Source organism: Heterodontus francisci, chromosome 35 (genome assembly GCF_036365525.1).
Source record: "Heterodontus francisci isolate sHetFra1 chromosome 35, sHetFra1.hap1, whole genome shotgun sequence".
In the NCBI taxonomy this organism is placed as follows: domain Eukaryota; kingdom Metazoa; phylum Chordata; class Chondrichthyes; order Heterodontiformes; family Heterodontidae; genus Heterodontus; species Heterodontus francisci.
The window spans coordinates 3,370,040-3,439,056 of NC_090405.1; positions in this window are offsets into that span (position 1 = coordinate 3,370,040).

Sequence of the window (69,017 nt, forward strand, 5' to 3'; positions counted from 1 at the left end):
TTTCACTGTGTGGGGAAGGGGTTTCAGTGTGTGGGGAAGGGGTTTCACTGTGTGGGGAAGGGGTTTCAGTGTGTGGGGAATGGTTTCAGTGTGTGGGGAATGGTTTTCAGTGAGTGGGGAAGGTGGTTCAGTGTGTGGGGAAGTGGTTTCACTGTGTGGGGAAGGGGTTTCAGTGTGTGGGGACGTTGTTTCAGTGTGTGGGTAAGGGGTTTCAGTGTGTGGGGAAGGGTTTCAGTGTATGGGGAAGGGGTTTCAGTGTCTGGGGAAGGGGTTTCAATGCGTGGGGAATGGTTTCAGTGTGTGAGGAAGGCGTTTCAGTGTGTGGGGAAGGGGTTTCAAAGCGTGGGGAATGGTTTCAGTGTGTGGGGACGGGTTTCAGTGTGTGGGGAAGGGGTTTCACTGTGTGGGGAAAGGGTTTCAGTGTGAGGGGAAGGGGTTTCACTGTGTGGGGAAGGGGTTTTAGTGTGTGGGGAATGTGTTTCAGTGTTTGGGGAAGGTGTTTCAGTGTGTGGGGAATGGTTTCGGTGTGCGGGGAAGGGGTTTCACTGTGTGGGGAAGGGGTTTCAGTGTGTGGGGAATGGTTTCAGTGTGTGGGGAAGGGGCTTCAGTGTGAGGTGAAGGGTTTCAGAGTGTGGGGAAGGGGTTTCAATGTGTGGGGACGGGGTTTCAGTGCGTGCGGAGGGGTTTCAGTGCGTGTGGAATGATTTCAGTGTGTGGGGACGGGTTTCAGTGTGTGGGGAAGGGGTTTCAGTGTGTGGGGAAGGGGTTTCACTGTGTGCGGAAGGGGTTTCAGTGTGTGGGGAATGCTTTCTGTGTGTGGGGAAGGTATTCAGTGTGTGGGGAAGGGGTTTCACCGTGAGGGGAAGGTGTTTCACTGTGTTGTGACGGGGTTTCAATGTGTGGGGAAGGGGTTTCATTGTGTAGGGCAGTGGTTTCAGTGTGTGGGGAATGGTTTCAGTGTATGGGGAAGGGGTTTCACTGTGTGGGGAAGGGGTTTCAGTGTGTGGGGAAAGGATTTCAGTGTGTGGGGAAGTGGTTTCACTGTGTGGGGAAGGGGTTTCAGTGTGTGGGGACGTTGTTTCAGTGTGTGGTTAATTGGTTTCAGTGTGTGGGGAAGGGGTTTCAGTGTGTGGGGAAGTTGCTTCAGTGTGTGGGGAAGGGGTTTCACTGTGTGGGGAAGGGGTTTCAGTGTGTGGGGAAGGTGTTTCAGTGTGTGGGGAAGGGGTTTCACTGTGTGGGGAAGGAGTTACAGTGTGTGGGGAGGGGTTTCAGTGTGTGGGGACGTTGTTTCAATGTGTGGGGAGGGGTTTCACTGTGTTTGGAATGTGTTTCAGTGTGTGGGGAAGGGGTTTCAGTGTGTGGGGAAGGGTTTCAGTGTGTGGGGAAGGGTTTCAGTGTGTGGGGAATGGTTTCACTGTGTGGGGAAGGTGTTTCAGTGTGTGGGGAATGGGATTCAGTGTGTGCGGAAGGGTTTCAGTGTGTGGGCAAGTGTTTCAGTGTGTGGTGAAGGGGTTTCATTGTGTGGGGAAGGGTTTCAGTGTGTGGGGAATGGTTTCAGTGCGTGGGGAATGGTTTCAGCGTGTGGGGATGGTGATTTCAGTGTGTGGGGAAGTAGTTCAGTGTGTGGGAAAGGGTTTCAGTGTGTGGGGAAGGGTTTCAGTGTGTGGGGAAGGGGTTTCAGTGTGTGGGGAAGGGTTTCAGTGTGTGGGGAAGGGGTTTCAGTGTGTGGGGAAGGGTTTCAGTGTGTGGGGAAGGGTTTCACTGTGTGGGGAAGGTGTTTCAGTGTGTGGGGAAGGGGATTCACTGTGTGCAGATGGTTTTCAGTGTGTGCGGAAGGGTTTCAGTGGGTGGGGAAGAGGTTTCAGTGTGTGGGGAAGGGGTTCAGTGTGTGGGGAATGGTTTCAGTGTGTGGGGAATGGTTTCAGCGTTTGGGGAATGGGTTGCAGTGTGAGGGGAAGTGTTTCAGTGTGTGGGGAAGGGTTTCAGTGTGTGGGAAGGGATTTCAGTGTGTGGGGAAGTGTTTCAGTGTGTGGGTATGGGTTTCAGTGTGTCGGGATGGTTTTCCGTGTTTGGGGAAGGAGTTTCAGTGTGTGGGGACGGGGTTTCAGTGTGTGGGGAAGGGGTTTCAGTGTGTAGGGCAGGGGTTTCTGTGAGTGGGGAAGGGTTTCAGTGAGAGGGAAGGGGTTTCAGAGTGTGGGGAAGGGGTTTCACTGTGGTGGGATGGGGTTTCAGTGTGTGGGGAATGTTTTCAGTTTGTGGGGAAGGGGTTTCAGTGTGTGTTGAAGGGGTTTCAGTGTGTGGGGAATGTGGTTCAGTGTGTGGCGAAGGTGTTTCAGTGTGTGGGGAATGGTTTCAGTGTGTGGGGAAAGGGTTTCACTGTGTGGGGAAGGGGTTTCAGTGTGTGGGGAATGGTTTCAGTGTGTGGGGAAGGGGTTTCAGTGTGTGGGGACGGGGTTTCAGTGTAAGGGGAAGGGATTTCAGTGTGTGGGGAATGATTTCAATATGTGGGGACGGGTTTCAGTGTGTGGGAAGGGTTTTAGTGTGTGGTGAAGTGGTTTCACTGTTTGCGGAAGGGGTTTCAGTCTGTGGGGAATGGTTTCTGTGTGTGGGGAAGGTTTTCAGTGTGTGGGGAAGGTGTTTCCCTGTGAGGGGAAGGATTTTCAGTGTGTGGGGAACGGTTTCACTTTGGGGGAATGGTTTCAGTGTGTGGGGAAGGTGTTTCAGTGTGTGGGGAAGGTGTTTCAGTGTGTGGGGAAGGGGTTTCACTGTGTGGGGAAGGAGTTTCAGTGAGTGGGGATGGGGTTTCAGTGTGTGGGGACGTTGTTTCAGTGTGTGGGGAGCGGTTTCACTGTGTGTGGAATGTGTTTCAGTGTGTGGGGAAGGGTTTCAGTGTGTGGGGAAGGGTTTCACTGTGTGGGGAAGGTGTTTCAGTGTGTGGGGAAGGGGATTCAGTGTGTGGGGAAGGGTTTCAGTGTGTGGGCAAGTGTTTCAGTGTGTGGTGAAGGGGTTTCAGTGTGTGGGGAAGGGTTTCACTGTGTGGGGAATGGTTTCAGTGCGTGGGGAATGGTTTCAGCGTGTGGGGAAGGTGATCTCAGTGTGTGGGGAAGTAGTTCAGTGTGTGGGAAAGGGTTTCAGTGTGTGGGGAAGGGTTTCAGTGTGTGGGGAATGGGTTTCAGTGTGTGGGGAAGGGTTTCAGTGTGTGGGGAAAGGGTTTCAGTGTGTGGGGAAGGGGTTTCAGTGTGTGGGGAAGGGTTTCGGTGTGTGGGGAAGGTGTTTCAGTGTGTGGGGAAGGGGATTCACTGTGTGCGGAAGGTTTTCAGTGTGTGGGGAAGGGTTTCAGTGGGTGGGGAAGGGGTTTCAGTGTGTGGGGAAGGGGTTCAGTGTGTGGGGAATGGTTTCAGTGTGTGGGGAATGGTTTCAGCGTGTGGGGAATGGGTTGCAGTGTGAGGGGAAGGGATTTCAGTGTGTGGGGAAGTGTTTCAGTGTGTGGGTATGGGTTTCAGTGTGTCGGGATGGGTTTCCGTGTGTGGGGAAGGAGTTTCAGTGTGTGGGGACGGGGTTTCAGTGTGTGGGGAAGGGGTTTCAGTGTGTAGGGCAGGGGTTTCAGTGGGTGGGGAAGGGTTTCAGTGAGAGGGAAGGGGTTTCAGAGTGTGGGGAAGGGGTTTCACTGTGTGGGGATGGGGTTTCAGTGTGTGGGGAAAGGGTTTCAGTGTGTGGGGACGGGGTTTCAGTGTGTGGGGAAGGGGTTTATCTGTGTGGGGAAGGGGTTTCAGTGTGTGGGGAAGGGGATTCACTGTGTGGGGAAGGGGTTTCAGTGTGTGGGGAATGGTTTCAGTGTGTGGGGAATCGTTTTCAGTGTGTGGGGAAGGTCTTTCAGTGTGTGGGGAAGAGGATTCACTGTGTGGGGAAGGCGTTTCAGTGTGTGGGGAAGGGGTTTCAGTGTGTGCGGACATTGTTTCAGTGTGTGGGGAAGGGGTTTCAGTGTGTGGGGAAGGGGTTTCAATGCGTGGGGAATGGTTTCAGTGTGTGGGGACGGGTTTCAGTGTGTGGGGAAGGGGTTTCTCTGTGTGGGGAAAGGGTTTCAGTGTGAGGGGAAGGGGTTTCAGTGTGTGGGGAAGGTGATTCACTGTGTGGGGAAGGGGTTTCAGTGCGTGGGGAATGGGTTTCAGTGTCTGGGGAATGGTTTCAGTGTGTGGGGAAGGGGATTCTCTGTGTGGGGAAGGGGTTTCAGTGTGTGGGTAAGGGGTTTCAGTGTGTGGGGAAGGGGTTTCAGTGTGTGGGGAATGGTTTCAGTGTGTGGGGAAGGTGTTTCAGTGTGTGGGGAATGGTTTCATTGTGTGTGGAAGGGGTTTCAGTCTGTGGGGAATGGTTTCAGTGTGTGGGGAAGGGGTTTCAGTGTGTGTTGAAGGGGTTTCAGAGTGTGGGGAATGTGGTTCAGTGTGTGGGGAAGGTGTTTCAGTGTGTGGGGAATGGTTTCAGTGTGTGGGGAAAGGGTTTCACGGTGTGGGGAAGGGGTTTCAGTGTGTGGGGAATGGTTTCAGTGTGTGGGGAAGGGGTTTCAGTGTGTGGGGACGGGGTTTCAGTGTGTGGGGAAGGGGTTTCAGTGTGTGGGGAATGGTTTCAGTGTGTGGGGAAGGGGTTTCAGTGTGTGGGGAATGTTTTCAGTGTGTGGGGAAGGGTTTCACTGTGTGTGGAAGGTGTTTCAGTGTGTCGGGAAGGGGATTCAGTGTGTGCGGAAGGGTTTCAGTGTGTGGGGAAGGGTTTCAGTGTCTGGGGAAGGGGTTTCACTGTGTGGGGAAAGGGTTTCAGTGTGTGGGGAAGGGTTTCAGTGTGTGGGGAATGGTTTCAGTGTGTGGGGAAGGGGTTCCAGTGTGTGGGGAATGTTTTCAGTGTGTGGGGAAGGGTTTCACTGTGTGGGAAAGGGGTTTCATTGTGCGTGGAAGGGGTTTCAGTGTGTGGGGAATGGTTTCAGTGTGTGGGGAAGGGGTTTCAGTGTGTGGGGAATGTGATTCAGTGTGTGGGGAAGGGGTTTCAGTGGGTGGGGAATGGTTTCAGTGTGTGGGGAAGGAGTTTCAGTGTGTGGGGAAGGTGTTTCACTGTGTGGGGACAGGGTTTCAGTGTGTGGGAAAGGGTTTCAGTGTGTGGGGAAGGGTTTCAGTGTGTGGGGAAGGGGTTTCAGCTGGTGGGGAAGGGTTTCAGTGTGTGGGTATGCGTTTCAGTGTGTGGGGAATGGTTTCAGTGTGTGGGGATGGAGTTTCAGTGTGTGGGGAAGGTGTTTCACTGTGTGGGGACAGGGTATCAGTGTGGGGTAAGGGGTTTCAGTGTGTGGGGAAGGTGTTTCAGTTTGTGGGGAAAGTGTTTCACTGTGTGGGGAAGGAGTTTCAGTGAGTGGGGAAGGGGTTTCAGTGTGTGGCGACGTTGCTTCAGTGTGTGGGGACGGATTTCACTGTGTGTGGAATGTGTTTCAGTGTGTGGGGAAAGGGTTTCAGTGTGTGGGGAGGGGTTTCAGTGTGTGGGGAATGGTTTCAGTGCGTGGGGAATGGGTTTCAGTGTGTGGGGAATATTTTCAGTGTGTGGGGAAGGGTTTCACTGTGTGGGGAAGGTGTTTCAGTGTGTGGGGAAGGGTATTCAGTGTATGCGGAAGGGTTTCAGTGTGTGGGGAAGGGTTTCAGTGTGTGGGGAAGGGGTTTCAGTGTGTGGGGAAGGGTTTCAGTGTGTGGGGAATGGTTTCAGTGTGTGGGGAATGGTTTCATTGTGTGTGGAAGGGGTTTCAGTGTGAGGGGAAGGGGTTCAGTGTGTGGGGATGGGTTTCAGTGTGTGGGGAAGGGGTTTCAGTGTGTGGGGAAGGGTGTCAGTGTGTGAGGAAGGGGTTTCAGAGTGTGGGGAAGGGGTTTCACTGTGTGAGGATGGGGTTTCAGTGTGTGGGGAAGATGTTTCAGTGTGTGGGGGCGTTGTTTCAGTGTGTGGGGAAGGGGTTTCACTGTGTGGGGAAGGGGTTTCAGTGTGTGGGGAAGGGGTTTCACTGTGTGGGGAAGGGGTTTCAGTGTGTGGGGAAAGGTTTCAGTGTGTGGGGAATGGTTTTCAGTGAGTGGGGAAGGTGGTTCAGTGTGTGGGGAAGTGGTTTCACTGTGTGGGGAAGGGGTTTCAGTGTGTGGGGACGTTGTTTCAGTGTGTGGGTAAGGGGTTTCAGTGTGTGGGGAAGGGTTTCAGTGTATGGGGAAGGGGTTTCAGTGTCTGGGGAAGGGGTTTCAATGCGTGGGGAATGGTTTCAGTGTGTGAGGAAGGCGTTTCAGTGTGTGGGGAAGGGGTTTCAAAGCGTGGGGAATGGTTTCAGTGTGTGGGGACGGGTTTCAGTGTGTGGGGAAGGGGTTTCACTGTGTGGGGAAAGGGTTTCAGTGTGAGGGGAAGGGGTTTCACTGTGTGGGGAAGGGGTTTTAGTGTGTGGGGAATGTGTTTCAGTGTTTGGGGAAGGTGTTTCAGTGTGTGGGGAATGGTTTCGGTGTGCGGGGAAGGGGTTTCACTGTGTGGGGAAGGGGTTTCAGTGTGTGGGGAATGGTTTCAGTGTGTGGGGAAGGGGCTTCAGTGTGAGGTGAAGGGTTTCAGAGTGTGGGGAAGGGGTTTCAATGTGTGGGGACGGGGTTTCAGTGCGTGCGGAGGGGTTTCAGTGCGTGTGGAATGATTTCAGTGTGTGGGGACGGGTTTCAGTGTGTGGGGAAGGGGTTTCAGTGTGTGGGGAAGGGGTTTCACTGTGTGCGGAAGGGGTTTCAGTGTGTGGGGAATGCTTTCTGTGTGTGGGGAAGGTATTCAGTGTGTGGGGAAGGGGTTTCACTGTGAGGGGAAGGTGTTTCACTGTGTTGTGACGGGGTTTCAATGTGTGGGGAAGGGGTTTCATTGTGTAGGGCAGTGGTTTCAGTGTGTGGGGAATGGTTTCAGTGTATGGGGAAGGGGTTTCACTGTGTGGGGAAGGGGTTTCAGTGTGTGGGGAAAGGATTTCAGTGTGTGGGGAAGTGGTTTCACTGTGTGGGGAATGGGTTTCAGTGTGTGGGGACGTTGTTTCAGTGTGTGGTTAATTGGTTTCAGTGTGTGGGGAAGGGGTTTCAGTGTGTGGGGAAGTTGCTTCAGTGTGTGGGGAAGGGGTTTCACTGTGTGGGGAAGGGGTTTCAGTGTGTGGGGAAGGTGTTTCAGTGTGTGGGGAAGGGGTTTCACTGTGTGGGGAAGGAGTTACAGTGTGTGGGGAGGGGTTTCAGTGTGTGGGGACGTTGTTTCAATGTGTGGGGAGGGGTTTCACTGTGTTTGGAATGTGTTTCAGTGTGTGGGGAAGGGGTTTCAGTGTGTGGGGAAGTGTTTCAGTGTGTGGGGAAGGGTTTCAGTGTGTGGGGAATGGTTTCACTGTGTGGGGAAGGTGTTTCAGTGTGTGGGGAATGGGATTCAGTGTGTGCGGAAGGGTTTCAGTGTGTGGGCAAGTGTTTCAGTGTGTGGTGAAGGGGTTTCATTGTGTGGGGAAGGGTTTCAGTGTGTGGGGAATGGTTTCAGTGCGTGGGGAATGGTTTCAGCGTGTGGGGATGGTGATTTCAGTGTGTGGGGAAGTAGTTCAGTGTGTGGGAAAGGGTTTCAGTGTGTGGGGAAGGGTTTCAGTGTGTGGGGAAGGGGTTTCAGTGTGTGGGGAAGGGTTTCAGTGTGTGGGGAAGGGGTTTCAGTGTGTGGGGAAGGGTTTCAGTGTGTGGGGAAGGGTTTCACTGTGTGGGGAAGGTGTTTCAGTGTGTGGGGAAGGGGATTCACTGTGTGCAGATGGTTTTCAGTGTGTGCGGAAGGGTTTCAGTGGGTGGGGAAGAGGTTTCAGTGTGTGGGGAAGGGGTTCAGTGTGTGGGGAATGGTTTCAGTGTGTGGGGAATGGTTTCAGCGTTTGGGGAATGGGTTGCAGTGTGAGGGGAAGTGTTTCAGTGTGTGAGGAAGGGTTTCAGTGTGTGGGAAGGGATTTCAGTGTGTGGGGAAGTGTTTCAGTGTGTGGGTATGGGTTTCAGTGTGTCGGGATGGTTTTCCGTGTTTGGGGAAGGAGTTTCAGTGTGTGGGGACGGGGTTTCAGTGTGTGGGGAAGGGGTTTCAGTGTGTAGGGCAGGGGTTTCTGTGAGTGGGGAAGGGTTTCAGTGAGAGGGAAGGGGTTTCAGAGTGTGGGGAAGGGGTTTCACTGTGGTGGGATGGGGTTTCAGTGTGTGGGGAATGTTTTCAGTTTGTGGGGAAGGGGTTTCAGTGTGTGTTGAAGGTGTTTCAGTGTGTGGGGAATGTGGTTCAGTGTGTGGCGAAGGTGTTTCAGTGTTTGGGGAATGGTTTCAGTGTGTGGGGAAAGGGTTTCACTGTGTGGGGAAGGGGTTTCAGTGTGTGGGGAATGGTTTCAGTGTGTGGGGAAGGGGTTTCAGTGTGTGGGGACGGGGTTTCAGTGTAAGGGGAAGGGATTTCAGTGTGTGGGGAATGATTTCAATATGTGGGGACGGGTTTCAGTGTGTGGGGAAGGGTTTTAGTGTGTGGTGAAGTGGTTTCACTGTTTGCGGAAGGGGTTTCAGTCTGTGGGGAATGGTTTCTGTGTGTGGGGAAGGTTTTCAGTGTGTGGGGAAGGTGTTTCCCTGTGAGGGGAAGGATTTTCAGTGTGTGGGGAACGGTTTCACTTTGGGGGAATGGTTTCAGTGTGTGGGGAAGGTGTTTCAGTGTGTGGGGAAGGTGTTTCAGTGTGTGGGGAAGGGGTTTCACTGTGTGGGGAAGGAGTTTCAGTGAGTGGGGATGGGGTTTCAGTGTGTGGGGACGTTGTTTCAGTGTGTGGGGAGCGGTTTCACTGTGTGTGGAATGTGTTTCAGTGTGTGGGGAAGGGTTTCAGTGTGTGGGGAAGGGTTTCACTGTGTGGGGAAGGTGTTTCAGTGTGTGGGGAAGGGGATTCAGTGTGTGGGGAAGGGTTTCAGTGTGTGGGCAAGTGTTTCAGTGTGTGGTGAAGGGGTTTCAGTGTGTGGGGAAGGGTTTCACTGTGTGGGGAATGGTTTCAGTGCGTGGGGAATGGTTTCAGCGTGTGGGGAAGGTGATCTCAGTGTGTGGGGAAGTAGTTCAGTGTGTGGGAAAGGGTTTCAGTGTGTGGGGAAGGGTTTCAGTGTGTGGGGAATGGGTTTCAGTGTGTGGGGAAGGGTTTCAGTGTGTGGGGAAAGGGTTTCAGTGTGTGGGGAAGGGGTTTCAGTGTGTGGGGAAGGGTTTCGGTGTGTGGGGAAGGTGTTTCAGTGTGTGGGGAAGGGGATTCACTGTGTGCGGAAGGTTTTCAGTGTGTGGGGAAGGGTTTCAGTGGGTGGGGAAGGGGTTTCAGTGTGTGGGGAAGGGGTTCAGTGTGTGGGGAATGGTTTCAGTGTGTGGGGAATGGTTTCAGCGTGTGGGGAATGGGTTGCAGTGTGAGGGGAAGGGATTTCAGTGTGTGGGGAAGTGTTTCAGTGTGTGGGTATGGGTTTCAGTGTGTCGGGATGGGTTTCCGTGTGTGGGGAAGGAGTTTCAGTGTGTGGGGACGGGGTTTCAGTGTGTGGGGAAGGGGTTTCAGTGTGTAGGGCAGGGGTTTCAGTGGGTGGGGAAGGGTTTCAGTGAGAGGGAAGGGGTTTCAGAGTGTGGGGAAGGGGTTTCACTGTGTGGGGATGGGGTTTCAGTGTGTGGGGAAAGGGTTTCAGTGTGTGGGGACGGGGTTTCAGTGTGTGGGGAAGGGGTTTCTCTGTGTGGGGAAGGGGTTTCAGTGTGTGGGGAAGGGGTTTCACTGTGTGGGGAAGGGGTTTCAGTGTGTGGGGAATGGTTTCAGTGTGTGGGGAATCGTTTTCAGTGTGTGGGGAAGGTCTTTCAGTGTGTGGGGAAGAGGATTCACTGTGTGGGGAAGGCGTTTCAGTGTGTGGGGAAGGGGTTTCAGTGTGTGCGGACATTGTTTCAGTGTGTGGGGAAGGGGTTTCAGTGTGTGGGGAAGGGGTTTCAATGCGTGGGGAATGGTTTCAGTGTGTGGGGACGGGTTTCAGTGTGTGGGGAAGGGGTTTCTCTGTGTGGGGAAAGGGTTTCAGTGTGAGGGGAAGGGGTTTCAGTGTGTGGGGAAGGTGATTCACTGTGTGGGGAAGGGGTTTCAGTGCGTGGGGAATGGGTTTCAGTGTCTGGGGAATGGTTTCAGTGTGTGGGGAAGGGGATTCTCTGTGTGGGGAAGGGGTTTCAGTGTGTGGGTAAGGGGTTTCAGTGTGTGGGGAAGGGGTTTCAGTGTGTGGGGAATGGTTTCAGTGTGTGGGGAAGGTGTTTCAGTGTGTGGGGAATGGTTTCATTGTGTGTGGAAGGGGTTTCAGTCTGTGGGGAATGGTTTCAGTGTGTGGGGAAGGGGTTTCAGTGTGTGTTGAAGGGGTTTCAGAGTGTGGGGAATGTGGTTCAGTGTGTGGGGAAGGTGTTTCAGTGTGTGGGGAATGGTTTCAGTGTGTGGGGAAAGGGTTTCACGGTGTGGGGAAGGGGTTTCAGTGTGTGGGGAATGGTTTCAGTGTGTGGGGAAGGGGTTTCAGTGTGTGGGGACGGGGTTTCAGTGTGTGGGGAAGGGGTTTCAGTGTGTGGGGAATGATTTCAATATGTGGGGACGGGTTTCAGTGTGTGGGGAAGGGTTTTAGTGTGTGGGGAAGTGGTTTCACTGTGTGCGGAAGGGGTTTCAGTCTGTGGGGAATGGTTTCTGTGTGTGGGGAAGGTTTTCAGTGTGTGGGGAAGGGGTTTCCCTGTGAGGGGAAGGATTTTCAGTGTGTGGGGAACGGTTTCACTTTGGGGGAATGGTTTCAGTGTATGGGGAAGGGTTCCACTGTGTGCTGAAGGTGTTTCAGTGTGTTGGGAAGGGGATTCAGTGTGTGGGGAAGGGTTTCAGTATGTGGGGAAGGGATTCAGTGTGTGGGGAAGGGGTTTCAGTGTGTGAGGAAGGGTTTCAGTTTGTGGGGAAGTTTTTTCAGAGTGTGGGGAATGGTTTCAGTGTGTGGGTAAGGGGTTTCAGTTTGTGGGGAAGGATTTCAGTGTGTGGGGAAGGTGTTTCAGTGTGTGGGGAAGGGGTTTCAGTGTGTGGGGAATGGTTTCAGTGTGTGGGTATGGGTTTCAGTGTGTGGGGAAGGGTTTCAGTGTGTGGGGAAGGTGTTTCAGTGAGTGGGGAAGGTGTTTCAGTGTGTGGGGAAGGGGTTTCACTGAGTGGGGAAGGAGTTTCAGTGAGTGGGGAAGGGGTTTCAGTGTGTGGGGAAGTGTTTCAGTGTGTGGGGAAGGGTTTCACTGTGTGGGGAAGGGTTTTCAGTGTGTGGGGAATGGTTTCAGTGTGTGGGGAAGGGTTTCAGTGTGTGGGGACGTTGTTTCAGTGTGTGGGGAGCGGTTTCACTGTGTGTGGAATGTGTTTCAGTGTGTGGGGAAGGGGTTTTAGTGTGTGGGGAAGGGTTTCAGTGTGTGGGGAAGGGATTTCAGTGTGTGGGGAAGGATTTCAGTGTGTGGGGAAGGGTTTCACTTTGTGGGGAATGTGTTTCAGTGTGTGGGGAAGGGGATTCAGTGTGTGCGGAAGGGTTTCAGTTTGTGGGCACGGGTTTCAGTGTGTGGTAAAGGGGTTTCAGTGTGTGGGGATGGGTTTCAGTGTGTGGGGAATGGTTTCAGTGCGTGGGGAATGGTTTCAGCGTGTGCGGAAGGTGATTTTACTGTGTGGGGAAGTATTTCAGTGTGTGGGAAAGGGCTTCAGTGTGTGGGGAAGGGTTTCAGTGTGTCGGGAAGGGGTTTCAGTGTGTGGTGAAGGTGTTTCACTAAGTGGGGAAGGGTTTCAGTGTGTGAAGAAGGCGTTTCAGTGTGTGGCGAAGGTGTTTCACTGTGTGGGGATGAGGTTTAAGTGTGTGGGGAAGATGTTTCAGTGTGTCGGGATGGGGTTTCAATGTGTGGGGAAGGGGTTTCAGAGTGTGGGGAAAGGGTTTCAGTGAGTGGGAAGGGGTTTCCCTTTGTGGGGAAGGGGTTTCAGTGTGTGGGGAAGGGTATTCACTGTGTGGGGAAGGGGTTTCAGTGTGTGGGGAAGGGGTTTCAGTGCGTGGGGACGTTGATTCAGTGTGTGGGTAAGGGGTTTCAGTGTGTGGGGAAGGTGTTTCAGTCTGTGGGGAAGGGGTTTCACTGTGTGGCGAAGCGGTTTCAGTGTGTGGCGAAGTGGTTTCAGTTTGCGGGGACGTTGGTTCAGTGTGTGGGGAAGGGGATGCAGGGTGTGGGGAAGGGGTTTCAGTGTGTGGGGAAGGTGTTACAGTGTCTGGGGAAAGGGTTTCACTATGTGGGGAAGGGGATTCAGTGTGTGGGGAAGGTGTTTCAGTGTGTGGGGAAGGTGTTTCAGTGTGTGGGTAAGGGGTTTCCCTGTGTGGGAAATGGGTTTCAGTGTGTGGGGAAGGGGTTTCAGTGTGTGGGGACGTTGTTTCAGTGTGTGGGGAAGGGGTTTCAGTGTGTGGGGAAGGGGTTTCATTGTGTGTGGAAGGGGTTTCAGTGTGTGGGGAGTGGTTTCAGTGTGTGGGGAAGGGGTTTCAGTGTGTGTGGAATGGGTTTCAGTGTGTGGAGAATGGTTTCAGTGTGTGGGGAAGGTGTTTCACTGTGTGGGGAAGGGGTTTCAGTGTGTGGGGAATGGTTTCAGTGTGTGGGGAATGGTTTCAGTGTGTGAGGAAGGGGTTTCAGTGTGTGGTGAAGGGTTTCAGTGAGTGGCAAAGGGGTTTCGGTGTGTGGGGACGGTGTTTCAGTTTGTAGAGAAGGGGTTTCAGTGTGTGGGGACGGCGTTTCAGTGTGTGGAGAAGGGGTTTCAGTGTGTGGGGAATGATTTCAGTGTGTGGGGACGGGTTTCAGTGTGTGGGGAAGGGGTTTCATTGTGTGTGGAAGGGGTTTCAGTGTGTGGGGAATGGTTTCAGTGTGTGGGGAAGGGGCTTCAGTGTGTGTTGAAGGGGTTTCAGTGTGTGGGGAATGTGGTTCAGTGTGTGGGGAAGGTGTTTCAGTGTGTGGGGAAGGTGTTTCAGTTTGTGGGGAAGCTGTTTCACTGTGTGGGGAAGGTGTTTCAGTGTGTGCGGAAGGGGTTTCAGTGTGTGGGGAAGGGTTTCAGTGTGTGGGGAAGGGTTTCACTGTGTGGGGAAGGTGTTTCAGTGTGTGGGGAAGGGGATTCAGTGTGTGGGGAAGGGTTTCAGTGTGTGGGGATGGATTTCAGTGTGTGGGGAATGGGTTTCACTGTGTGGGGACGTTGTTTCAGTGTGTGGGGACGGGGTTTCAGTGTTTGGGGAAGGGGTTTCAGTGTGTGGGGAATGATTTCAATATGGGGGAAGGGTTTCAGTGTGTGGGGATGGGTTTTAGTGTGTGGGGAAGTGGTTTCACTGTGTGCGGAACGGGTTTCAGTCTGTGGGGAATGGTTTCTGTGTGTGGGGAAGGTTTTCAGTGTGTTGGGAAGGGGTTTCCCTGTGAGGGGAAGGATTTTCAGTGTGTGGGGAACGGTTTCACTTTGGGGGAATGGATTCAGTGTGTGGGGAAGGTGTTTCAGTGTGTGGAGAAGGGTTTCAGTGTAGGGGGAAGGGTTCCACTGTGTGGTGAAGGTGTTTCAGTGTGTGGGGAAGGGGATTCAGTGTGTGGGGAAGGGTTTCAGTATGTGGGGAAGGGTTTCAGTGTGTGGGGAAGGGGTTTCTGTGTGTGGGGAAGGGTTTCAGTTTGTGGGGAAGTTGTTTCAGAGTGTGGGGACGGGTTTCAGTGTGTGGGGAAGGGGTTTCAGTTTGTGGGGAAGGGTTTCAGTGTGTGGGGAAGGGCTTCAGTGTGTGGGGAAGGTGTTTCAGTGTTTGGGGAAGGGGTTTCAGTGTGTGGGGAATGGTTTCAGTGTGTGGGTATGGGTTTCAGTGTGTGGGGAAGGGTTTCAGTGTGTGGGGAAGGTGTTTCAGTGTGTGGGGAAGGTGTTTCAGTGTGTGGGGAAGGGGTTTCACTGTGTGGGGAAGGAGTTTCAGTAAGTGGGGATGGGGTTTCAGTGTGTGGGGACGTAGTTTCAGTGTGTGGGTAGCGGTTTCACTGTGTGTGGAATGTGTTTCAGTGTGTGGGGAAGCGGTTTCAGTGCGTGGGGAAGGGTTTCAGTGTGTGGGTATGGGTTTCATTGTTTGGGGAAGGGTTTCAGTGTGTGGGGAAGGTGTTTCAGTGAGTGGGGAAGGGGTTTCACTGAGTGGGGAAGGAGTTTCAGTGATTGGGGATGGGGTTTCAGTGTGTGGGGACGTTGTTTCAGAGTGTGGGGAGCGGTTTCACTGTGTGTGGAATGTGTTTCAGTGTGTGGGGAAGGGGTTTCAGTGTGTGTGGAAGGGTTTCAGTGTGTGGGGAAGGGTTTCAGTGTGTGGGGAAGGGTTTTCAGTGTGTGGGGAAGGATTTCAGTGTGTGGGGAAGGGTTTCACTGTGTGGGGAATGTGTTTCAGTGTGTGGGAAGGGGATTCAGTGTGTGCGGAAGGGTTTCTGTTTGTGGGCACGGGTTTCAGTGTGTCTAAAGGGGTTTCAGTGTGTGGGGATGGGTTTCAGTGTGTGGGGAATGGTTTCAGTGCGTGGGGAATGGTTTCAGCGTGTGCGGAAGGTGATTTTACTGTGTGGGGAAGTATTTCAGTGTGTAGGAAAGGGTTTCAGTGTGTGGGGAAGGGTTTCAGTGTGTTGGGAAGGGGTTTCAGTGTGTAGTGTAGGGGTTTCAGTGAGTGGGGAAGTGTTTCAGTGTGTGAAGAAGGGGTTTCAGTGTGTGGCGAAGGTGTTTCACTTTGTGGGGATGAGGTTTAAGTGTGTGGGGAAGATGTTTCAGTGTGTCGGGATGGGGTTTCAGTGAGTGGGGAAGGGGTTTCAGAGTGTGGGGAAAGGGTTTCAGTGAGTGGGGAAGGGGTTTCACTGTGTGGGGAAGGGTATTCACTGTGTGGGGAAGGGGTTTCAGTGTGTGGGGAAGGGGTTTCAGTGTGTGGGGACGTTGATTCAGTGTGTGGGGAAGGGGTTTCAGTGTGTGGGGAAGGTGTTTCAGTCTGTGGGGAAGGGGTTTCACTGTGTGGCGAAGCGGTTTCAGTGTGTGGCGTAGTGGTTTCAGTGTGCGGGGACGTTGTTTCAGTGTGTGGGGAAGGGGATGCAGGGTGTGGGGAAGGGGTTTCAGTGTGTGGGGAAGGTGTTTCAGTGTCTGGGGAAAGGGTTTCACTATGTGGGGAAGGGGTTTCAGTGTGTGGGGAAGGTGTTTCAGTGTTTGGGCAAGGTGTTTCAGTGTGTGGGGAAGGGGTTTCCCTGTGTGGGGAATGGGTTTCAGTGTGTGGGGAAGGGGTTTCAGTGTATGGGGACGTTGTTTCAGTGTGTGGGGAAGGGGTTTCAGTGTGTGGGGAAGGGGTTTCATTGTATGTGGAAGGGGTTTCAGTGTGTGGGGAGTGGTTTCAGTGTGTGGGGAAGGGGTTTCAGTGTGTGTGGAATGGGTTTCAGTGTGTGGAGAATGGTTTCAGTGTGTGGGGAAGGGGTTTCACTGTGTGGGGAAGGGGTTTCAGTGTGTGGGGAATGGTTTCAGTGTGTGGGGAATGGTTTCAGTGTGTGAGGAAGGGGTTTCAGTGTGTGGTGAAGGGTTTCAGTGAGTGGCAAACGGGTTTCGGTGTGTGGGGACGGGGTTTCAGTTTGTGGAGAAGGGGTTTCAGTGTGTGGGGACGGGGTTTCAGTGTGTGGAGAAGGGGTTTCAGTTTGTGGGGAATGATTTCAGTGTGTGGGGACGGGTTTCAGTGTGTGGGGAAGGGGTTTCATTGTGTGTGGAAGGGGTTTCAGTGTGTGGGGAATGGTTTCAGTGTGTGGAGAAGGGGTTTCAGTGTGTGTTGAAGGGGTTTCAGTGTGTGGGGAATGTGGTTCAGTGTGTGGGGAAGGTGTTTCAGTGTGTGGGGAATGGTTTCAGTGTGTGGGGAAAGGGTTTCACTGTGTGGGGAAGAGGTTTCAGAGTGTGGGGAATGGTTTCAGTGTGTGGGGACGTTGTTTCAGTGTGTGGGGACGGGGTTTCAGTGTTTGGGGAAGGGGTTTCAGTGTGTGGGGAATGATTTCAATATGTGGGGACGGGTTTCAGTGTGTGGGGATGGGTTTTAGTGTGTGTGGAAGTGGTTTCACTGTGTGCGGAAGGGGTTTCAGTCTGTGGGGAATGGTTTCTGTGTGTGGGGAAGGTTTTCAGTGTGTGGGGAAGGGGTTTCCCTGTGAGGGGAAGGATTATCAGTGTGTGGGGAACGGTTTCACTTTGGGGGAATGGTTTCAGTGTGTGGGGAAGGTGTTTCAGTGTGTGGAGAAGGGTTTCAGTGTTGGGGGAAGGGTTCCACTGTGTGGTGAAGGTGTTTCAGTGTGTGGGGAAGGGGATTCAGTGTGTGGGGAAGGGTTTCAGTATGTGGGGAAGGGTTTCAGTGTGTGGGGAAGGGGTTTCAGTGTGTGGGGAAGGGTTTCAGTTTGTGGGGAAGTTGTTTCAGAGTGTGGGGAATGGTTTCAGTGTGTGAGGAAGGGGTTTCAGTTTGTGGGGAAGGATTTCAGTGTGTGGGGAAGGGCTTCAGTGTGTGGGGAAGGTGTTTCAGTGTGTGGGGAAGGGGTTTCAGTGTGTGGGGAATGGTTTCAGTGTGTGGGTATGGGTTTCAGTGTGTGGGGAAGGGTTTCAGTGTGTGGGGAAGGTGTTTCAGTGTGTGGGGAAGGTGTTTCAGTGTGTGGGGAAGGGGTTTCACTGTGTGGGGAAGGAGTTTCAGTAAGTGGGGATGGGGTTTCAGTGTGTGGGGACGTTGTTTTAGTGTGTGGGTAGCGGTTTCACTGTGTGTGGAATGTGTTTCAGTGTGTGGGAAAGCGGTTTCAGTGTGTGGGGAAGGGTTTCAGTGTGTGGGGAAGGGGTTTCAGTGTGTGGGGAAGGATTTCAGTGTGTGGGGAAGGGTTTCACTGTGTGGGGAATGTGTTTCAATGTGTGTGGAAGGAGATTCAGTGTGTGCGGAAGGGTTTCAGTTTGTGGGCACTGGTTTCAGAGTGTGGTAAAGGGGTTTCAGTGTGTGGGGCAGGGTTTCAGTGTGTGGGGAATGGTTTCAGTGCTTGGGGAATGGTTTCAGCGTGTGCGGAAGGTGATTTTACTGTGTGGGGAAGTATTTCAGTGTGTGGGAAAGGGTTTCAGTGTGTGGGGAAGGGTTTCAGTGTGTCGGGAAGGGGTTTCAGTGAGTGGTGAAGGTGTTTCACTGAGTGGGGACGGGGTTTCAGTGTGTTGGGAAGGGGTTTCAGTGTGTAGTGTAGGGGTTTCAGTGAGTGGGGAAGGGTTTCAGTGTGTGAAGAAGGGTTTTCAGTGTGTGGCAAAGGTGTTTCACTGTGTGGGGATGAGGTTTAAGTGTGTGGGGAAGATGTTTCAGTGGGTGGGGATAGGGTTTCAGTGTGTGGGGAAGGGGTTTCAGCGTGTGGGGAAAGGGTTTCAGTGTGTGGGTAAGGGGTTTCACTGTGTGGGGAAGAAGTTTCAGTGTGTGGGGAAGGGTATTCACTGTGTGGGGAAGGGGTTTCAGTGTGTGGGGAAGGGGTTTCAGTGTGTGGGGACGTTGTTTCAGTGTGTGGGGAAGGGGTTTCAGTGTGTGGGGAAGGTGTTTCAGTCTGTGGGGAAGGGGTTTCACTGTGTGGGGAAGGGGTTTCAGTGTGTGGGGAAGCGGTTTCAGTGTGCGTGGACGTTGTTTCAGTGTGTGGGGAAGGGGATGCAGGGTGTGGGGAAGGGGTTTCAGTGTGTGGGGAAGGTGTTTCAGTGTCTGGGGAAAGGGTTTCACTATGTGGGGAAGGGGTTTCAGTGTGTGGGGAAGGTGTTTCAGTGTGTGGGGAAGGTGTTTCAATGTGTGGGGAAGGGGTTTCACTGTGTGGGGAATGGGTTTCAGTGTGTGGGGAAGGGTTTCAGTGTGTGGGGAAGGAGTTTCAGTGTATGGGGAAGGGGTTTCATTGTGTGTGGAATGGGTTTCAGTGTGTGGAGAATGGTTTCAGTGTGTGGGAATGGTTTCAGTGCGTGGGGAAGGGGTCTCAGTGTGTGGTGAAGGGTTTCAGTGTGTGGGCAAGGGGTTTCGGTGTGTGGGGACGGGGTTTCAGTGTGTGGAGAAGGGCTTTCAGTGTGTGGGGACGGGGTTTCAGTGTGTGGAGAAGGGGTTTCAGTGTGTGGGGAATGATTTCAGTGTGTGGGGACGGGTTTCAGTGTGTGGGGAAGGGTTTCAGTGTGTGGGGAAGGGGTTTCACTGTGTGCGGAAGCGGTTTCAGTGTGTGGGGAATGGTACAGTGTGTGGGGAAGGTATTCAGTGTGTGGGGAAGGGGTTTCACTGCGACGGTATGGTTTTCAGTGTGTGGGGAATGGTTTCACTGTGTGGGGAAGGGGTTTCATTGTGTGGGGAAGGGTTCCACTGTGTGGGGAAGGTGTTTCAGTGTGTGGGGAAGGGGATTCAGTGTGTGGGGAAGGGTTTTATTGTGTGGGGAAGGGTTACAGTGTGTAGGGAAGGGGTTTCAGTGTGTGGGCAATGGTTTCAGTGTGTGGGGAATGGTTTCAGTGTGTGGTGAAGGGGTTTCACTGTGTGCGGAAGCGGTTTCAGTGTGTGGGGAATGGTACAGTGTGTGGGGAAGGTATTCAGTGTGTGGGGAAGGGGTTTCACTGCGACGGGTAGGTTTTCAGTGTGTGGGGAATGGTTTCACTGTGTGGGGAAGGGGTTTCATTGTGTGGGGAAGGGTTCCACTGTGTGGGGAAGGTGTTTCAGTGTGTGGGGAAGGGTTTTATTGTGTGGGGAAGGGTTACAGTGTGTAGGGAAGGGGTTTCAGTGTGTGGGCAATGGTTTCAGTGTGTGGGGAATGGTTTCAGTGTGTGGTGAAGGGGTTTCAGTGTGGGGGAAGGATTTCAGTGTGTGGGGAAGGTTTTCACTGTGTGGGGAAGGGGTTTCAGTGCGTGGGGATGGTGTTTCAGTGTGTGGGGAAGGTTTTCAGTATGTGGGTAAGGGTTTCAGTGTGTGGGGAAGGGTTTCAGTGTGTAGGGAAGGGGTTTCAGTGTGTGGGGAAGGGTTTCAGTTTGTGGGGAAGTTGTTTCAGAGTGTGGGGAATGGTTTCAGTGTGTGGGGAAGGGGTTTCAGTTTGTGGGGAAGGGTTTCAGTGTGTGGGGAAGGGCTTCAGTGTGTGGGGAAGGTGTTTCAGTGTGTGGGGAAGGGATTTCAGTGTGTGGGGAATAGTTTCAGTGTGTGGGTATGGGTTTCAGTGTGTGGGGAAGGGTTTCAGTGAGTGGGGAAGGTGTTTCAGTGTGTGGGGAAGGGGATGCAGGGTGTGGGGAAGGGGTTTCAGTGTGTGGGGAAGGTGTTTCAGTGTCTGGGGAAAGGGTTTCACTATGTGGGGAAGGGGTTTCAGTGTGTGGGGAAGGTGTTTCAGTGTGTGGGGACGGGGTTTCAGTGTGTGGAGAAGGGGTTTCAGTGTGTGGGGAATGATTTCAGTGTGTGGGGACGGGTTTCAGTGTGTGGGGAAGGGTTTCAGTGTGTGGGGAAGGGGTTTCACTGTGTGCGGAAGCGGTTTCAGTGTGTGGGGAATGGTACAGTGTGTGGGGAAGGTATTCAGTGTGTGGGGAAGGGGTTTCACTGCGACGGGTATGGTTTTCAGTGTGTGGGGAATGGTTTCACTGTGTGGGGAAGGGGTTTCATTGTGTGGGGAAGGGTTCCACTGTGTGGGGAAGGTGTTTCAGTGTGTGGGGAAGGGGATTCAGTGTGTGGGGAAGGGTTTTATTGTGTGGGGAAGGGTTACAGTGTGTAGGGAAGGGGTTTCAGTGTGTGGGCAATGGTTTCAGTGTGTGGGGAATGGTTTCAGTGTGTGGTGAAGGGGTTTCACTGTGTGCGGAAGCGGTTTCAGTGTGTGGGGAATGGTACAGTGTGTGGGGAAGGTATTCAGTGTGTGGGGAAGGGATTTCACTGCGACGGGTATGGTTTTCAGTGTGTGGGGAATGGTTTCACTGTGTGGGGAAGGGGTTTCATTGTGTGGGGAAGGGTTCCACTGTGTGGGGAAGGTGTTTCAGTGTGTGGGGAAGGGGATTCAGTGTGTGGGGAAGGGTTTTATTGTGTGGGGAAGGGTTACAGTGTGTAGGGAAGGGGTTTCAGTGTGTGGGCAATGGTTTCAGTGTGTGGGGAATGGTTTCAGTGTGTGGTGAAGGGGTTTCAGTGTGGGGGGAAGGATTTCAGTGTGTGGGGAAGGTTTTCACTGTGTGGGGAAGGGGTTTCAGTGCGTGGGGATGGTGTTTCAGTGTGTGGGGAAGGTTTTCAGTATGTGGGTAAGGGTTTCAGTGTGTGGGGAAGGGTTTCAGTGTGTAGGGAAGGGGTTTCAGTGTGTGGGGAAGGGTTTCAGTTTGTGGGGAAGTTGTTTCAGAGTGTGGGGAATGGTTTCAGTGTGTGGGGAAGGGGTTTCAGTTTGTGGGGAAGGGTTTCAGTGTGTGGGGAAGGGCTTCAGTGTGTGGGGAAGGTGTTTCAGTGTGTGGGGAAGGGATTTCAGTGTGTGGGGAATAGTTTCAGTGTGTGGGTATGGGTTTCAGTGTGTGGGGAAGGGTTTCAGTGAGTGGGGAAGGTGTTTCAGTGTGTGGGGAAGGGGATGCAGGGTGTGGGGAAGGGGTTTCAGTGTGTGGGGAAGGTGTTTCAGTGTCTGGGGAAAGGGTTTCACTATGTGGGGAAGGGGTTTCAGTGTGTGGGGAAGGTGTTTCAGTGTGTGGGGAAGGTGTTTCAATGTGTGGGGAAGGGGTTTCACTGTGTGGGGAATGGGTTTCAGTGTGTGGGGAAGGGGTTTCAGTGTGTGGGGAAGGAGTTTCAGTGTATGGGGAAGGGGTTTCATTGTGTGTGGAATGGGTTTCAGTGTGTGGAGAATGGTTTCAGTGTGTGGGGAATGGTTTCAGTGCGTGGGGAAGGGGTCTCAGTGTGTGGTGAAGGGTTTCAGTGTGTGGGCAAGGGGTTTCGGTGTGTGGGGACGGGGTTTCAGTGTGTGGAGAAGGGGTTTCAGTGTGTGGGGACGGGGTTTCAGTGTGTGGAGAAGGGGTTTCAGTGTGTGGGGAATGATTTCAGTGTGTGGGACGGGTTTCAGTGTGTGGGGAAGGGTTTCAGTGTGTGGGGAAGGGGTTTCACTGTGTGCGGAAGCGGTTTCAGTGTGTGGGGATTGGTACAGTGTGTGGGGAAGGTATTCAGTGTGTGGGGAAGGGGTTTCACTGCGACGGGTATGGTTTTCAGTGTGTGGGGAATGGTTTCACTGTGTGGGGAAGGGGTTTCATTGTGTGGGGAAGGGTTCCACTGTGTGGGGAAGGTGTTTCAGTGTGTGGGGAAGGGGATTCAGTGTGTGGGGAAGGGTGTTATTGTGTGGGGAAGGGTTACAGTGTGTAGGGAAGGGGTTTCAGTGTGTGGGCAATGGTTTCAGTGTGTGGGGAATGGTTTCAGTGTGTGGTGAAGGGGTTTCACTGTGTGCGGAAGCGGTTTCAGTGTGTGGGGAATGGTACAGTGTGTGGGGAAGGTATTCAGTGTGTGGGGAAGGGGTTTCACTGCGACGGGTATGGTTTTCAGTGTGTGGGGAATGGTTTCACTGTGTGGGAAGGGGTTTCATTGTGTGGGGAAGGGTTCCACTGTGTGGGGAAGGTGTTTCAGTGTGTGGGGAAGGGGATTCAGTGTGTGGGGAAGGGTTTTATTGTGTGGGGAAGGGTTACAGTGTGTAGGGAAGGGGTTTCAGTGTGTGGGCAATGGTTTCAGTGTGTGGGGAATGGTTTCAGTGTGTGGTGAAGGGGTTTCAGTGTGGGGGGAAGGAATTCAGTGTGTGGGGAAGGTTTTCACTGTGTGGGGAAGGGGTTTCAGTGCGTGGGGATGGTGTTTCAGTGTGTGGGGAAGGTTTTCAGTATGTGGGTAAGGGTTTCAGTGTGTGGGGAAGGGTTTCAGTGTGTAGGGAAGGGGTTTCAGTGTGTGGGGAAGGGTTTCAGTTTGTGGGGAAGTTGTTTCAGAGTGTGGGGAATGGTTTCAGTGTGTGGGGAAGGGGTTTCAGTTTGTGGGGAAGGGTTTCAGTGTGTGGGGAAGGGCTTCAGTGTGTGGGGAAGGTGTTTCAGTGTGTGGGGAAGGGATTTCAGTGTGTGGGGAATAGTTTCAGTGTGTGGGTATGGGTTTCAGTGTGTGGGGAAGGGTTTCAGTGAGTGGGGAAGGTGTTTCAGTGTGTGGGGAAGGTGTTTCAGTGTGTGGGGAAGGGGTTTCACTGTGTGGGGAAGGAGTTTCAGTAAGTGGGGATGGGGTTTCAGTGTGTGGGGACGTTGTTTCAGTGTGTGGGTAGCGGTTTCACTGTGTGTGGAATGTGTTTCAGTGTGTGGGGAAGCGGTTTCAGTGTGTGGGGAAGGGTTTCAGTGTGTGGGGAAGGGTTTCAGTCTGTGGGGAAGGGGTTTCAGTGTGTGGGGAAGGATTTCAGTGTGTGGGGAAGGGTTTCACTGTGTGGGGAATGTGTTTCAATGTGTGTGGAAGGGGATTCAGTGTGTGCGGAAGGGTTTCATTTTGTGGGCACGTGTTTCAGTGTGTGGTAAAGGGGTTTCAGTGTGTGGGGAAGGGTTTCAGTGTGTGGGGAATGGTTTCAGTGCGTGGGGAATGGTTTCACCGTGTGCGGAAGGTGATTTTACTGTGTGGGGAAGTATTTCAGTGTGTGGGAAAGGGTTTCAGTGTGTGGGGAAGGGTTTCAGTGTGTCGGGAAGGGGTTTCAGTGAGTGGTGAAGGTGTTTCACTGAGTGGGGACGGGGTTTCAGTGTGTTGGGAAGAGGTTTGAGTGTGTAGTGTAGGGGTTTCAGTGAGTGGGGAAGGGTTTCAGTGTGTGAAGAAGGGTTTTCAGTGTGTGGCGAAGGTGTTTCACTGTGTGGGGATGAGGTTTAAGTGTGTGGGGAAGATGTTTCAGTGTGTGGGGATGGGGTTTCAGTGTGTGGGGAAGGGGTTTCAGCGTGTGGGGAAAGGGTTTCAGTGTGTGGGGAAGGGGTTTCACTGTGTGGAGAAGGGGTTTCACTGTGTGGGGAAGGGTATTCACTGTGTGGGGAAGGGGTTTCAGTGTGTGGGGAAGGGGTTTCAGTGTGTGGGGACGTTGTTTCAGTGTGTGGGGAAGTGGTTTCAGTGTGTGGGGAAGGTGTTTCAGTCTGTGGGGAAGGGGTTTCACTGTGTGGGGAAGGGGTTTCAGTGTGTGGGGAAGCGGTTTCAGTGTCTGGGGAAAGGGTTTCACTATGTGGGGAAAGGGTTTCAGTGTGTAGGGAAGGTGTTTCACTATGTGGGGAAAGGGTTTCAGTGTGTGGGGAAGGTGTTTCAGTGTGTGGGGAAGGTGTTTCAATGTGTGGGGAAGTGGTTTCACTGTGTGGGGAATGGGTTTCAGTGTGTGGGGAAGGGGTTTCAGTGTGTGGGGACGTTGTTTCAGTGTGTGGGGAAGGAGTTTCAGTGTATGGGGAAGGGGTTTCATTGTGTGTGGAAGGGGTTCCGGTGTGTGGGGAGTGGTTTCAGTGTGTGGGGAAGGGGTTTCAGTGTGTGTGGAATGGGTTTCAGTGTGTGGAGAATGGTTTCAGTGTGTGGGGAATGGTTTCAGTGCGTGGGGAAGGGGTCTCAGTGTGTGGTGAAGGGTTTCAGTGTGTGGGCAAGGGGTTTCGGGGTGTGGGGACGGGGTTTCAGTGTGTGGAGAAGGGGTTTCAGTGTGTGGGGACGGGGTTTCAGTGTGTGGAGAAGGGGTTTCAGTGTGTGGGGAATGATTTCAGTGTGTGGGGACGGGTTTCAGTGTGTGGGGAAGGGTTTCAGTGTGTGGGGAAGGGGTTTCACTGTGTGCGGAAGCGGTTTCAGTGTGTGGGGAATGGTACAGTGTGTGGGGAAGGTATTCAGTGTGTGGGGAAGGGGTTTCACTGCGACGGGTATGGTTTTCAGTGTGTGGGGAATGGTTTCACTGTGTGGGGAAGGGTTTCATTGTGTGGGGAAGGGTTCCACTGTGTGGGGAAGGTGTTTCAGTGTGTGGGGAAGGGGATTCAGTGTGTGGGGAAGGTTTTTATTGTGTGGGGAAGGGTTACAGTGTGTAGGGAAGGGGTTTCAGTGTGTGGGCAATGGTTTCAGTGTGTGGGGAATGGTTTCCGTGTGTGGTGAAGGGGTTTCAGTGTGGGGGGAAGGATTTCAGTGTGTGGGGAAGGTTTTCACTGTGTGGGGAAGGGGTTTCAGTGTGTGGGGATGGTGTTTCAGTGTGTGGGGAAGGTTTTCCTTGTGTGGGGATGGGGTTTCAGTTTGTGGTGAAGGTGTTTCATTGAGTGGGGACGGGGTTGCATTGTGTGGGGAAGGGGTTTCAGTGTGTAGGGTAGGGGTTTCAGTTTGTGGGGAAAGGTTTCAGTGTGTGGGGAAGGGGATTCAGTGTGTGGGGAAAGGGTTTCACTGTGTGGGGAAGGGGTTTCACTGTGTGTGGAATGTGTTTCAGTGTGTGGGGAAGCGGTTTCAGTGTGTGGGGAAGGGTTTCAGTGTGTGGGGAAGGGTTTCAGTCTGTGGGGAAGGGGTTTCAGTGTGTGGGGAAGGATTTCAGTGTGTGGGGAAGGGTTTCACTGTGTGGGGAATGTGTTTCAATGTGTGTGGAAGGGGATTCAGTGTGTGCGGAAGGGTTTCAGTTTGTGGGCACGGGTGTCAGTGTGTGGTAAAGGGGTTTCAGTGTGTGGGGAAGGGTTTCAGTGTGTGGGGAATGATTTCAGTGCGTGGGGAATGGTTTCACCGTGTGCGGAAGGTGATTTTACTGTGTGGGGAAGTATTTCAGTGTGTGGGAAAGGGTTTCAGTGTGTGGGGAAGGGTTTCAGTGTGTCGGGAAGGGGTTTCAGTGAGTGGTGAAGGTGTTTCACTGAGTGGGGACGGGGTTTCAGTGTGTTGGGAAGAGGTTTCAGTGTGTAGTGTAGGGGTTTCAGTGAGTGGGGAAGGGTTTCAGTGTGTGAAGAAGGGTTTTCAGTGTGTGGCGAAGGTGTTTCACAGTGTGGGGATGAGGTTTAAGTGTGTGGGGAAGATGTTTCAGTGTGTGGGGATGGGGTTTCAGTGTGTGGGGAAGGGGTTTCAGCGTGTGGGGAAAGGGTTTCAGTGTGTGGGGAAGGGGTTTCACTGTGTGGAGAAGGGGTTTCAGTGTGTGGGGAAGGGGTTTCAGTGTGTGGGGAAGGGGTTTCAGTGTGTGGGGACGTTGTTTCAGTGTGTGGGGAAGGGGTTTCAGTGTGTGGGGAAGGTGTTTCAGTCTGTGGGGAAGGGGTTTCACTGTGTGGGGAAGGGGTTTCAGTGTGTGGGGAAGCGGTTTCAGTGTCTGGGGAAAGGGTTTCACTATGTGGGGAAAGGGTTTCAGTGTGTGGGGAAGGTGTTTCACTATGTGGGGAAAGGGTTTCAGTGTGTGGGGAAGGTGTTTCAGTGTGTGGGGAAGGTGTTTCAATGTGTGGGGAAGTGGTTTCACTGTGTGGGGAATGGGTTTCAGTGTGTGGGGAAGGGGTTTCAGTGTGTGGGGACGTTGTTTCAGTGTGTGGGGAAGGGGTTTCATTGTGTGTGGAAGGGGTTCCGGTGTGTGGGGAGTGGTTTCAGTGTGTGGGGAGGGGGTTTCAGTGTGTGTGGAATGGGTTTCAGTGTGTGGAGAATGGTTTCAGTGTGTGGGGAATGGTTTCAGTGCGTGGGGAAGGGGTCTCAGTGTGTGGTGAAGGGTTTCAGTGTGTGGGCAAGGGGTTTCGGGGTGTGGGGACGGGGTTTCAGTGTGTGGAGAAGGGGTTTCAGTGTGTGGGGACGGGGTTTCAGTGTGTGGAGAAGGGGTTTCAGTGTGTGGGGAATGATTTCAGTGTGTGGGGACGGGTTTCAGTGTGTGGGGAAGGGTTTCAGTGTGTGGGGAAGGGGTTTCACTGTGTGCGGAAGCGGTTTCAGTGTGTGGGGAATGGTACAGTGTGTGGGGAAGGTATTCAGTGTGTGGGGAAGGGGTTTCACTGCGACGGGTATGGTTTTCAGTGTGTGGGGAATGGTTTCACTGTGTGGGGAAGGGTTTCATTGTGTGGGGAAGGGTTCCACTGTGTGGGGAAGGTGTTTCAGTGTGTGGGGAAGGGGATTCAGTGTGTGGGGAAGGTTTTTATTGTGTGGGGAAGGGTTACAGTGTGTAGGGAAGGGGTTTCAGTGTGTGGGCAATGGTTTCAGTGTGTGGGGAATGGTTTCAGTGTGTGGTGAAGGGGTTTCAGTGTGGGGGGAAGGATTTCAGTGTGTGGGGAAGGTTTTCACTGTGTGGGGAAGGGGTTTCAGTGTGTGGGGATGGTGTTTCAGTGTGTGGGGAAGGTTTTCCTTGTGTGGGGATGGGGTTTCAGTTTGTGGTAAAGGTGTTTCATTGAGTGGGGACGGGGTTGCATTGTGTGGGGAAGGGGTTTCAGTGTGTAGGGTAGGGGTTTCAGTTTGTGGGGAAAGGTTTCAGTGTGTGGGGAAGGGGATTCAGTGTGTGGGGAAAGGGTTTCACTGTGTGGGGAAGGGGTTTCAGTGTGTGGGGAAGGGGTTTCAGTGTGTGCGGAAGGGGTTTCAGTGTGTGGGGAAAAGGTTTCAGTGTGTGGGGACGTTGTTTCAGTGTGTGGGGAAGGGGTTTCTGTGTGTGGGGAAGGGGTTTCATTGTGTGGGGAAGGGCTTTCACTGTGTGGGGAAGGGATTTCAGTGTGTGGAGCAGGGGTTTCAGTGTGTGAAGACGTTGTTTCAGTGTGTGGGGAAGGGATTGCAGGGTATGGGGAAGGGGTTTCAGTGTGTGGGGAAGGGGTTTCACTGTGTGCTGAAGGGTTTCAGTGTGTGGGAAAGGGGTTTCAGTGTGTGAGGACGTTGTTTCAGTGTGAGGGGAAGGGGTTCCAGTGTGTGGGGAAGGGGTTTCAGTATGTGTGTAAGGTGTTTCAGTGTGTGGGGAAGGGGTTTCACTGTGTGGGGAAGGGGTTTCACTGTGTGGACAAGGTGTGCCAGTGTGTGGGGAAGGGGTTTCTGTGTGTGGGGAAGGGGTTTCATTGTGTGGGGAAGGGCTTTCACTGTGTGGGGAAGGGATTTCAGTGTGTGGGGAAGGAGTTTCAGTGTGTGAAGACGTTGTTTCAGTGTGTGGGGAAGGGATTGCAGGGTATGGGGAAGGGGTTTCAGTGTGTGGGGAAGGTGTTTCAGTGTGTGGGGAAGGGGTTTCACTGTGTGTTGAAGGGGTTTCAGGGTGTGGGGAAGTTGTTTCAGTGTGTTGGGAATGGGTTTCAGTATGTGGGGAAGGGGTTTCAGTGTGTGGGGACGTTGTTTCAGTGTGTGGGGAAGGGGTTTCAGTGTGTGGGGAAGGGGTTTCAGTGTGTGGGGAATGGTTTCAGTGTGTGGGGACGGGTTTCAGTGTGTGGGGAAGGGGCTTCAGTGTGTGTGGAAGGGGTTTCGTTGTGTGGGGTATGGTTTCAGTGTGTGGGGAAGGGGTTTCAGTGTGTGTGGAAATGGTTTCACTGTGTGGGAAATGTGTTTCAGTGTGTGGGGAAGGGGTTTCAGTGTGTGGGGAATGGTTTCAGTGTGTGGGGAAGGGGTTTCACTGTGTGGGGAAGGGGTTTCAGTTTGTGGGGAATGGTTTCAGTGTGTGGGGAAGGGGTTTCAGTGTGTGGGGAAGTGTTTCAGTGTGTGGGGAAGGTGTTTCAGTGTGTGGGGAAGGGGTTTCAGTGTGTGGTGAAGGGTGTCAGTGTGTGGGGAAAGGGTTTCAGTGTGTGGGGACGGGGTTTCAGTGTGTGGGAAAGGGGTTTCAGTGTGTGAGGACGTTGTTTCAGTGTGTGGGGAAGGGGTTCCAGTGTGTGGGGAAGGGGTTTCAGTATGTGTGGAAGGTGTTTCAGTGTGTGGGGAAGGGGTTTCACTGTGTGGGGAAGGGGTTTCACTGTGTGGGCAAGGTGTGCCAGTGTGTGGGGAAGGGGTTTCTGTGTGTGGGGAAGGGGTTTCATTGTGTGGGGAAGGGCTTTCACTGTGTGGGGAAGGGATTTCAGTGTGTGGGGAAGGGGTTTCAGTGTGTGAAGACGTTGTTTCAGTGTGTGGGGAAGGGATTGCAGGGTATGGGGAAGGGGTTTCAGTGAGTGGGGAAGGTGTTTCAGTGTGTGGGGAAGGGGTTTCACTGTGTGTTGAAGGGGTTTCAGGGTGTGGGGAAGGTGTTTCAGTGTGTTGGGAAGGTGTTTCAGTGTGTGGGGAAGGGGTTTCACTGTGTTGGGAATGGGTTTCAGTATGTGGGGAAGGGGTTTCAGTGTGTGGGGACGTTGTTTCAGTGTGTGGGGAAGGGGTTTCAGTGTGTGGGGAATGGTTTCAGTGTGTGGGGACGGGTTTCAGTGTGTGGGGAAGGGGCTTCAGTGTGTGTGGAAGGGGTTTCGTTGTGTGGGGTATAGTTTCAGTGTGTGGGGAAGGGGTTTCAGTGTGTGTGGAAATGGTTTCACTGTGTGGGAAATGTGTTTCAGTGTGTGGGGAAGGGGTTTCAGTGTGTGGGGAATGGTTTCAGTGTGTGGGGAAGGGGTTTCACTGTGTGGGGAAGGGGTTTCAGTTTGTGGGGAATGGTTTCAGTGTGTGGGGAAGGGGTTTCAGTGTGTGGGGAAGTGTTTCAGTGTGTGGGGAAGGTGTTTCAGTGTGTGGGGAAGGGGTTTCAGTGTGTGGTGAAGGGTGTCAGTGTGTGGGGAAAGGGTTTCAGTGTGTGGGGACGGGTTTCAGTGTGTGGAGTAGGGGTTTCAGTGTGTGCGGAATGATTTCAGTTTGTGGGGACTGGTTTCAGTGTGTGGGGAAGTGTTTCACTGTGTGGGGAAGGGGTTTCACTGTGTGCGGAAGGGGTTTCAGTGTGTGGGGAATGGTTTCAGTGTGTGGGGAAGGGGTTTCACTGTGAGTGGAAGGGTTGTCAGTGTGTGGGGAATTGTTTCACTGTGTGGGGAATGGTTTCAGTGTGTGGGGAAGGGGTTTCTGTCTGTGGGGAATGGTTTCATTGTGTGGGGAAGGGTTCCACTGTGTGGGGAAGGAGTTTCAGTGTGTGGGGAAGGGGATTCAGTGTGTGGGGAATGGTTGTATTGTGTGGGGAAGGGCTTTCAGTGTGTGGGGAAGATTTTCAGTGTGTGGGCAATGGTTTCAGTGTGTGGGGAATGGTTTCAGTGTGTGGGGAATGGGTTTCAGTGTGTTGGGAAGGTGTTACAGTGTATGGGGAAGGGTTTCAGTGTGTGGGTATGGGTTTCAGTGTGTGGGGAAGGGGTTTCAGTGTGTGGTGAAGGTGTTTCACTGGGTGGGGACGGGGTTTCAGTGTGTGGAGAAGGGGTTTCATTGTGTGGGCAATGGTTTCAGTGTGTGGGCAATGGTTTCAGTGTGTGGGGAATGGTTTCAGTGTGTCGTGAAGGGGTTTCAGTGTGTGGGGAAGGATTTCAGTGTGTGGGGAAGGTTTTCAGTGCGTGGGGAAGGGGTTTCAGTGTGTGGGGAAGGGTTTCATTGTGTGGGGATGGGGTTTCAGTGTGTGATGAAGGTGTTTCACTGAGTGGGGACGGGGTTTCAGTGTGTGGGGAAGGGGTTTCAGTGTGTAGGGTAGGGGTTTCAGTGTGTGGGGAAAGGTTTCAGTGTGTGGTGAAGGGGTTTCAGTGTGTGGGGAAGGTGTTTCACTGTGTGGGGAAGGGGTTTCAGTGTGTGGGGAAGGGGTTTCACTGTGTGCGGAAGGGGTTTCAGTGTGTGGGGAAAAGGTTTCAATGTGTGGGGACGTTGTTTCAGTGTGTGGGGAAGGGGATTCAGTGTGTGTCGAAGGGGTTTCAGTGTGTGGGGAAGGGGTTTCAGTGTGTGGGGAAGGGGTTTCATTGTATGGGGAAGGGCTTTCACTGTATGCGGAAGGGATTTCAGTGTGTGGGGAAGGGGTTTCAGTGTTTGAAGACGTTGTTTCACAGTGTGGGGAAGGGTTTCATTGTGTGGGGAAGGGTTCCACTGTGTGGGGAAGGTGTTTCAGTGTGTGGGGAAGGGGATTCAGTGTGTGGGGAAGGTTTTTATTGTGTGGGGAAGGGTTACAGTGTGTAGGGAAGGGGTTTCAGTGTGTGGGCAATGGTTTCAGTGTGTGGGGAATGGTTTCAGTGTGTGGTGAAGGGGTTTCAGTGTGGGGGGGAAGGATTTCAGTGTGTGGGGAAGGTTTTCACTGTGTGGGGAAGGGGTTTCAGTGTGTGGGGATGGTGTTTCAGTGTGTGGGGAAGGTTTTCCTTGTGTGGGGATGGGGTTTCAGTTTGTGGTGAAGGTGTTTCATTGAGTGGGGACGGGGTTGCATTGTGTGGGGAAGGGGTTTCAGTGTGTAGGGTAGGGGTTTCAGTTTGTGGGGAAAGGTTTCAGTGTGTGGGGAAGGGGATTCAGTGTGTGGGGAAAGGGTTTCACTGTGTGGGGAAGGGGTTTCAGTGTGTGGGGAAGGGGTTTCAGTGTGTGCGGAAGGGGTTTCAGTGTGTGGGGAAAAGGTTTCAGTGTGTGGGGACGTTGTTTCAGTGTGTGGGGAAGGGGTTTCTGTGTGTGGGGAAGGGGTTTCATTGTGTGGGGAAGGGCTTTCACTGTGTGGGGAAGGGATTTCAGTGTGTGGAGCAGGGGTTTCAGTGTGTGAAGACGTTGTTTCAGTGTGTGGGGAAGGGATTGCAGGGTATGGGGAAGGGGTTTCAGTGTGTGGGGAAGGGGTTTCACTGTGTGCTGAAGGGGTTTCAGTGTGTGGGAAAGGGGTTTCAGTGTGTGAGGACGTTGTTTCAGTGTGAGGGGAAGGGGTTCCAGTGTGTGGGGAAGGGGTTTCAGTATGTGTGTAAGGTGTTTCAGTGTGTGGGGAAGGGGTTTCACTGTGTGGGGAAGGGGTTTCACTGTGTGGGCAAGGTGTGCCAGTGTGTGGGGAAGGGGTTTCTGTGTGTGGGGAAGGGGTTTCATTGTGTGGGGAAGGGCTTTCACTGTGTGGGGAAGGGATTTCAGTGTGTGGGGAAGGAGTTTCAGTGTGTGAAGACGTTGTTTCAGTGTGTGGGGAAGGGATTGCAGGGTATGGGGAAGGGGTTTCAGTGTGTGGGGAAGGTGTTTCAGTGTGTGGGGAAGGGGTTTCACTGTGTGTTGAAGGGGTTTCAGGGTGTGGGGAAGGTGTTTCAGTGTGTTGGGAATGGGTTTCAGTATGTGGGGAAGGGGTTTCAGTGTGTGGGGACGTTGTTTCAGTGTGTGGGGAAGGGGTTTCAGTGTGTGGGGAAGGGGTTTCAGTGTGTGGGGAATGGTTTCAGTGTGTGGGGACGGGTTTCAGTGTGTGGGGAAGGGGCTTCAGTGTGTGTGGAAGGGGTTTCGTTGTGTGGGGTATGGTTTCAGTGTGTGGGGAAGGGGTTTCAGTGTGTGTGGAAATGGTTTCACTGTGTGGGAAATGTGTTTCAGTGTGTGGGGAAGGGGTTTCAGTGTGTGGGGAATGGTTTCAGTGTGTGGGGAAGGGGTTTCACTGTGTGGGGAAGGGGTTTCAGTTTGTGGGGAATGGTTTCAGTGTGTGGGGAAGGGGTTTCAGTGTGTGGGGAAGTGTTTCAGTGTGTGGGGAAGGTGTTTCAGTGTGTGGGGAAGGGGTTTCAGTGTGTGGTGAAGGGTGTCAGTGTGTGGGGAAAGGGTTTCAGTGTGTGGGGACGGGGTTTCAGTGTGTGGGAAAGGGGTTTCAGTGTGTGAGGACGTTGTTTCAGTGTGTGGGGAAGGGGTTCCAGTGTGTGGGGAAGGGGTTTCAGTATGTGTGGAAGGTGTTTCAGTGTGTGGGGAAGGGGTTTCACTGTGTGGGGAAGGGGTTTCACTGTGTGGGCAAGGTGTGCCAGTGTGTGGGGAAGGGGTTTCTGTGTGTGGGGAAGGGGTTTCATTGTGTGGGGAAGGGCTTTCACTGTGTGGGGAAGGGATTTCAGTGTGTGGGGAAGGGGTTTCAGTGTGTGAAGACGTTGTTTCAGTGTGTGGGGAAGGGATTGCAGGGTATGGGGAAGGGGTTTCAGTGTGTGGGGAAGGTGTTTCAGTGTGTGGGGAAGGGGTTTCACTGTGTGTTGAAGGGGTTTCAGGGTGTGGGGAAGGTGTTTCAGTGTGTTGGGAAGGTGTTTCAGTGTGTGGGGAAGGGGTTTCAATGTGTTGGGAATGGGTTTCAGTATGTGGGGAAGGGGTTTCAGTGTGTGGGGACGTTGTTTCAGTGTGTGGGGAAGGGGTTTCAGTGTGTGGGGAATGGTTTCAGTGTGTGGGGACGGGTTTCAGTGTGTGGGGAAGGGGCTTCAGTGTGTGTGGAAGGGGTTTCTTTGTGTGGGGTATAGTTTCAGTGTGTGGGGAAGGGGTTTCAGTGTGTGTGGAAATGGTTTCACTGTGTGGGAAATGTGTTTCAGTGTGTGGGGAAGGGGTTTCAGTGTGTGGGGAATGGTTTCAGTGTGTGGGGAAGGGGTTTCACTGTGTGGGGAAGGGGTTTCAGTTTGTGGGGAATGGTTTCAGTGTGTGGGGAAGGGGTTTCAGTGTGTGGGGAAGTGTTTCAGTGTGTGGGGAAGGTGTTTCAGTGTGTGGGGAAGGGGTTTCAGTGTGTGGTGAAGGGTGTCAGTGTGTGGGGAAAGGGTTTCAGTGTGTGGGGACGGGTTTCAGTGTGTGGAGTAGGGGTTTCAGTGTGTGCGGAATGATTTCAGTTTGTGGGGACTGGTTTCAGTGTGTGGGGAAGTGTTTCACTGTGTGGGGAAGGGGTTTCACTGTGTGCGGAAGGGGTTTCAGTGTGTGGGGAATGGTTTCAGTGTGTGGGGAAGGGGTTTCACTGTGAGTGGAAGGGTTGTCAGTGTGTGGGGAATGGTTTCACTGTGTGGGGAATGGTTTCAGTGTGTGGGGAAGGGGTTTCTGTCTGTGGGGAATGGTTTCATTGTGTGGGGAAGGGTTCCACTGTGTGGGGAAGGAGTTTCAGTGTGTGGGGAAGGGGATTCAGTGTGTGGGGAATGGTTGTGTTGTGTGGGGAAGGGCTTTCAGTGTGTGGGGAAGATTTTCAGTGTGTGGGCAATGGTTTCAGTGTGTGGGGAATGGTTTCAGTGTGTGGGGAATGGGTTTCAGTGTGTTGGGAAGGTGTTACAGTGTATGGGGAAGGGTTTCAGTGTGTGGGTATGGGTTTCAGTGTGTGGGGAAGGGGTTTCAGTGTGTGGTGAAGGTGTTTCACTGGGTGGGGACGGGGTTTCAGTGTGTGGAGAAGGGGTTTCATTGTGTGGGCAATGGTTTCAGTGTGTGGGCAATGGTTTCAGTGTGTGGGGAATGGTTTCAGTGTGTCGTGAAGGGGTTTCAGTGTGTGGGGAAGGATTTCAGTGTGTGGGGAAGGTTTTCAGTGCGTGGGGAAGGGGTTTCAGTGTGTGGGGAAGGGTTTCATTGTGTGGGGATGGGGTTTCAGTGTGTGATGAAGGTGTTTCACTGAGTGGGGACGGGGTTTCAGTGTGTGGGGAAGGGGTTTCAGTGTGTAGGGTAGGGGTTTCAGTGTGTGGGGAAAGGTTTCAGTGTGTGGTGAAGGGGTTTCAGTGTGTGGGGAAGGTGTTTCACTGTGTGGGGAAGGGGTTTCAGTGTGTGGGGAAGGGGTTTCACTGTGTGCGGAAGGGGTTTCAGTGTGTGGGGAAAAGGTTTCAATGTGTGGGGACGTTGTTTCAGTGTGTGGGGAAGGGGATTCAGTGTGTGTCGAAGGGGTTTCAGTGTGTGGGGAAGGGGTTTCAGTGTGTGGGGAAGGGGTTTCATTGTATGGGGAAGGGCTTTCACTGTATGCGGAAGGGATTTCAGTGTGTGGGGAAGGGGTTTCAGTGTTTGAAGACGTTGTTTCAGTGTGTGGGGAAGGGATTGCAGGGTGTGGGGAAGGGGTTTCAGTGTGTGGGGAAGGTGTTTCAGTGTGTGGGGAAGGGGTTTCACTGTGTGGTGAATGGGTTTCAGTGTGTGGTGAAGGGGTTTCAGTGTGTTGGGAAGGTGTTTCAGTGTGTGGGGAAGGGGTTTCACTGTGTGGGGAATGGGTTTCAGTATTTGGGAAAGGGGTTGCAGTGTGTGGGGACGTTGTTTCAGTGTGTGGGGAAGGGGTTTCAGTGTGTGGGGAAGGGGTTTCAGTGTGTGGGGAATGGTTTCAGTGGGTGGGGAAGGGGTTTCAGTGTGTGGGGAATGTGTTTCAGTGTGTGGGGAAGGGGTTTCAGTGTGTGGGGAATGGTTTCCGTGCGTGGGGAAGGGGTTTCACTGTGTGGGGATGGGGTTTCAGTGTGTGGGAAATGGTTTCAGTGTGTGGGGAAGGGTTTTCAGTGTGTGGGGAATTGTTTCAGTGTGTGGGGAAGGGGTTTCAGAGTGTGGGGAAGGGGTTTCAGTGTGTGGTGAAGGGTTTCAGTGTGTGGGGAAGGGATTGCAGTGTGTGGGGACCGGGTTTCAGTTTGTGGAGAAGGGGTTTCAGTGTGTGGGGAATGATTTCAGTGTGTGGGGACGGGTTTCAGTGTGTGGGGAAGGGGTTTCACTGTGAGGGGAAGGGTTTTCAGTGTGTGGGGAAGGGGTTTCACTGTGAGGGGAAGGGGTTTCATTGTGTGGGGAAGGGCTTTCACTGTGTGGGGAAGGGATTTCAGTGTGTGGGGAAGGGGTTTCAGTGTGTGAAGACGTTGTTTCAGTGTGTGGGGAAGGGATTGCAGGGTATGGGGAAGGGGTTTCAGTGTGTGGGGAAGGTGTTTCAGTGTGTGGGGAAGGGGTTTCACTGTGTGTTGAAGGGGTTTAAGGGTGTGGGGAAGGTGTTTCAGTGTGTTGGGAATGTGTTTCAGTGTGTGGGGAAGGGGTTTCACTGTGTTGGGAATGGGTTTCAGTATGTGGGGAAGGGGTTTCAGTGTGTGGGGACGTTGTTTCAGTGTGTGGGGAAGGGGTTTCAGTGTGTGGGGAAGGGGTTTCAGTGTGTGGGGAATGGTTTCAGTGTGTGGGGACGGGTTTCAGTGTGTGGGGAAGGGGCTTCAGTGTGTGTGGAAGGGGTTTCGTTGTGTGGGGTATGGTTTCAGTGTGTGTGGAAATGGTTTCACTGTGTGGGAAATGTGTTTCAGTGTGTGGGGAAGGGGTTTCAGTGTGTGGGGAATGGTTTCAGTGTGTGGGGAAGGGGTTTCACTGTGTGGGGAAGGGGTTTCAGTTTGTGGGGAATGGTTTCAGTGTGTGGGGAAGGGGTTTCAGTGTGTGGGGAAGTGTTTCAGTGTGTGGGGAAGGTGTTTCAGTGTGTGGGGAATGGGTTTCAGTGTGTGGTGAAGGGTGTCAGTGTGTGGGGAAAGGGTTTCAGTGTGTGGGGACGGGGTTTCAGTGTGTGGAGTAGGGGTTTCAGTGTGTGGGGAATGATTTCAGTTTGTGGGGACGGGTTTCAGTGTGTGGGGAAGTGTTTCAGTGTGTGGGGAAGGGGTTTCACTGTGTGCGGAAGGGGTTTCAGTGTGTGGGGAATGGTTTCAGTGTGTGGGGAATGTATTCAGTGTGTGGGGAAGGGGTTTCACTGTGAGTGGAAGGGTTTTCAGTGTGTGGGGAATGGTTTCACTGTGTGGGGAATGGTTTCAGTGTGTGGGGAAGGGGTTTCTGTCTGTGGGGAATGGTTTCATTGTGTGGGGAAGGGTTCCACTGTGTGGGGAAGGAGTTTCAGTGTGTGGGGAAGGGGATTCAGTGTGTGGGGAATGGTTGTATTGTGTGGGGAAGGGCTTTCAGTGTGTGGGGAAGAGTTTCAGTGTGTGGGCAATGGTTTCAGTGTGTGGGGAATGGTTTCAGTGTGTGGGGAATGGGTTTCAGTGTGTTGGGAAGGTGTTACAGTGTATGGGGAAGGGTTTCAGTGTGTGGGTATGGGTTTCAGTGTGTGGGGAAGGGGTTTCAGTGTGTGGTGAAGGTGTTTCACTGTGTGGGGACGGGGTTTCAGTGTGTGGAGAAGGGGTTTCATTGTGTGGGCAATGGTTTCAGTGTGTGGGCAATGGTTTCAGTGTGTGGGGAATGGTTTCAGTGTGTCGTGAAGGGGTTTCAGTGTGTGGGGAAGGATTTCAGTGTGTGGGGAAGGTTTTCAGTGCGTGGGGAAGGGGTTTCAGTGTGTGGGGAAGGGTTTCATTGTGTGGGGATGGGGTTTCAGTGTGTGATGAAGGTGTTTCACTGAGTGGGGACGGGGTTTCAGTGTGTGGGGAAGGGGTTTCAGTGTGTAGGGTAGGGGTTTCAGTGTGTGGGGAAAGGTCTCAGTGTGTGGTGAAGGGGTTTCAGTGTGTGGGGAAGGTGTTTCAATGTGTGGGGAAGGGGATTCAGTGTGTGGGGAAGGGGTTTCACTGTGTGCGGAAGGGGTTTCAGTGTGTGGGGAAAAGGTTTCAATGTGTGGGGACGTTGTTTCAGTGTGTGGGGAAGGGGATTCAGTGTGTGTCGAAGGGGTTTCAGTGTGTGGGGAAGGGGTTTCAGTGTGTGGGGAAGGGGTTTCATTGTGTGGGGAAGGGCTTTCACTGTATGCGGAAGGGATTTCAGTGTGTGGGGAAGGGGTTTCAGTGTTTGAAGACGTTGTTTCAGTGTGTGGGGAAGGGATTGCAGGGTGTGGGGAAGGGGTTTCAGTGTGTGGGGAAGGTGATTCAGTGTGTGGGGAAGGGGTTTCACTGTGTGGTGAAGGGGTTTCAGTGTGTGGGGAAGGTGTTTCAGTGTGTTGGTAAGGTGTTTCAGTGTGTGGGGAAGGGGTTTCACTGTGTGGGGAATGGGTTTCAGTATTTGGGAAAGGGGTTTCAGTGTGTGGGGACGTTGTTTCAGTGTGTGGGGAAGGGGTTTCAGTGTGTGGGGAAGGGGTTTCAGTGTGTGGGGAATGGTTTCAGTGGGTGGGGAAGGGGTTTCAGTGTGTGGGGAATGTGTTTCAGTGTGTGGGGAAGGGGTTTCAGTGTGTGGGGAATGGTTTCCGTGCGTGGGGAAGGGGTTTCACTGTGTGGGGATGGGGTTTCAGTGTGTGGGAAATGGTTTCAGTGTGTGGGGAAGGGTTTTCAGTGTGTGGGGAATTGTTTCAGTGTGTGGGGAAGGGGTTTCAGAGTGTGGGGAAGGGGTTTCAGTGTGTGGTGAAGGGTTTCAGTGTGTGGGGAAGGGGTTTCAGTGTGTGGAGACCGGGTTTCAGTGTGTGGAGAAGGGGTTTCAGTGTGTGGGGAATGATTTCAGTGTGTGGGGACGGGTTTCAGTGTGTGGGGAAGGGGTTTCACTGTGAGGGGAAGGGTTTTCAGTGTGTGGGGAAGGGGTTTCACTGTGAGGGGAAGGGGTTTCATTGTGTGGGGAAGGGCTTTCACTGTGTGGGGAAGGGATTTCAGTGTGTGGGGAAGGGGTTTCAGTGTGTGAAGACGTTGTTTCAGTGTGTGGGGAAGGGATTGCAGGGTATGGGGAAGGGGTTTCAGTGTGTGGGGAAGGTGTTTCAGTGTGTGGGGAAGGGGTTTCACTGTGTGTTGAAGGGGTTTCAGGGTGTGGGGAAGGTGTTTCAGTGTGTTGGGAAGGTGTTTCAGTGTGTGGGGAAGGGGTTTCACTGTGTTGGGAATGGGTTTCAGTCTGTGGGGAAGGGGTTTCAGTGTGTGGGGACGTTGTTTCAGTGTGTGGGGAAGGGGTTTCAGTGTGTGGGGAAGGGGTTTCAGTGTGTGGGGAATGGTTTCAGTGTGTGGGGACAGGTTTCAGTGTGTGGGGAAGGGGCTTCAGTGTGTGTGGAAGGGGTTTCGTTGTGTGGGGTATGGTTTCAGTGTGTGGGGAAGGGGTTTCAGTGTGTGTGGAAATGGTTTCACTGTGTGGGAAATGTGTTTCAGTGTGTGGGGAAGGGGTTTCAGTGTGTGGGGAATGGTTTCAGTGTGTGGGGAAGGGGTTTCACTGTGTGGGGAAGGGGTTTCAGTTTGTGGGGAATGGTTTCAGTGTGTTGGGAAGGGGTTTCAGTGTGTGGGGAAGTGTTTCAGTGTGTGGGGAAGGTGTTTCAGTGTGTAGGGAAGGGGTTTCAGTGGGTGGTGAAGGGTGTCAGTGTGTGGGGAAAGGGTTTCAGTGTGTGGGGACGGGGTTTCAGTGTGTGGAGTAGGGGTTTCAGTGTGTGGGGAATGATTTCAGTTTGTGGGGACGGGTTTCAGTGTGTGGGGAAGTGTTTCAGTGTGTGGGGAAGGGGTTTCACTGTGTGCGGAAGGGGTTTCAGTGTGTGGGGAATGGTTTCAGTGTGTGGGGAATGCATTCATTGTGTGGGGAAGGGGTTTCACTGTGAGTGGAAGGGTTTTCAGTGTGTGGGGAATGGTTTCACTGTGTGGGGAATGGTTTCAGTGTGTGTGGAAGGGGTTTATGTGTGTGGGGAAGGGTTTCATTGTGTGGGGAGGGGTTCCACTGTGTGGAGAAGGAGTTTCAGTGTGTGGGGAAGGGGATTCAGTGTGTGGGGAATGGTTGTATTGTGTGGGGAAGGGCTTTCAGTGTGTGGGGAAGAGTTTCAGTGTGTGGGCAATGGTTTCAGTGTGTGGGGAATGGTTTCAGTGTGTGGGGAATGGGTTTCAGTGTGTTGGGAAGGTGTTACAGTGTATGGGGAAGGGTTTCAGTGTGTGGGTATGGGTTTCAGTGTGTGGGGAAGCGGTTTCAGTGTGTGGTGAAGGTGTTTCACTGCGTGGAGACGGGGTTTCAGTTTGTGGAGAAGGGGTTTCAGTGTGTGGGCAATGGTTTCAGTGTGTGGGCAATGGTTTCAGTGTGTGGGGAATGGTTTCAGTGTGTCGTGAAGGGGTTTCAGTGTGTGGGGAAGGATTTCAGTGTGTGGGGAAGGTTTTCAGTGTGTGGGGAAGGGGTTTCAGTGTCTGGGGAAGGGTTTCATTGTGTGGGGATGAGGTTTCAGTGTGTGATGAAGGTGTTTCACTGAGTGGGGACGGGGTTTCAGTGTGTGGGGAAGGGGTTTCAGTGTGTAGGGTAGGGGTTTCAGTGTGTGGGGAAAGGTTTCAGTGTGTGGTGAAGGGGTTTCAGTGTGTGGGGAAGGTGTTTCACTGTGTGGGGAAGGGGTTTCAGTGTGTGGGGAAGGGGTTTCACTGTGTGCGGAAGGGGTTTCAGTGTGTGGGGAAAAGGTTTCAGTGTGTGGGGACGTTGTTTCAGTGTGTGGGGAAGGGGATTCAGTGTGTGGGGAAGGGGTTTCAGTGTGTGGGGAAGGGGTTTCACTGTGTGGGGAAGGGGTTTCATTGTGTGGGGAAGGGCTTTCACTGTATGCGGAAGGGATTTCAGTGTGTGCGGAAGGGGTTTCAGTGTTTGAAGACGTTGTTTCAGTGTGTGGGGAAGGGATTGCAGGGTGTGGAGAAGGGGTTTCAGTGTGTCGGAAAGGTGATTCAGTGTGTGGGGAAGGGGTTTCACAGTGTGGTGAAGGGGTTTCAGTGTGTGGGAAAGGTGTTTCAGTGTGTTGGGAAGGTGTTTCAGTGTGTGGGGAAGGGGTTTCAGTGTGTGGGGAAGGGGTTTCAGTATTTGTGAAAGGGGTTTCAGTGTGTGGGGACGTTGTTTCAGTGTGTGGGGAAGGGGTTTCAGTGTGTGGGGAAGGTGTTTCAGTGTGTGGGGAATGGTTTCAGTGTGTGGGGAAGGGGTTTCAGTGTGTGGGGAATGTGTTTCAGTGTGTGGGGAAGGGGTTTCAGTGTGTGGGGAATGGTTTCAGTGCGCGGGGAAGGGGTTTCCCTGTGTGGGGATGGGGTTTCAGTGTGTGGGAAATGGTTTCAGTGCGTGGGGAAGGGGTTTCAGTGTGTGGGGAAGTGTTTCAGTGTGTGGGGAAGGGGTTTCAGAGTGTGGGGAAGGGGTTTCAGTGTGTGGTGAAGGGTTTCAGTGTGTGGGAGGGGGTTTCAGTGTGTGGGGACCGGGTTTCAGTGTGTGGAGAAGGGGTTTCAGTGTGTGGGGAATGATTTCAGTGTGTGGGGACGGGTTTCAGTGTGTGGGGAAGGGGTTTCACTGTGAGGGGAATGGTTTCAGTGTGTGGGGAAGGGGTTTCAGTGTGTGGGGAAGGGTTTCATTGTGTGGGGAAGGGTTCCACTGTGTGGGGAAGGTGTTTCAGTGTGTGGGGAAGGGGATTCAGTGTGTGGGGAAGGGTTTTATTGCGTGTGGAAGGGTTTCATTGTGTGTGGAAGGGCTTTCAGTGTGTGGGGAAGGGTTTCAGTGTGTGGGCAATGGTTTCAGTGTGTGGGGAATGGTTTCATTGTGTGGGGAATGGATTTCAGTGTGTGGGGAATGAGTTTCAGTGTGTGGGGAAGGGTTTCAGTGTGTGGGTATGGGTCTCAGTGTGTGGGGAATGGTTTCAGTGTGTGGGGATGGGGTTTAAGTGTGTGGTGAAGGTGTTTCACTGTGTGGGGACGGGGTTTCAGTGTGTGAAGAAGGGGTTTCAGTGTGTAGGGTAGGTGTTTCAGTGTGTGGGGAAGGGTTTCAGTGTGTGGGGAAGGGGTTTCAGTGTTTGGGGAAGGGGTTTCACTGTGTGGGTAAGGGGTTTCACTGTGTGGGGAAGGGGTTTCACTATGTGCTGAAGGGGTTTCAGTGTGTGGCGAAGGGGTTTCAGTGTGTGGGGAATTTGTTTCAGTGTGTGGGGAAGGGGTTTCTGTGTGTGGGGAAGGGGTTTCATTGTGTGGGGAAGGGGTTTCACTGTGTGGGGAAGGGATTTCAATGTATGGGGAAGGGGTTTCAGTGTGTGAGGACGTTGTTTCAGTGTGTGGGGAAGGGGTTGCAGGGTGTGGGGAAGGGGTTTCAGTGTGTGTGGAAGGTGTTTCAGTGTGTGGGGAAGGGGTTTCACTGTGTGGGGAAGGGGTTTCAGTGTGTGGGGAAGGTGTGTCAGTGTGTGGGGAAGGTGTGTCAGTGTGTGGGGAAGGGGTTTCACTGTGTGGGGAATGGGTTTCAGTATGCGGGAAAGGGGTTTCAGTGTGTGGGGACGTTGTTTCAGTGAGTGGGGAAGGGGTTTCAGTGTGTGTGTGGAAGGGGTTTCAGTGTGTGGGGAAGGGGTTTCAGTGCGTGGGGAATGCTTTCAGTGTGTGGGGAAGGGTTTCAGTATGTGGGGACGTTGTTTCAGTGTGTGCGGAAGGGGTTTCAATGTGTGTGGAAGGGGTTTCATTGTGTTGGGAAGAGGTTTCACTGTGTGGGGAGGGGGTTTCAGTGTCTGGGGAAGGGGTTTCAGTGTGTGAGGACGTTGTTTCAGTGTGTGGGGAAGGGGTTGCAGGGTGTGGGGAAGGGGTTTCAGTGTGTTTGGAAGGTGTTTCAGTGTGTGGGGAAGGGGTTTCACTGTGTGGGAAAGGGGTTTCACTGTGTGGGGAAGGTGTGTCAGTGTGTGGGGAAGGTGTTTGAGTGTGTGGGGAAGGGGTTTCACTGTGTGGGGAATGGGTTTCAGTATGTGGGGAAGGTGTTTCAGTGTGTGGGGACGTTGTTTCAGTGTGTGGTGAAGGGGTTTCAGTGTGTGTGTGGAAGGGGTTTCAGTGGGTGGGGAAGGGGTTTCAGAGCGTGGGGAATGGTTTCAGTGTGTGGGGAAGGGTTTCAGTGTGTGGGGAAGGGGTTTCAGTGTGTGTGGAAGGGGTTTCAGTTTGTGGGGAAATGTTTCAGTGTGAGGGGAAGGGGGTTCAGTGTATGTGGAAATGGTTTCAATGCGTGGGGAATGTGTTTCAGTGAGTGGGGTAGCAGTTTCAGTGTGTGGGGAATGGCTTCAGTGTCTGGGGAAGGGTTTTCACTCTGTGGGGAAGGGGTTTCAGTGTGTGGGGAAGTGTTTCAGTGTGTGGGGAAGGGGTTTCAGTTTGTGGGCAATGGTTTCAGTGTGTGGGGAAGGGGTTTCAGTGTGTGGGGAAGGGGTTTCAGTGCGTGGGGAATGGTTTCAGTGTGTGGGGAAGGGTTTCAGTGTGTGGGGAAGGGGTTTCAGTGTGTGGGGAAGTGTTTCAGTGTGTGGGGAAGGTGTTTCAGTGTTTGGGGAAGGGGTTTCACTGTGTGGGGAAGGGGTTTCAGTGTCTGGGGAAGGGGTTTCACTGTGTGCGGAGGGGGTTTCAGTGTGTGGGGAAGGGGTTTCAGTGTGTGGGGACGTTGTTACAGTGTGTGGGGAAGGGGTTTCAGTGTGTGGGGAAGGGGTTTCATTGTGTGGGGAAGGGGTTTCACTGTGTGGGGAAGGGGTTTCAGTGTGTGGGGAAGGGCGTTCAGTGTGTGAGGACGTTGTTTCAGTGTGTGGGGAAGGTGTTGCAGGGTGTGGGGAAGGGGTTTCAGTGTGTGTGGAAGGTGTTTCAGTGTGTGGGGAAGGGGTTTCACTGTGTGGGGAAGAGGTTTCACTGTGTGGGGAAGGTGTGTCAGTCTGTGGGGAAGGTGTTTCAGTGTGTGGGGAAGGGGTTTCACTATGTGGGGAATGGGTTTCAGTATGTGGGGAAGGGGTTTCTGTGTGTGGTGACTTGGTTTCAATGTGTAGTGAAGGGGTTTCAGTGTGTGTGTGGAAGGGGTTTCAGTGCGTGGGGAACGGTTTCAGTGTGTGGGGAAGGGTTTCAGTGTGTGGGGAAGGGGTTTCAGTGTGTGTGGAAGGGGTTTCAGTGTGTGGGAAATGGTTTCAGTGTGTGGGGAAGGGGGTTCAGTGTGTGTGGAAATGGTTTCTGTGTGTGGGGAATGTGTTTCAGTGTGTGGGGAAGGGGTTTCAGTGTGTGGGGAATGGTTTCAGTATGTGGGCAAGGGGTTTCACTGTGTGGGGAAGGGGTTTCAGTGTGTGGGGAATGGTTTCAGTGTGTGGGGAAGGGGTTTCCGTGTGTGGTGAAGGGTTTCAGTGTGTAGGGAAGGGGTTTCAGTGTGTGGGGACGGGGTTTCAGTGTGTGGGGAAGGGGTTTCAGTGTGTGGCGAATGGTTGCAGTGTGTGGGGAAGGGTTTTCACTCTGTGGGGAAGGGGATTCAGTGTGTGGGGAAGGGGTTTCAGTGTGTGGGGAATGGTTTCAGTGTGTGGGGAAGTGGTTACCGTGTGTGGTGAAGGGTTTCAGTGTGTAGGGAAGGGGTTTCAGTGTGTGGGGACGGGGTTTCAGTGTGTGGGGAGGGGGTTTCTGTGTGTGGGGTATGGTTGCAGTGTGTGGGGACGGGTTTCAGTGTGTGGGGAAGTGTTTCAGTGTGTGGGGAAGGGGTTTCACTGTGTGGGGAAGGGGCTTCAGTGTGTGGGGAATGTTTTCAGTGTGTGGGGAAGGTACTCAGTCTGTGGGGAAGGCGTTTCACTGTGAGGGGAAGGGTTTCAGTGTGTGGGGAATGGTTTCACTGTGAGTGGAATGGTTTCAGTGTGTGGGGAAGGGGATTCACTGTGTGTGGAAGGTGGTTCAGTGTGGGGTGAAGGAGTTTCAGTGTGTGGGGAAGGGGTTTCGGTGTGTGGGGAAGGGTTTCAGTGTGTGGGGAAGGGTTTTAGTGTGTGGGGAAGGTTTTAATTGTGTGGGGAAGGGGTTTCAGTGTGTGGGGAAATGTTGCAGTGTGTGGGGAAGGGTTTCAGTGTGTGGGGAAGGGTTTCACTGTGTGGCCAAGGTGTTTCAGTGTGTGGGGCAGGGGATTCAATGTGTGGGGAAGGCTTTCAGTGTGTGGGGAAGGGTTTCAGTGTGAGGGGAAGTGGTTGCAGTGTGTGGGGAAGGGTTGCAGTGTGTGGGGAATGGTTTCACTGTGTGGGGAATGTTTTCAGTGTGTGGGGAAGGGGTTTCACTGTGTGGGGAAGGATTTCAGTGTGTGGGGAAGGATTTCAGTGTGGGGGGAATGGTTTCAGTGTGTGGGGCATGGTTTTCTGTGTGTGGGGACTGGGTTTCAGTGTGTGGGGAAGGGGTTTCAGTGTGTGGGGTAGGATTTCAGTGTGTGGGGACGGGGTTCAGTGTGTGGGGAAGGGTTTCAGTGTGTGGGGAAGGGGTTTCACTGTGTGCGGAAGGGGTTTCAGTGTGTGGGGAAAGTTTTAAGTGTGTGGGGAATGGTTTCAGTGTGTGGGGAAGGTATTCAATGTGTGGGCAAAGGGTTTCACTGTGAGGGGAAGGGTTTTCAGTGTGTGGGGAATGGTTTCACTGTGTGGGGAATGGTTTCAGTGTGTGGAGAAGGGGTTTCAGTGTGTGGGGAAGGGTTTTATTGTGTGGGGAAGGGTTCCACTGTTTGGGGAAGGTGTTTCAGTGTGTGAGGAAGGGGTTCAGTGTGTGGGGAAGGTTTTTAAGAGAACAAAGATATTTGCAGCACAGGAACAGGCCCTTCGGCCCTCCAAGCCTGCGCCGATCCAGATCCTCTCTCTAAACATGTCGCCTATTTTCTAAGGTTCTGTATCTCTTTTCTTCCTGCCCATTCATGTATCTGTCTAGATACATCTTAAAAGACTCAATCGTGCCCGCATCTACCACCTCCGCTGGCAATGCGTTCCAGGTGCCCACCACCCTCTGTGTAAAGAACTTTCCACGCATATCCCCCTAAACTTTTCCCCTTTCACTTTGAACTCGTGTCCTCTAGTAATTGAATCCCCCACTCTGGGAAAAAGCCTCTTGCTATCCACCCTGTCTATACCTCTCATGATTTTGTACACCTCAATCAGGTCCCCCCTCAACCTCCGTCTTTCTAATGAAAATAATCCTAATCTACTCAACCTCTCTTCATAGCTAGCGCCCTCCATACCAGGCAACATCCTGGTGAACCTCCTCTGCACCCTCTCCAAAGCATCCACATCCTTTTGCTAATGTGGCGACCAGAACTGTACGCAGTATTCCAAATGTGGCCGAACCAAAGTCCTATACAACTGTATCATGACCTGCCAACTCTTGTACTCAATGCCCCTTCCGATGAAGGAAAGCATGCCGTATGCCTTCTTGACCACTCTATTTACCTGCGTTGCCACCTTCAGGGAACAGTGGTCCTGAACACCCAAATCTCTCTGGACATCAATTTTCCCCAGGACTTTTCCATTTACTGTATAGTTCACTCTTGAATTGGATCTTCCAAAATGCATCACCTCGCATTTGCCCTGATTGAACTCCATCTGCCATTTCTCTGCCCATCTCTCCAATCTATCTATATGCTGCTGTATTCTCTGACAGTCCCCTTCACTATCTGCTACTCCACCAATCTTAGTGTCGTCTGCAAACTTGCTAATCAGTCCACCTATATTTTCCTCCAAATCATTAATGTATATCACAAACAACAGTGGTCCCAGCACGGATCCCTGTGGAACACCACTGGTCACACGTCTCCATTTTGAGAAACTCCCTTCTACTGCTACTCTCTGTCTCCTGTTGCCCAGCCAGTTCTTTATCCATCTAGCTAGTACACCTTGGACCCCAAGCGCCTTCACTTTCTCCATCAGCCTGCCATGGGGAACCTTATCAAACGCCTTACTGAAGTCCATGTATATGACATCGACAGCCCTTCCCTCATCAATCAACTTTGTCACTTCCTCAAATAATTCTATTAAGTTGGTAAGACATGACCTTCCCTGCACAAAACCATGTTGCCTATCACTGATGAGCCCATTTTCTTCCAAATGGGAATAGATCCTATCCCTCAGTATCTTCTCCAGCAGCTTCCCTACCACTGATGTCAGGCTCACCGGTCTATAATTACCTGGATTATCCCTGCTACCCTTCTTAAACAAGGGGACAACATTAGCAATTCTCCAGTCCTCCGGGACCTCACCCATGTTTAAGGATGCTGCAAAGATATCTGTTAAGGCCCCAGCTATTTCCTCTCTCGCTTCCCTCAGTAACCTGGGATAGATCCCATCCGGACCTGGGGACTTGTCCACCTTAATGCCCTTTAGAATACCCAACACTTCCTCCCTCCTTATGCCGACTTGACCTAGAGTAATCAAACATCTGTTCCTAAGCTCAACATCCGTCATGTCCCTCTCCTCGGTGAATACCGATGCAAAGTACTCGTTTAGAATCTCACCCATTTTCTCTGAGTCCAAGCATAACTTTCCTCCTTTGTCCTTTAGTGGGCCAATCCTTTCTCTAGTTACCCTCTTTCTCCTTATATATGAATAAAAGGCTTTGGGATTTTCCTTAACCCTGTTTGCTAAAGATATTTCATGACCCCTTTTAGCCCTCTTAATTCCTCGTTTCAGATTGGTCCTACATTCCCGATATTCTTTCAAAGCTTCGTCTTTCATCAGCCGCCTCGACCTTATGTATGCTTCCTTTTCCCTCTTAGCTAGTCTCACAATTTCACCTGTCATCCATGGTTCCCTAATCTTGCCGTTTCTATCCCTCATTTTCACAGGAACATGTCTCTCCTGCACGCTAATCAACCTCTCTTTAAAAGCATCCCACATATCAAATGTGGATTTACCTTCAAACAGCTGCTCCCAATCTACATTCCCCAGCTCCTGCCGAATTTTGGTATAGTTGGCCTTCCCCCAATTTAGCACTCTTCCTTTAGGACCACTCTCATCTTTGTCCAAGAGTATTTTAAAGCTTACAGAATTGTGATCACTATTCCCAAAGTAGTCCCCTACTGAAACTTCAACCACCTGGCCGGGCTCATTCCCTAACACCAGGTCCATTATGGCCCCTTCCCGAGTTGGACTATTTACATACTGCTCTAGAAAACCCTCCTGGATGCTCCTTACAAATTCTGCTCCATCTAGACCTCTAACACTAAGTGAATCCCAGTCAATGTTGGGTAAATTAAAATCTCCTATCACCACCACCCTGTTGCTCCTACATCTTTCCATAATCTGTTTACATATTTGTACCTCTATCTCACGCTCGCTGTTGGGAGGCCTATAGTACAGCCCCAACATTGTTACCGCACCCTTCCTATTTCTGAGTTCTGTCCATATTGCTTCACTGCTCGAGTCGTCCATAGTGCCCTCCTTCAGCACAGCTGTGATATCCTCTTTGACCAGTACTGCAACTCCTCCACCCCATTTACCTCCCTCTCTGTCCCGCCGGAAACATCGATATCCTGGGATATTTAGTTGCCAATCATGCCCTTCCCTCAACCAAGTCTCAGTAATAGCAATAACATCATACTCCCAGGTACTAATCCAGGCCCTAAGTTCATCTGCCTTACCTGCTACACTTCTTGCATTAAAACAAATGCACTTCAGACCACCAGTCCCTTTGCGTTCTTCATCTGCTCCCTGCCTACTCTTTTCCTTAGTAACGCTGACTTCATAATCTAGTTCCTTACAGGCTTTAGTTACTATCTCCTTACTGTCCACTGACCTCCTCATTTGGTTGCCATTTGGTTCCCACAGGAATGACCATTCGGCTTCTTTAGTCAGAGTCGTCCCATTGAAAGAGCTGTCTCATTTATTGTCACAATTGTAGCTTTTTCTCGTAACCCTGCAAATTATTCCACTGCAAGCTCTTGTTTAATTGTCTTTAAAGTTTCCTCTGGAATCTGATTTCATCATTCTTTCAGGTCGTGCTTTCCAGATCTTAACATGCCTCTGTGTGAAGAAATTGATTCCCCCTCTAGTTATTCAGCTGGTTCTATGGAAGGCCTCTGTCCCAGACGCAGCTGTGGAAGCCCAGAGAAAAGGTAGATGACACGGGGTCACTGAAGCCAGTCCGTAGGGCCCGGTGAGAGGGCCATGTCTGTGGTGCAGTAGGAGGGATGTCACAGGGAATGAACTGGTTCGTGGTGGGTTTCTTTGTCGGCCTCAAATTACCTACGAAGGAGGCAACGTCCCTCCCCACCCACAAGACCACAGGGACATTGCTTCGTTTTACAAGGTGCCCTCTCCATTTGGTGGAGGTCCTCACTGACTTTAATAGGCCACTTATGATCCTCAGTCTGCCACTGGGCGAGAAGGTTGTTGTCGGTCTATCCCACCCCGAGATCACTGGACGGTGGGGAGGAGATGGGATCTCCAACCTGCCACATCCCCTGCCACCCACCGCTTTTTTCTGTGCCCCCTCCTCACCCCTCCAGGCTTCAAATCACGCCTCTGGAGGACAGTAATTCCTGCCCATCATCTCTGATGACAAACGTATTCATGAGACGAAATAATTTCGGCATTCTTACCCTATCATAATCTTTAATTTTTCTGAGCTCTATTAGATCTGGGATGGCGCGACTGACGTATGGGGAGAGATTGTGTCGATTAGGATTATATTCGCTGGGGCTCAGAGGAGTGAGGGGGAATCTCTTTGAAACCTATACAATTGTCGCAGGACTTGACAGGGTACATGCAGGAAGGATATTCCCGATGGTGGGGGAGTCCAGAACCAAGGGCCATTGGATAATTGTATGGGGTATTCATTTCAGGACTGAGGTGAGGAGAAATGTCTTCACCCAGAGAGTGGTGAGTCTGTGTAATTCACCAGCACAGAAAGCAGTTGAGGCCAAAACATTGTATGTTTTCCAGAAGGAGTTAGGTATAGCTCTTGGGTCAAAGGGATCAAACAGTATGGGGCGAAAGTGGGAACTGGTTACTGAGTCGGATGCCCAACCATGAACATAGTGAATGGCGGAACAGGCTCAAAGGGCCGAATGGCCTATTCCTGCTCCTAGTTTCTCTGTTTCTATGTTGCGATCCCAACGAACCTTCTCTGCTCTGAAGATAAAGTTCCAGGCTCCTCCATTCTCTCCACGTAAATGAATTCCCTCACCCATGGTGCCTTCTTACTAAACCTCCTCTGTACCCTCTCCAGGGCCCTGACATTCTTGCAAGGTATTCGTGCCCGGAATTGCACACAAGACGCCAGCTGAGCCATAACAATTGATTTGTAAAGGCTTATCTTGATTTCGTTTATGTTTGAATTCAATAACGCCATTTTTAAAACAAGTATCTGATACACTTTCTTAATCAGCTGCTCTACTTGCCCTGCAATCCTCAAAGCTTTATGGACATGCATTCCCCGGCTCCCTCTGTTCCTGCATCCCATGAAAATGGTACCATTTATACTATACTGACATGATGTTTTCCCAATGATCATCACTTCTGACTTGATCACAATAAGTTGCATCTGCCTTTGATCTGCCCATTTCAGCAGACTGTCTACCCTGAAGTCTGCTATTAGAATATTCAGGAATTACTACAGAGCCATGTTTTTCACCAACCACAAATGTCAAAATTAATACATTTTAAACCTAAATCTATGCCATTTATGTGTAGAAAGAAAAACAGTAGTCTTAAAACCAACCCCCAGGCAACCCCACTCTCTCCTCTCAGAAGAACATCCATTCACCACTATTCTCTTCCTCCTATCTCTTACCCAATCGACTACACGAGCTGACATCGTCCCTTTAATAATATGCATTCCTATTTTCTGAATAGGTCTGTTATGAGGTACTTCGCCAACATTGGATGCCCACATACACAAGGCCTACTTCAGTCTCTTACCGGATTAAAGAACTCAGTCAGGTTAGTTACACGCGATTGGCCTTTTACAAATCCGATATCGTTTTCTCATCTTAACCCGTACGTCTGCAAGTGAGAATTAATTTTGTCCTTGATGAAGGCCTCTAGTAGCTATTTCAAGTGTCACTGTTGTTAGATAGATCAGCCTGTAGTCACAAGGCTTACCCTCTCTTGTTTCGAAAAGGAGTCTAACAATTGCCAATTCCGGTCCTCTGACCCCAGTGTGATATACAATGAGGATTAAAACATTGTAGTCAGAGCTTTTGTTATCCCCAACCCAGATTCCTTTCACAAACTAGGATGCTTCCCATCTGGACCAGGGGTGTTGTCGACATTTTGTGACGTTAAAATGTTTAGCACCCCCATGCCGTCTATTTTATCCTATGCAAGATCTCGGCTTCCCTCTCCTCGAATGCGAGATTAATTTCAGCCTCTTCCTTTGTGAAGGCAGATGCAAATTATTCATTCAGTAACTCAGTCACGCCCTCTGACTCGACAGGAATATTTACTTCTTTCTCCATAATCAGCCTCACCGTCCCTTTAACTATCCCTTTTACTTTTCTGTATTTTACAAGATTTATGATCCCCATTACTGTTAGCTGCTAATCTTTTCTCTACTCTCCCTTTGCCCTTATTGTATTCTTTTTCTATTTCTCCCTATACATTCTGCCTTCTATTTGGTTTTGGATTATATTCTTGAATTGGAATTTGTAATGAATCTCTTCTTTCTCTTTGGCTTGAACTGAAAATTCATCTTTCATCCAGAGGGTGCAGCATTTAATTCCCCATCTTCACCTCCAGACGTGACAATTCCAATGCAGGTCCTGGCCAGCCTCCGTCTTTGCATCCTCAGTTAAACTGAGGACATCCAAACCTCTGCTGCCTATCTCCAACACGCACCAGGTCCCGTTCATCCATTATTGCTGCACTTGCATTAGCTTCTGGTCATTCACCTTAACAATATTGAAATTCCCAAGCTAATTTTCCAATCTCTCCGTGACCTCTTTCCTCACTATCTCTGTAATCTCTTTCAGCCCTATCAGATATTTGTGCTCCTTCAATTCCGGAATCATGAGCATTCCCGAATTTAATCGCTCCACCGCTTGTGATCTTGTTTTCATCAGCCAAGATCCTAAATTCTGGAATTCCATCCATAAACCTCTGCCTCACTATATCTTTTCCCCCTTTAAGATGCTGCTTAAAACTTACCACGTTGACGAAACATTTGGTCATTTGCCATAATATCTTTTAACGCTGCTCACTATCAAGCTGTCTTTGATAATATGATTTGGATATTTTAACTATGTAAGGATATTACGTAAATAAGAAGTAGCTGATCTCACCTTCTCCTTTACTATGGTCTGTCCCAGACTATATTAGTGTAACTGAAGTTTAAACCATGTTTATGTTTTTCTGAGCTTCTCTTACAGAATAACTCCATCATCTCGTGCTCACTTTTAGGGGGTGTAAAATAAACTCTAAACTATTGAACACCTCATTTTCTGAATGGATTGGTGACTAGATTCACTTGTCAAATCCCCCAGCTACGCTTCTGCTGGATGGACAACTACATTTGGATAGATCTGGAGTGGAAACACGTCAGTTCACACATTAAAACAGCAGTTTGATTAAAATTTAAACTATCGTGGTAACTATATATAACACTTCACAATTAAATAGTCCTTCATTCCTCATAAATACTGGGATTGATATTCAATGATCCGAATTCTATCCGTTTCTGGTGCGACTGAAAGGTGCAGATTGACATTAGTGAGTGGACCGAGAGCCATGCAGTCACGACATGTTTTCCATGGAAACTGCAACTAATTGTTATAAATAGTTGAAGCTGCTCTCGGCAGGCAAGTGGGAACTATTCCACCAGTAGACTTGTGCTTTGTAGATGGTGAAATGTCTTTGTGGAGACGGTAGATGAGTTGTTGGCTGTTGTATACCGAGCATTTGACCTACTCCTGTAGCCACAGTATTTCAATATCTGGTCCAGTAAAGTGTCTAGTCAATGGTTATCTCCAGGATGTTAATGTTGTGGTATTCGGCGATGGTAGTGTCGTATTATTTCGAAATGAGGTGGTTTGACTCTCTCCTGTTGACAAGGTAACTGATTAGCATGTGTGTGGGGCAAATGTTACTTTCACCTTATCAGCCCAGGCCTGTATCAGAAGGGCATCTTACTTGAAGTGTAATGAACATACCAGTCAGCCATTATCTCTTGGAATGGCAGAACAGGCTTGAGGGGTCGAATGGCCTCTTCCTTCTCCTGATTCCACCTGTGTCGTACATGGGGTGGGGAGACATTATCTCAGATGGGTTTTTATGACAGTCGATGATAGTTTCATGGCATCATGACTGTGACTAGCTTTCAGTTCCAGATTTTGTATAATTAATTCATTGAATTTAACTTACATCAACTGTCACAGTGGGATTTGAACCCATGCCCCCAAAGCATTAGCCTGGCTCTCTGGTTTACTAGTCCAGTGACATTACCACAACGCCACTGTCTCCCCATGATAGCCAAATCTACTGTGGTTTTGGAAATGGAGAAGCAGAGCTGGAATGCGAAAGTTAATTAGTGTGTGGAAGTAGAATGGAAATTACTTTAGTGTATCACCCTTTGGTTTAATAGTCTGATAAGGAATTAGAATGGTTTGACTGGATAGCCATTATGAACAGCTTATTAATAGGCTTTATGTACAGCTTTGAGCATAAAAAACTCAGAACAAGCATCCACGAACAAGAAAGCCCATTTAGGGAGGCACAGTGGCGCAGTGGTTAGCACCGCAGCCTCACAGCTCCAGGGACCTGGGTTCTATTCTGGGTACTGCCTGTGCTGAGTTTGCAAGTTCTCCCTGTGTCTGCGTGGGTTTCCGCCCGGTGCTCCGATTTCCTCCCACATCCAAAAGACTTGCAGGTGATAGGTAAATTGGCCGTTGTAAATCGCCCCTAGTGTAGGGAGGTGACAGGGAATATGGGATTACTGTAGCGTTAGTATAAATGGGTGGTTGTTGGTCGGCACAGACTCGGTGGGCCGAAGAGCCTGTTACAGTGCTGTATCTCTAAATTAAAAAATATATATATATATGAATGTATGATGGCATTAAGAGAGCTTTTGGACCAACTATCAAGAAGATCGCCCCCCTCAAATCTAAATCAGGGGACATAATCACTGACCAACGCAAACAAATGGACCGCTAGGTTGAGCAGTACTGAGAACTGTACTCCAGGTAGAATGTTGTCACTGAGACTGCCTTCAATGCAGCCCAGCCTCTACCAGTCATACAGCCAACCAAATCGGAACTCAGTGATGCCACTGATTCTCTAGCCAGCGGAAAAGGCCCTGGGAAGGACAGTATTACCCCTGAAATAATAAAGATTGCCAAGCCTGCTATACTCCCAGCACTACATGAACTGCTATGCCTTTGCTGGGACGAGGGGGCTTTACCTCAGGAAATGCGCAATGGCAATATCATCACCCTCTATAAAAACAAAGGTGACCGAGGTGACTGCAACAACTACCGTGGAATCTCCCTGCTCAGCATAGTGGGGAAGTCTTTGCTCGAGTCGCTCTAAACAGGCTCCAGAAGCTGGCCGAGCGCGTCTACCCTGAGGCACAGTGTGGCTTTCGTGCAGAGAGATCGACCGTTGACATGCTGTTCTCCCTTCGTCAGATACAGGAGAAATGCCGCGAACAACAAATGCCCCTCTACATTGCTTTCATTGATCTCACCAAAGCCTTTGACCTCGTCAGCAGCCGTGGTCTCTTCAGACTACTAGATAAGATTGGATGCCCACCAAAGCTACTAAGTATCATCACCTCATTCCATGACAATATGAAAGGCTCAATTCAACATGGTGGCTCCTCATCAGACCCCGTTCCTATCCTGAGAGGCGTGAAGCAGTGCTGTGTTCTCGCACCCACACTTTTTGGGATTTTCATTCTCCCTACTGCTTTCACATGCGTTCAAGTCCTCGAAAGAAGGAATTTTCCTCCACACAAGATCAGGGGACAGGTTGTTCAACCTTGCCCGTCTAAGAGCGAAGTCGAAAGTATGGAAATTCCTCATCAGGGAACTCCTCTTTGCTGAGGATGCTGCTTTAACATCTCACACTGAAGAGTGCCTGCAGAGTCTCATCGACAGGTTTGCGGCTGCCTGCAATGAATTTGGCCTAACCATCAGTCTCAAGAAAACTAACATCATGGGGCAGGACGTCAGAAATGCTCCATCCATCAATATTGGCGACCACGCTCTGGAAGTTGTTCAAGAGTTCGCCTACCTAGGCTCAACTATCATCAGTAAGCTGTCTCTATATGCAGAAATCAACAAGCGCATGGGAAAGGCTTCCATTGCTATGTCCAGACTGGCCAAGAGAGCGTGGGAAAATGGCGCACTGACACGGAACACAAAAGTCCGAGTGTATCAAGCCTGTGTCCTCAGTACCTTGCTCCATGGCAGGGAGGCCTGGACAACGTATGTCAGCCAAGAGCGACGTCTCAATTCATTCCATCTTCGCTGCCTCTGGAGAATCCTTGGCATCAGGTGGCAGGACCGTATCTCCAACACAGAAGTCCTCAAGGCGGCCAACATCCCCAGCTTATACATACTACTGAGTTAGCGGCGGTTCAGATGGCTTGGCCATGTGCGCCGCATGGAAGATGGCAGGATTCCCAAAGACACATTGTACAGCGAGCTCGCCACTGGTATCAGACCCATCGGCCGTCCATGTCTCCACTTTAAAGACGTCTGCAAACGCGACATGAAATCCTGTGACATTGATCACAAGTCGTGGAAGTCAGTTGACAGCGTGTGCCAGAGCTGGCGGACAGGCATAAAGACAGGGCTAAAGTGTGGCGAGTCGAATAGAGTTAGCAGTTGGCAGGAACAAAGACAGAGGTGCAAGGGAAGACCCAACTGTGTAACAGCCCCGGCAATCAAATATTTTCTGCAGCACCTGTGGAAGAGCCTGTCACTCCAGAATTGGCCTTTATAGCCACTCCAGGCGCTGCTCCACACACCACTGACCACTTCCAGGCGCTTACCCATTGTCTCTCGAGATAAGGAGGCCAAAAAAGTGGTGAACAGACATTGTTCAGAATGGGGGGAGAGGAGTATACAGGGCTGTCTGTCAGGGGTAGTATTGGAGCCAGTGCTATATATATATATAGATATAGATATGGATGTAGATATATAAATTACATAGACTTGTATGTAAAAAAACACACATAATGTCAACTCTTGCAGATGACATCAAACTCATGAATGCAGTGACCAGTCTGGGAAAAAGCAGTAGGCTTCAGGAGGACATGGAAAGTGAGATGGCAAAATAACAATACGTGTGGAGCATGAAATTTACCACATCGATTTGGAGAAGTGATCATTTAGGGAGGGATATTAAGGGGAGTGAATAGAAACTGAATTGAACCATTTAACAGATGGTATGGGAGCACAGAGCCCTGGGTGTGTATATGCACAAATCTTCAATGGTGGCAGCACAAGTTGTGAAGGTTTTAAAAAGAAGTACGGGATCCTCAGCTTTATAACTGGAAGCAAAGATTAAAAAAGAACACAGGTGCATTCTGCTAAGCCTAGATAAATCACTGGTTAAGCCTCAGCTGGAATATCGTCTCCCCTTCTGGACAGCACACTTTATGAAGGATTTAACGGCCTTGGAGATGGTGCCCACGTGATATATTAGAATGGTAACAGGGATGAGGGACTTCAATTCTGTGGAAAAAAGCTGGGATTGTTCCCTTTACAGCAGATAAGGTAAAAGGGAGATTAAATAGAGGGGCTGAAAATCATGAATTGTTTTGATTGAATATAAAAGGAGGACCTGGTTTCACTGGCCCAAGGGTCAGTAACCAGATAATACAGTTTAATGTTAATTAACACACAAACAGAGGACCGATGACGAGATCTTCATTTCCTTACACAGCGAGTGTTTATGATTTGGAATTCACTTCCTGAAAGGGTTGTGGAAGCAGATTTAACAGAAACTTTCTAAAGGGAATTGGATCAATACTAACAGGGTGATTTGCTGGACTGGGGGAGAAGAACAGGGGAGAAGAATAATTGGAAATCTCCGTTAAAGATCTGGAACTGGTACGATTTGTTAAATAGTCTCCTCCTGTGCTGTGTGATTCTGTGACTATCTGATAACAGAAACCATTGAGCATCTGTACAATTGATGGTCAGCAGTTTTTATGCCAGAGATTAATTGTAACTTGTTTTCTGATGAAGACAACAGCAGAATGGCAAACACAAGGAGCTGATGAGGTAAATTCTGTTGAAAATGTGTTTATTGGTTTATGACGTCCACTCTGATCAAAGACCTCTCCTGGTTTCAAACAGTCAATTACAAACTCATTGATTTTATTTGTATATTATTTCATGTCTATTTGTTCTCAGGATATGGGTGACACTGGAAAGGCCAGAATTAGTTTTCTATCCCTGGTTACTAAGAGCAAAATGTGGGCATTCATCTTGAACCATAGAAACATATAAACATAGAAAATAGGAGCAGGAGTAGGCCCTTCGATCCATTGGGCCTGCTCCGGCATTCAAAAATGATCATGACAGTTTGTCTAATTCAGTACCGTGTTCCCGCCTTCTCTCCATATCCCTGGACCCCTTTGGCATTAAAATATACATCTATCTCCTTCCTGAATATATATAATGACTTGACATTCACTGCCTTCCGCTGTAGAGAACTCCACAGGTTCACCATCCTCTTCGTGAAGACATTTCTCCTCACGTTGGTTCTAAATGGCATACGCCATATCTTTAGACTTTGACCCATTGTTTTGGACTCCTCAGCTATCGGGAACATTCTCCCTGCATCTAGTCTGTCTAATCCTGTTAGAATTTTATAGGTTTTTATGAGATACCCTGTAATTCTTCTAAACTCTTGTGAATGTAGGCCAAGTCGATCAAATCTCTCCTCTTACGTTGATCCTGCCATCCCAAGATTCAGCCTCGTAAATCTTATTTGCAATCCTTCCATGGAAAGAATATCCTTCCTCAGAGAAGGAGACCAGACTGCATACAATACTCCAGAAGTGGTCTCACCAAGGTCCTGTATAACTGCAGTAAGACATCATTGCTTATGTGCTCAAACACTCTTCCAATGAAGACCAACATACCATTCGGCTCTGAAATACTGTGGATGCTGGAAATCTGAAATAAAAACAAGAAATGCTGGAACCACTCAGCAGGTCTGGCAGCATCTGTGGAAAGAGAAGCAGAGTTAACGTTTCAGGTCAGTTCCGAAGAAGGGTCACTGACCTGAAACATTAACTCTGTTGAGAGTAGTGAGGTAGGGGATAAGGTTACAGGGACGCAAGAGGGCACTGGCAAGCAAGAACTTGGTTTAAAGTGTGTCTACTTCAACGCCAGGAGCATCCGGAATATGGTGGGTGAGCTTGCAGCATGGGTTGGTACCTGGGATCCTGATGTTGTGGCCATTTCAGAGACATGGGTAGAGCAGGGGCAGGAATGGATGTTGCAGGTTCCGGGATTTAGATGTTTCAGTAAGAACAGAGTAGAGGGTAAAAGAGGGGGGGGGGGGTGTGGCATTGTTAATCAAGGAAAGTATTACAGCGGCAGAAAGGACGTTTGAGGACTCGTCTACTGAGGTAGTATGGGCCGAGGTTAGAAACAGGAGAGGAGAGGTCACCCTGTTGGGAGTTTTCTATAGACCTCCGAATAGTTCCAGAGATGTAGAGGAAAGGATAGCGAAGATGATTAACGAAAGGAGCGAGAGTAACAGGGTAGTGGTTATGGGGGACTTTAACTTTCCAAATATTGACTGGAAATACTATAGTTCGAGTACTTTAGATGGGTCTGTTTTTGTCCAGTGTGTGCAGGAGGGTTTTCTGACACAGTATGTGGACAGGCCAACCAGGGGCGATGCCACATTGGATTTGGTACTCGGTAATGAACCCGGCCAGGTGTTCGATTTAGATGTAGGTGAGCACTTTGGCGATAGTGATCACAATTCGGTTAGGTTTACCTTAGCGATGGGCAGGGACAGGTATATACCGCAGGGCAAGAATTATAGCTGGGGGAAAGGAAATTATGACGCGATTAGGCAATATTTAGGATGTGTAGGATGGGGAAGGAAACTGCAGGGGATGGGCACAAACGAAATGTGGAGCTTAATCAAGGAGCAGCTAATGCGTGTCCTTGATAAGTATGTACCTGTCAGGCAGGGAGGAAGTTGTCGAGCGAGGGAGCCGTGGTTTACTCAAGAAGTTGAAGCGCTTGTCAAGAGGAAGAGGGCGGCTTATGTTAGGATGAGACGTGAAGGCTCAGTTAGGGCGCTTGAGAGTTACAAGCTAGCCAGGAAGGATCTAAAGGGAGGGCGAAGAAGAGCAAGGAGAGGACACGAGAAGTCATTGGCGGATAGGATCAAAGAAAACCCTAAGGCTTTCTATAGGTATATCAGGAATAAACGAATGATAAGAGTTAGAACAGGGCCAATCAAGGATAGTAGTGGGAAGTTGTGTGCGGAATCAGAGGAGATAGGGGAAGCGTTAAATGAATATTTTTCGTCAGTATTTACAGTAGAAAAAGAAAATGTTGCCGAGGAGATTACTGAGATACAGCCTACCAGGCTAGATGGGATTGAGATTCACAAGGAGGAGGTGTTAGCAATTTTGGAAAGAGTGAAAATAGATAAGTCCCCTGGGCCAGATGGGATTTATCCTAGGATTCTCTGGGAAGCCAGGGAGGAGATTGCAGAGCCGTTGTTGTTGATCTTTAAGTCGTCATTGTCGACAGGAGTAGTGCCGGAGGACTGGAGGATAGCAAATGTTCTCCCCTTGTTCAAGAAGGGGAGTAGAGACAGCCCTGGAAATTATAGACCTGTGAGCCTTACTTCGGTTGTGGGTAAAATGTTGGAAAAGGTTATAAGAGACAGGATTTATAATCATCTTGAAAAGAATAAGTTCATTTGCGATAGTCAGCACGGTTTTGTGAAAGGTAGGTCGTGCCTCACAAACCTTATTGAGTTTTTCGAGAAGGTGACCAAACAGGTGGATGAGGGTAAAGCCGTGGATGTGGTGTATATGGATTTCAGTAAGGCGTTTGATAAGGTTCCCCACGGTAGGCTATTGCAGAAAATACGGAAGTATGGGGTTGAAGGTGATTTAGAGCTTTGGATCAGAAATTGGCTAGCTGAAAGAAGACAGAGGGTGGTGGTTGATGGCAAATGTTCATCCTGGAGTTTAGTTACTAGTGGTGTACCGCAAGGTTCTGTTTTGGGGCCACTGCTGTTTGTCATTTTTATAAACGACCTGGATGAGGGTGCAGAAGGGTGGGTTAGTAAATTTGCGGATGACACGAAGGTCGGTGGAGTTGTGGATAGTGTCGAAGGGTGTTGTAGGGTACAGAGGGGCATAGATAGGCTGCAGAGCTGGGCTGAGAGATGGCAAATGGAGTTTAATGCGGAGAAGTGTGAGGCGATTCACTTTGGAAGGAGTAACAGCAATGCAGAGTACTGGGCTAATGGGAAGATTCTTGGTAGTGTAGATGAGCAGAGAGATCTTGGTATCCAGGTACATAAATCCCTGAAAGTTGCTACCCAGGTTAATAGGGCTGTTAAGAAGGCATATGGTGTGTTAGCCTTTATTAGTAGGGGGATCGAGTTTCGGAGCCACGAGGTCATGATGCAGCTGGACAAAACTATGGTGAGGCCGCACCTGGAGTATTGCGTGCAGTTCTGGTCACCGCATTATAGGAAGGATGTCGAAGCTTTGGAAAGGGTGCAGAGGAGATTTACTAGGATGTTGCCTGGTATGGAAGGAAGGTCTTACGAGGAAAGGCTGAGGGACTTGGGGTTGTTTTCGTTAGAGAGAAGGAGGAGGAGAGGTGACTTAATAGAGACATACAAGATAATCAGAGGGTTAGATAGGGTGGATAGTGAGAGTCTTTTTCCTCGGATGAGGATGGCAAACACGAGGGGACATAGCTTTAAGTTGAGGGGTGAAAGATATAGGACAGATGTCAGAGGTAATTTCTTTACGCAGAGAGTAGTAGGGGCGTGGAACGCCCTGCCTGCAACAGTAGTAGACTCGCCAACTTTAAGGGCATTTAAGTGGTCATTGGATAGACATATGGATGTAAGTGGAATAGTGTAGGTCAGATGATCGGCGCAACATCGAGTGCCGAAGGGCCTGTACTGCGCTATAATATTCTAATTCTAAAAAATTCTCTTTCCACAGATGCTGCCAGTCCAGCTGAGTGGTTCCAGCATTTCTTGTTTTTATATCATTCGGCTTCCTAATTGCCTGCTGAACCTGAATACTTGCTTTCAGCGACTGGTGTATAAGGAAACCAGGTCTCGTTGCACCTCCCCCTGTCCCAATCTATCACCATTCAGATAATATTCTTCCTTTCAGTTTTTACAAGCAAAGTGGATAATTTTCTATTTATCGACGTTATACTCCAAGTGCCATGCATTTGCCCACTCACCCAATATGTCCAAATCATATTGGAGCCTGTTTGCATCCTCTTCTCAGCTCACAGTCCTCCCAGCTTTGTATCATCTGTCAACTTGAAAATGTTACCATTCGTTCCCTCACCCAAGTCATTAATATATATTGTGAATAGCAGGGGCCCAAGCACTGATCCCTGTGCTACCCCTCTGGTTAACGGCTGATATCCAGAAAAACACCCATTTATTCCTACTCTCTGTTTCTTGTCTGTAAACCACTTCTCAATCCATGTCAGTATATATTCCCAATTCCATGTGCTTGAATTTTGCCTACTTACCTCTTATCTGGGGCCTTCTGTATATCCAAAAGTCTTCAAAAGCCTTCGAGATATCCAAATACATCCACTGGTCCTCCCTTATCTATTCTACTAGTTAGATCCTCATAAAATTGCAGTAGATTTGTTAAGCAGGATTTCCATTTCGTAAACCCATGCTGACATTGTCCAATCCCATTTAAGCTTTCGAGGTGTTTTGTTATCACACCCTTCATAATAGACTGTAGCATTTCCCCACTACTGATGTGAGGCTAACTGGTCTGTAATTCCCTTTGTTTCTCTCTCTCCTTTTTTAAATAGAGGGGCTATTTAAAATCTGTAGGAATTTATCCAGAGTCCATCGGTTTTTGGAAGATGGCCACCAATGCATCCAAGGCCACATATTTTAGAACTCTGGGATGTAGGTTATCAGGCCCTAGAGATTTGTCAAACCTTAACCTCAGTAATATCCCGGGCTCGATTTTGTTTTTCCTGATACTGATTTCCTTCAGTTCCTGCCTCTCATTAGACCCTTGGTTCCGTAACATTTCTGGATGTTATTAGTTCCACCCCTTGTGAAGACAGACTCAAAGTATGTGTTTAATTGTTCTGCCACTTCTTTGTTCCCCAGTATAATTTCCCCCGTTTCTGATGTAGGTGACTTATATTTCTCTTCACCAAATCGTTTTCACTTTACATAATTATGGAAGCTTTTACAGTCAGTTTTTTTATGTTTCCCGCAAGTTTACTCTCATACTCTATTTTCCCTCGCCAAGTCAAACTCTTTGTCCACTTTTGCTGAATTCTAAACTGCTCCCAATCCTCAGGGTTGCTGCTTTCTCTGACAATTTAATATGCCTCCTCTTTGGACCTCGTAGTATCCCAAATTTATTTTGTAGGCCACGGTTGAGCCACCTTCCTAGTTGTATTTTTGCGGCAGACAGAAATGAATAATTGCCGTAATTCATGCGCACGTCCTTTAAATATTATCAATTGCCCATCCAACGTCAATCCTTTTGGAAAGTTCCCCAATCTACCATGGCCAAATACGCTTCATACCTTCGTAGTTTCAATTATTTGCATTCAGGATCCCAGTTTCGGATTCAACTGCTTCACTCTCCATCTAAATGAAGAATTCGGTCATGTTATGGTCGCTCTTCCCCAAGGGACACCGCAGAACAGTATTGTTAATTAATCCTTTTTCATTGCACAATACCCAGTCTGGGATGACCGGTTCTCTAGTAGGTTCCCCAAGGCATTGGTGTAAAAAACCGCCATGTTCAGGAAATCTACCTGCACAGTATTATTGCTAATTTGGTTTGACCAATCTATATGTAGATTACATTCACCCATGAACAATGCTGAAGGGGGAGCAAACGACAAGGGCAGTGAACAAAGTAATAGGCCTGATGAACCACAAGCTGTCATGAGTGACAAAGGCCAGACAAGGGTCAAAGTTTCACGTCTACCTGCCTTGTTAATGATTGGATAGTATAATGTATACCTGCTCAGAATGTAATGGTGTAACACAGCTATATACAAGTACATACAATTGAATAGAGATAAGAGAATAAGAATGTGTAATAGAAGGATTGGTAAATGGAAACTAACTGTTATCTTTAAAATGGTATAAAACTGATGTTTTGAAACTACTCAGGGAATTTTTACGCCATATTGCATGGGTGCGGTCTGGCCTGCATATTCTTGCAATAAGCCGGTGAACAAAGGAGCTTGCATCTCGTCTGGCCTATCGTGGAATCGGAGGGTGACTGAAATCCCTTTCCATGGCATAGTCGTCAGGATGCACCCAGTCCTCTATGAAGGCGAAAACAATGGTGAATATTATTTCATTTGAAAGAATAGTGGCCTGTTGTTGTTTAGTTTAGTTTAGTTTAGACAGACTAGATCGGAGGTCCACCGGGTGTGGCCGGAATTTAGGCCTGAGACTCAGGCGTGGGGTGAATAGCACCCCGGAGTGACGATTGGATCCCCGAGTGCACGAATAATTTGAGATGAGTGTGTCCCGTGGGACAATTGGATCCCAGATTGAAAAGTAGAGCACGCACAAAGTGGCGACGGCTGAGAAAATGGAACTTGAGTTGGTTGCGGAGTGGTGAGGCGAAGGGACTATGTCTCTGTACCTCGCTCGTAAATATAGGAAACAAATTATTGTGTCTTTTGATTCGAATGTGTGAATGTTGGAAGCTTCCACGAATGAAATGAATGTCCTTGGGATGTGCAGCTTGTGTTCTGTGGAACTGACAGTCGTTAACTCATTGTTGTTCTGCTTTTATGTTGAAAGCATGAGTCTGTTACTTGTTCTATTTTTACACTGTACATTTTGTGAGAAACTTGAGTCATGTTTTTGTTGTGAAATAGTTGAACCTGTATGTATTCCTTCGCGTCGTAACAGGGCATTTGACAGATATTTTGGGACATTGAATTCATAACTCATTACAGGAATCAATTTTCTAAGATGTTTGGAATTGAATGAACGTGAAAATGATTGTTGCATGTGTTAATTTCAATTTAAGATTGTGCACCCAGGAATGGGCGATAAATTGAATTACCTTTTTCAAGTTAAATTTAGTTTTTATTTTAAAATTTGGTTTTGCAACTGTCAAAAGGCAATGAACAATGTTCTATGAGACAACCTTCAGCCTTGAAAGGCTGAAGATGTCTGGCAGAAATCCAATTTGAAGTTTAAAACATTGCTTTAATTGGACCAACGTTGAAAATCTGCTATTGGTTTATTTTGCCGTTTAAAATTGAAGATATGTTTTTCTGACTGGTTTAAAGTAGCAAATGTCAGAAATTGAATATTGTTTTATGGGAGAGAAAGGTAAGCAAAGGAGTTATGGGAAAGGTCAAAGTTTGTGTAAGAAGCTGGTGTTAAATCCCTTGTTGAAGAATTCTAAGTAACTTTTTTTTTACTTTTTGTTTTTTTTTACAGTCATTTGAAAAGGCGTCTGAAGAAAGTAAATGAAAAATGACGTTGACCTATCTTTAAAAATATTCTGTTCTGTGTGCAGTTAATAAGTATTGTAAATTAATAAGTCTGAATTAAGTTTATACTGTTAAGGTTAAATAACCTGTTAAGTTGAGAAAAAACTTTTAAATATTTATTGCTGGAAACTGGAATTTGGAATCATCCTGGTCGTATAAAGAAATCCTTGGATAGAAACCTCTTCCAAACGATGCTAAAAGTTTGGAAACTATAGGAGTTTAATCTAAATTGCAGTCTTCTCTAATGGAGATGATATCCTTTGAAGTTGATAATGCTATTAATGATTTTGTTGATTTAAACCCACAAGGATCCAAAAAAAAGTTTAAAATGGAATTTTGTTCTTTTCGATCAGGGAAAATAAAACGCTTACGCAAAGTGATGCAGCTGAGAATGTTTTGCTCTGCCCCCTTGGAGACAAGCAATGAAATTAACCTTGCTTCAGATGTTGTTTTTCCATTTAATGTTTGCATTGCTGAAAGTACAATTGACCCACTGGGCTTTGGGACAACTGGATTCTAATGCCACAGCAAGAAATCCAGCATCATTAAGAATTTAAGAATATAACTACAGACAACAGCATTTTTATCAATGAGACAAAGTGCTTCAGAAGCAGAGATTGTTGCAAGCACTTCTGTCTTTCATGTAAAACAAAATGCAATACCACCAAGACTGGGTATAAGAAATTGGAATCAATAAACACATTTAAATTGATATGAGTGGTTATTCAAAGCACTCAAAGGGAACGTTATGTGAAATTTTACAGGACAATCTAAGATTTAGAGAATAAAAGAAAAACAAATGCAGTGTAGATGGTTCCTAAGTATAAAAGACAAAGTTTCTTTGGGGAGATATTAAATGGAACATTAATAAAAGCCTGTCGCTCCAGCAACAATCTGAGATGCCGAAATCCAGTGTAATTTAGCAAGTTACTTTGAAGAAATTAAAATGTCATCCAGGATAGAGGAAATAAAAATATGGCAATGCCTGGAATCAAATGGGAATGTTTGATTACTGTTTTCAAGTATTATGACTGTTCATTTTCTCCAGGGCTCATGAATGAAATAGAATTATAATTAATGGGAATTGGCATTTAGATTGGGCTGATGGAATAGCTAACAAAGGAATTCTGGGGATAAAACAGACATTCCGCATCCTCTATCATCCTCAATGTTTTGGAATGGTAGTAAGAATGAATAGGACTTTAAAAAGCTCGATAGCTAAAGCAATACAAGAAACAGGGAATAGCTGGACTACAGTTTTACCCAGAATTCTGACGCGCCGACGGGGCACTTCAAATAAGAATACCGGATTTACTCCATTTGAGCTAATGTCATACGGGAAACGCAGTTACCAGAAGGAATAATGTTCGGATGAACACAGGCCTACTTAATGGCAGAATCCGAGAGTATGTCAGAGAGATGAGTAAATAGCTACACAAGCTCAGACAAGAGATTAAGGACAGACAGGCAGCTAAGAACATAGAATTGGAGGAGCAGTTGGAAAAACAGAAGGTTTCACAGGTAGAGATAAGGTAATGGTCAGATTGGGTCCCGAACGTGGTGGACGTCCACCCCGATGGCATGGACAACATGAGGTAATTAATACAGGTGATACGTGTACGCTCATAGAATTGAAAACGGGAAGTAATTGGAAACATTATGTACAGTTGAAACTGTATATAGAAATAGAAACATCTAACAGTGACCCGGGCGATGGGAGCTGATGTTAATATTGTTGCAGGTATCTCCTTATCCTGAGCGGATCGGTAGTGACGTCGGAGGCATCGACGGTACATGGGCACGACAACACCTGCCTGCAACCTGGACAATATGCAAAGCACCCCAGAGGAGGGAATGGGTTAAAAAGCCGAAGGCCCGGATTACGGGCCAAGTCACCACCCAGACACACCAGACGAGAATCTCGGAACCAAACCGTAAATGTATCCAAAATAATGTGACTGGGTTGGGTATATAGTATCATGGATGTCGAACAAATAACGCAAGCAGCACCATCCTTCATGAAGTAAACAGCACAGCCGGATAGACTGGTCTGCTCCCCTTCAATTTGGAAGCGGATCTTGATGGCCAGTATTGTCAGGAAGTGTGTAAATATGTAATAAATAGGCATGATTGTTATGATACACAATGTTATAATTTGAGTACTTATGAGTATCAAAGGCAGACTCGCTTGCCCAGGATGACAACGCTCCCCCCACCCAATTCCAGAGGGGATAGTTAGGGTAGGGAACGCTAAACCCCTGTTGCAAGAGGTTACCATGGTTTCTCTGGAAGTGATTTACAGTATCAAGAACGTGGTGACCTCAGTATTCACCAAAGAGAAGAACTTGGTGATTGATGAGCCTAGGGAAGGGAGTGCAGATAGTCTGAGTCATCTCATTATTAAAAAGGAGGATGTGCTGGGAGTCTTGCAAAGCAGTATGGTAGATAAGTCCCCAGTGCCTGATGGGACCTACCCGATAATACTGAGGGAGGCAAGGGAAGAAATTGCTGGGGCCTTGACAGAAATCTTTGCATCCTCATTGGCTGAGGGGGAGGTCCCAGAGGACTGGAGAATAGCCAATGTTGTTCCTTTGTTTAAGAAGGGTGGCAAGGATAATCCAGGAAATTATAGGCCGGTGAGCCTTACGTCAGTGGTAGGGAAACTATTAGAGAGGATTCTTCGGGACAGGATTTACTCCCATTTGGAAACAAACGAACTTATTAGCGAGAGACAGCATGGTTTTGTGAAGGGGTCGTCGTGTCTTACCCTTCCGATGAAGGGTCACTGACCCGAAACATTAACTCTGCTTCTCTTTCCACAAATGCTGCCAGACCTGCTGAGTGGTTCCAGCAATTCTTGTTTTTATAGTCGTGTCTTACTAATTTGATTGAGTTTTTTGAGGAAGTGACGAAGATTATTGATGAAGGAAGGGCAGTGGATGTTATCTATATGGACTTTAGTAAAGACTTTGACAAGGTTCTGCATGGCAGACTGGAACAAAAGGTGAAGTCACACGGGATCAGAGGAGAGCTGTCAAGATGGATACAGAACTGGCTCGGTCATAGAAGACAGAGGGTATCAGTGGATGGGATTTTTTCTGAATGGAGGGATGTGACTAGTGCTGTTCCACAGGGATCAGTGCTGGGACCTTTGCTGTTTGTCGTATATATAAAAGATTTGGAGGAAAATGTAGCTGGTCTGATTTGTAAGTTTGCAGATGACACAAAGGTTGGTGGAGTTGCCGATAATGATGATGATTGTCAGAGGATACAGCAGAATATAGATCGGTTGGAGACTTGGGCAGAGAAATGGCAGATGGAATTTAATCCGGACAAATGTGAGGTAATGCATTTTGGAAGGTCTAATGCAGGTGGGAGGTATACAGTAACGGCAGAACCCTTAGGACTATTGACAGACAGAGAGATCTGGGCGTACAGGTCCACAGGTCACTGAAAGTGGCAACGCAGGTGGACAAGGGTGTCAAGAAGGCATACGGCATGCTTGCCTTCATCGGTCGGGGCATAGAGTATAAAAATTGGCAAGTCATGTTGCAGCTGTACAGAACCTTAGTTCGGTCACACTTAGAATATTGTGTGCAATTCTGGTCGCCACTCTACCAGAAGGACGTGGAGGCTTTGGAGAGGGTACAGAGGAGGTTTACCAGCATGTTGCCTGGTCTAGAGGGCATTAGCTATGAGGAGAGGGTGGAAAAATCCGAATTGTTTTCACTGGAACGACGAAGGGGCAGGGGCGACATGATAGAGGTTCACAAAGATATGAGCGGCATGGACAGAGTGGATCGTCCGATGCTTTTTCCCAGGGTGGAAGAGTCAGTTACTAGTGGACATAGGTTTAAGGTGCGAGGGGCAAAGTTTAGAGGGGATGTGCGACACACTTTTTTACACAGATGGTTGTGAGTGCCTGGAACCTGCTGCCAGGGGAGGTGGTGGAAGCAAATACGATAGCGACGTTTAAGAGTCATCTTGACAAATACATGAATAGGAAGCGACTGGAGGGATATGGGCCCCGGAAGTGCTGAATGTGTTAGTTTAGGCAAGCATCAAGACCGGCGCAGGCTTGGAGGGCCGAATGGCCTGTTCATGTGCAGTTTTGTTCTTTGTTCTTTGTTCTTAAGCAGGGTTCAATCAGGCTCTGCTTGCAGCTGCACCTTGTTAATCAGAGAAGTGGCTTAAACAAGTTTTCAGGGGCTAGAGTCAGTCAGTATAAAAGTGAGCCATCTTACGTCCTGACTTTGTTTGCACTACAGTGCTAACTTGGGTTGCATTAGAGTGCTACAGTGGAAGATTGGTAACTGAGGAAGTTCGGTAAGGAGGGAGCGTGGATGTCCTTTCATTTCTTACCTGACCTCAGAGTGAGGGAAACCAAGAGCTTCCAAAGAGCACAGCTGACTGGGAGAAGACTTGGAGGGTGGAATTCCGGACCGGTAATTCTCAACTCCTCACCTCTGGTAAAAAAAAACTGAGTGACGTCACAGGAAACCTGTGAACTTATTGGCTGGAATGGATTTTGTTTACGGAATTTGAAAATAAAACATTGATAGAAATTGATTAAAACCCTAATTAACTAATTAAGTAGAGTAACTAAACCAGAGGGAGGAGATTACTGTATTTAGTTAGCATTTAATATTTATAGCAGGAATCTAGCACTGAGGACCATAAAGTTAATTATATCAATTTAGTGAGGATTTAATAAGTATTTATTTTAAATTAATTTATTGATTAGTGCTAGAAATGTCAGTTAGAGTGTTGAAGTGCTTCACCTGTGAGATGTGGGAGGTCCGTGACGCTTCCAGCGTTCCGTACGACTACATCTGTAGGAAGTGTACCCAGTGCAGCTCCTCACAGACCATATGGATAGGTTGGAGCGGCAACTGGATGCACTTAGGAGCATGCAGGTGGCAGAAAGTGTCATAGATAGGAGTTTTAAAGAAGTGATAACACCCAAGGTACAGGCAGATAGATGGGTGACCGCTAGAAGGGGCAGACAGTCAGTGCAGCTATCCCCCTCTCTAACAGGTATACAGTTTTGCATGCTGTTGGGGGGCATGGCCTATCAGGGGAAAACAGCAGCAGCCAGAGCAGTGGCACCATGGCTGGCACTGCTGTTTAGCAGGGAGGAACAAAGCGCAGAAGAGCAATAGTTATAGGGGACTCTATAGTCAGGGGCACAGATAGGCGCTTCTGTGGACGTGAAAGAGACTCCAGGATAATATCTTGGCTCCCTGGTGCCAGGATCAAGGATGGCTCTGAACAGGCAGGGGACATTCTGAAGGGGGTGGGTGAACAGCCAGAGGTTGTGGTACACATCGTTACCAATGACTTAGGCAGGATGAGTGACAATATCTTGCGAGGGGGACTTTAGGGAGTTAGGTAGAAAGTTAAAAGACAGGACCTCCAGGGTTGTAATCTCAGGATTACTCCCTGTGCCACATGCCAGTGAGGCTAGAAATAGGAAGATAGTGCAGCTAAACACGTGGCTGTTCAGTTGGTGTAGGAGGGAGGGTTTCAGATATCTGGATCATTGGGATCTCTTCCAGGACAGGTGAGACCTGTACAAGAAGGACGGGTTGTATCTAAACTGGAGGGGCACAGAAATCCAGGCTGCGAGGTTTGCGAGCGTCACTCAGGAGGGTTTAAAGTCGTGTGGCAGTGGGTTGGGAACCAGAGCATTCGAACAGCAAGTGAAATAAATGAGGGGGAACTAGTAAATAAGGCCAGTAAGGCCAAGAGGAAGAGCAGGCAGGGAGATGTTGCAGAGCACAGCGGGATTGGTGGTCTGAAGTGCACTTGTTTCAATGTGAGAAATATAACAGGTAAGGCAGATGAACTTAGAGCTTGGATTAGTACTTGGAACTATGATGTTGTTGCTATTACAGAGACTTGGTTGAGGGAAGGACAGGATTGGCAGCTATATGTTCCAGGATTTAGAAGCTTCAGGCGGGATAGAGGGGGATGTCAAAGGTGTGGCGGAGTTGCATTACTTGTTAAGGAGAATATCACAGCTGTACTGTGGGAGGACATCTCGGAGGGGTCGTACAGCAAGGCAATATGGCGGAGCTCAGGAATAGGAAGGGT